A 72,089-nucleotide genomic window follows, 5' to 3' on the forward strand; every position below is an offset into this window, starting at 1 on the left:
CTTCATTTGGGTACAAACATATTTTTTCTTTTGACTTTGACCTTGGACCTTGGGGAAAAATCATGGATAATAATTATTTAATTAAAAGATCATCGATTGATTCGTTATAAAATGGACATTGTTACTGATAACAGATAACACATTTTACATTCCCAATTGTAAGTTAAAATATAAAAGAAAAAAATACTATAAAAATGTATTTACTTTAGGGGTTATAAGTCGAGCGCATTACTTGTTAATAATGGTATTATGCATATTTGCTGTAGAGACTGCAAGAAGTACCCTTTTACAAGATACCATTAATATAACAACGTTTCAGGAACAGAATTTTTTGAAGAGGAGTGGGGTGGGATGGAGGCATCTCCCACTCACTTTAAATCAGGAAAAGTGTTTCGATGTAAATTCAAGGGAAATTTCTTTAAGGATGGTCCAGCTTTTTGCTACAAGTGGAACCTATCCCAGAACCCCCAGTGATTTTTTTTAAGTCTAATCAGTTTACATTCTTCTCGTTCTTATTTCAAAGCATTTTTGTTATGTCCCCACTCCAAAAAGTATGCTACAGTGTACTTCCCTGCATTTTGCATGTAGTGGCCAACATATGCTTTTTTATACTGTCGGGACTTTCAAAATGTTTAGTAAGGTTTACTGAAATTTACTTTTCTGGGTCATATACAACAGATGCATATTTACCCTGACTATTTTTATTATTCTAAGTGACAAAGGTACTAAACATAGAGTTAGCATGGTGCCATGTTTGGATGCGTGAGCATGCTGTAATGATTGTTAATTTACAACTTTACGTCTTCTGATTTGAAATTAACGTAGCTACGGATAGCGATCACGTGACATTACATGTGAATTCTAAATTAAGAATTCTTCGGTCCGCTTATTCCCGAAATGCGCCTATTTCAATATGGCGAACTGCAGTTGTAAACAACGTGCTCTGAGAAAAGTTCCCTTGAATAGTTACAGGAAAGCTCAGCAGTAAAGGTAGATCAAGTAAAGAAGAGCGAATGAGAGATTTAACATGTCAACAAAAAGGACAACAATAAAACTTTTTTTAATGGAATAAAATATTCGTATGTTAACACACGTCGCAAACGACTTACATGCCTATTCCAAATCAGACGACACAGCAGATGTAGATCATATAATGACATCAAATGGAACAAAGGATGAAGAGTTGTTGAGCTGAAGAACTTGACAGACCAGTTTATATGCTTACATCCACAAGATAAAGGTAATAGTTTGCATTTTTCCAATTTTAAAAACGTTGTGGACTCGGTACCTTATTGTATCAATACATTGGTCCTAAATGTGACTGATAGTACTGTATTATTTGTGGATTTACCAACACTTTTTCCAAGGGAAAAGAAATACGATAGAGAGGCCTTTGATATCATCTCAAAAGTAGCTCTTGGTAAGTCAAATAAATATTAACATGATGTACATTCCATTTCAGACTTCTGTCATAATTGTAAATTAGCATAAATATAAAACTTCTCCTTAGTAAACTCAGTGCATGTAAGGATCTGCCATTTGATTGGGGGGGGGGGGACAAATTTTATGGGTGTCAGATTATTTATTAACATGCCAGTGAAGAACAGATAATTTTTATTTCCAAGATGATTGGGGACAGATTATTTCTGTTTTTCTTCACTGGAAAAAAGTTTGACAAGATGGTACATATTGAAACTGTTTGCATGTTGTTGCTGGTCTGATAAAATTGAGTTCTTTATTTTACTACTGCTGCATAGTTAGAGTATTGGTCAGGCAGCGTGGTTATTTCTCTTGATAAGTCCAGTTTCTGTGTAAGATTTTATGGTTAAGAAGTAATTTTTCAATCGTCCATAATTAAATTTTGTTTATGCTGGTATATATTTATTTGATCTATTTTTTTCAGCCAACATGATGGTACATTTTGGTATGGGACCAATGCATGTATTAAATTTTCTCAGCAACTTTAACACTCCAACTATGGTGTCACCACATTGAAAAAAAGAGATGCCGGCCTCTATTGGCAACCAGGCCAAGGAGTCTTGTTGGATAGCTAGAGATGAAGAATGATAAACCGGACCTGTTGGAATGCAGTTTTGATGCTGAATAGCAGACCAGGAGTCTTGCTGTTAGTACAATAGTGATACTGGTAAAGTCATCATTTGAATTTTGTTTTGCCAAATTTAGTACGTGTAGAAAATTGGCAAGTTATGGGGTGTTAACTTCTGCAAGTTATATACACGTACATATACATGTTCACTGAAATTCTATCTATAGGATGTAGACATTTTGGGGAATATATTTTGATGTGGACTCCAGATGATATGGTTAAATTCTATATTTCAGATAGATTCATCAAGTACGGTGTATACGATATATGAATGTGAGGTCCAGACCATTCATGCTGATAATGATTCAAATGCTGCAGCTCGACTAAAGAATGACTTTCCATCTCTTCCAAAAAAGCAGGACAAGAATCACTTGATGAAACTGAACTAACATAGATTTCTTTTCTTGTCAATTTCATATTATCTCTTGTTTGAGTGTTACATATGAAGTGGTAACAGACCACTCCACATATAGACTTTTTTTTCATTTTTCATGTGTAATATACTCTGTGAGTGTTATTTCTGGTGTGGTTATAGACCGCTCCACATGTAGATTTTTTTTTTCATTTTTACTATGTGAGTGTTATATGTACGTCCGGTGCGGTAATAGGCTGCTGCAGGCTATTCTTTTTAAAGAAAAATTTTGAATAATCTACTGTGCAAGTGTTACGTCGGGTTTGGTAATAGGCCGCTCAACATATAGACTATTTATTATGCATAACCTACTGTGTGAGTGAGTGTAAGATTCGTTAATCAGCTGTTCCACATATTCATGTAGACTCTTCATTTTCATTTTTCATATAAAATGTCCTGCATAAAGTATCATGTCAAGTGCAGTAATGGGCTGTTCTTACGATGTCATTTTGTTTTTAATTTTTATATATTTATGTATGTGTCAGGTGAAAGTCCCTGTTACAATATATTTTCCTCAGACTAATGTTATTATCCTACCTGCTCGTATATGTTTGATTGGATGTAATTACTTTTGTTCAATTTGAAAGAGTGCTGATCATATTTTTTCAATAATACTTAGTATTCTATGCAATAGAATTATGTGTATTGTGCAGTGCTATGTCAAATTTTATTTTGTCTCGGTATGGCCAAGATGTTTTTTTTTTTCTGATAAAGGTGCATATATTTGACATGTTAATAAAATGGCGCCACGTTTAGCCGGACGCCCTTTAATTGGACGCTTCACCATCCGGACGATATTTTTTGGGAACCGATTTTTTCCACGTTATTTTGTCTCATTAATCCCGAAATTCGCGTTCCGTATCCGGACGGTCGATTTCTACTACAAAACGTAGTAGTTCGGTTGAGTCTATAACATAACCCAGTCACGGTTTCCGGGAAAATAAATTCCGATTTGGTTAAAGTTTTATATAATTTTAGTATACCGAACCCGATCTATTATTATTGATAATCAGGTCAGTAGGAGTTGGACTCTTACGATTTACCAAAGTAACAAAATGGACGAAGAAATAAGGTAAGGGAACATAGAAATACTAATTTTTTTTATAATAAATACAAACAGAGAGTCTTTTTATTGTATTTTGTATGCAATCTTTAACAAACTCCATTCATTTATCATTTAATGTTTACATCTCAATCTATCAATAGCCAAGCTGAAAATTTGACCGGCGACAATGACAAATACTTTATAAAATAACGATGATTGTTTAAATGACTTTATACAACTGCATATCAGTTTAAAATATTAGTCATATCTATTCAAAATTGTGTCTTGTTCATCAATATGTACACCATAACTGAGTCACTGTACAATTTAACACACTCATATTACAATATCATTGCCTTTTATAACCCAGTCTTACAACAGATATAACAAAGTTACTACACAGCATAATTCAGACAGTACAAACAATATTCCAGTCGCTTTACAGGGGCTTACAAATCCCCTTTCCCAACACTGGGGGGCTAGTGACTTTTAGGGATAGGAAAGTGAATTTTTATTAACCACTTGAGCGAGGGTTAGAAACTTTTTCATGAAAAAAAATTAGTCCCTGAACAACATAACCCAGTCACAGAACAAGATAACAAAGTCACAAAGAAACATAACCCAGTCACACAACAACATAACCCGGTCACAAAGAAACATAACCCAGTCACGGAACAACATAACCCAGTCACAGAGAATCATAACCAAGTCACTGAACAACATAACCTAGTCACAGAGAAACATAACCCAGTCATTGAAAAGCATAACCCAGTCACAGAGAAACATAACCCAGTCACAGACAAACATAACCCATTCACAGAACAACATGACCCTGTCACAGAACAACATAACCCAGTCAAAGAGAAACATAACCCAGTTAAAGAACAACATAACCCAGTCACAGAGAAACATAACCAAGTCACTGAGCAACATAACCCAGTCACAGAGAAACATAACCCAGTCACAGAACAACATAACCCAGTCACTGAACAGCATAACCCAGTCACAGAGAAACATAACCCAGTCACAGAACAACATAACCCAGTCAAAGAGAAACATAACCCAGTCACAGAACAACATAACCCAGTCACAGAGAAACATAACCCAGTCACAGAACAGCATAACCCAGTCACAGAGAAACATAACCTAGTCACAGAACAACATAATCCAGTCACAGAGAAACATAACCCAGTCATTGAACAACATAACCCAGTCACAGAGAAACATAACCCAGTCACTGAACAGCATAACCCAGTCATAGAGAAACATAACCCAGTCACAGAACAACATAACCCAGTCACAGAGAAACATAGCTGAGTCACTGAACAATATATCCCAGTCACTGAACAACATAACCCTGTCACAGAGAAACAGAACCCAGTCACAAAACAACATAGCCCAGTCACAAAACAACATAACCCACTCACAGAGCATCTTCGCTAGCCAAGGGCTTCTGATACGCTACTCTCCTCATAAACCCTTGGCATACGGTGTTAAAAAAAGCTGGGATTTTTTTCTCCAGTTGTGATTGGTGTTGATCGATATCATTCGACCAATCAGCAATTGTTTTTTGTAAATGACGATATTTGCGTTCGGGATATATCGTGACTCTTTAATATCGATAATGTAAAACGCAAGTAAACAATGATCCGTAAGATAACATGCCATTCTATGAATAGCAATATGGTGTCATCCAATTTCTAAAGCATCATGTAAAATATGTGATTTAGAATCTATACTGAAGATGTAGATTTGCATTTTGACATGTTTAAATAAGAAATTAACATAACTCAATACATGTACCTTCTTGTTAATTATTCTATAAAAACACTTTTTTTAAAATACGCTTTTTATTTCTGTCGATGACGCAATCCGTGCGTACCTGGTAAGAATCATGATCACGTGACAAAAACAATCCTGTCTCTTGTCAGCACCGTATGCCAAGGGTTTATGAGGAGAGTAGCGTATCAGAAACCCTTGGCTAGCGAAGATGCTCACAGAGAAACATAACCCAGTCACAATGAAACATAACCCAGCAACAGAGAAACATAAAATATCAAACTTATCATTGTGGGTGGGTGTGGGCGGGTGTAATATGTTCCTAAGACTTTTCTTGTTTAACAGTTTGCTAAAGATTTCAAAGCAAAACTGACAAAAATTTTGGAATTAGTAGAGGTGATGAAAATTAATGATGGACATTGAGAGCAACCTTAAATTAAGTTTAAATTGTACCCACTGCTGCCAGTGAGATTACATAACATGATGGTTTGATTCAATGAGATATATCAGTTAAATTGCTGATATTTTTACCCACTGGGAATTCATATTTTTGTTTTTCCACTAAGAATTCATTTTTTTTTAATCACAGGCATTTTAAATTGAATTTTTCATTGATGATTGATATAAGTAGTTTTGTTTTCTCTAAATTCATCAGAGTTATTTAAACTTGCTTTACAGGAGTTATGAACCACACTGTAGACATCTATCATGGATTGAGCAGAGATGATTTAACCAATCATAATTTGAAGGAAAACTGTTTAAAGAGGTAGCATACATTCATACATGTACCAGTAACCTTTGGAGATAAGGGTAAATAGATGCTTGTCTTGCAGATTCTACATGTATTTGTTTTGTATTAGAGTTTAATGAAAGACAATTTTTTAACAGAGATTTTTGTAATATTCATGAGAGACAATTTTATCTTAGCCTTTGAATTAGCCAAATTGTCATAAAGACTAGTAGACAAATTCATAAATGTTGTACTTCTTGGACCTGTAAATGTCATTAACATTCAAATGAATATATATGCATAAGACCCATTCTTGTATGCCTGTCTACTATAGTGAAACTAATTAATGCATGGATTTCATGAAATAGACACTGTATCTCTAAGCAAATTCCACTTTCACTTTTTCGCAGTCAGATAGGCTAAAGTATAACACTCAGCATCCTTCAGTCTACTTGATGGTTTTTTTAGGGGTCTCCAGTGAAGACTCTCCACAGTTCTTTAGGATTTTGAGTTTGGAAGACTCCAAAAATGGAAAGCTGATGGCACCACTGGAAAATAAGTATGTTGGGCCATCTTTAAAAAAAATGTTTGTTTGCCCTCTCCCAACCAACTGACTAAAAACGGCCTGACTTAATTTTTTTAACCTCCAGGAAACTTTTTATGCCCCGCCATGAATATGGCCGGGGCATATAGTGTTTGTCATGTCCGTCTTCCGTCCTCCTGTCCTTCCGTCTGTCCTTCCGTCACACTTTGCGTTTAGCTCTGTTCAAAGCTCAGTTTCAAAGAAACTATCCAAGATGTTTTTATCAAACTTCATACGCTGATAGATATTGATGAGAGCTATGCAACTGCATCAACATTTTTTGACCTTGGCCTTTCCTTTGAGCTTGACCTCACTTTTCTTAGATTAGTGTTTAGCTCAGATTTAAAGATACCATTCAAGATAGTGTAATCAAACTTCATATGTTGATACATACTGATGTAAGCTATTCAACTGCATCAACATTTTTTGACCTTGACCTTTCTTTTGACCTTGACCTCACTTTTCTTGAATTAGTGTTTAGCTCAGTTTTAATGAAACCATTCAAGATATTTTTAACAAACTTCATATGCTGATACGTACTGATGAGAGCTATTCAACTGCATCATTATTTTTTACCTTGACCTTTACTTTGACCTTGACCTCACTTTTCTAAAATAAGTTTTTAGCGCAGTTTTAAAGAAAGCATTCAAGATAGTGTTATCAAACTTCATATGCTGATACATACTTATGAGAGCTATTCAACTGCATCTACTTTTTTGACCTTGACCTTTCCTTTGACCTTGACCACACTTTTCTTGAATTAGTGTTTAGCTCAGTTTAAATGAAACCATTCAAGATATTTTTAACAAACTTCATATGCTGATACATACTGATGAGAGCTATTCAACTGCATCAATATTTTTTGACCTTGACCTTTCCTTTGACCTTGACCTCACTTTTCTTAAATAAGTGTTTAGCTCAGTTTTAAAGAAACCATTCAAGATAGTGTAATCAAACTTCATATATTGATACATACTGATGTAAGCTATTCAACTGCATCAACATTTTTTGACCTTGACCTTTCTTTTGACCTTGACCTCACTTTTCTTGAATTAGTGTAGCTCAGTTTTAATGAAACCGTTCAAGATATTTTTAACAAACTTCATAAGCTGATACGCACTGATGAGAACTATTCAACTGCATCAATATTTTTACCTTGACCTTTCCTTTGACCTTGACCTCACTTTTCTAAAATAAGTTTTTAGCGCAGTTTTCAAGATACCATTCAAGATAGTGTTATCAAACTTCATATGCTGATACATACTGATGAGAGCTATTCAACTGCATCCACTTTTTTTTACCTTGATCTTTCCTTTGACCTTTACCTCACTTTTCTTAAATTAGTGTCAAACTTCATATGCTGATACATACTGATGAGAGCTTTTCAACTGCATCAATATTTTTATGCCCCCGGATCAAAAGATCCCGGGGGTATATTGTTTTTGTCCTGTCTGTCTGTTTGTCTGTTTGTCTGCTTATCTGTTTGTCTGTTTATCTGTTTGTCTGTTTATCTGTTTGTCTGTTTGTCTGTCTGTCTGTTGTCAACTTTAACCTTGCCCATAACTTTTGATTGGTTGGAGCTATGACTTTCATATTTCACATGTGTATTCCTTGTGACAAGACCTTTCTTTGGGTACCATCATATTTGATATTTTGACCTTGACCTTGGAGTTTGACCCACTTTTGCAAAATTTTATGAGACTTTAACCTTGGCCATAACTTCTGAACAGTTGGTGCTTGGGGTTTCAAACTTCACATGTGTATTTTTTGTGACAAGGCCTTCCTTTGGATACCAAAAACTTTGACCTTTTGACCTTGACCTTGGAGTTTGACCTTCTTTTGAAAAACTTTAACCTTGACCATAACTTTTGAACAGTTGGAGCTTGGGGTTTCAAACTTCACATGTGTATTCCTTGTGACAAGACCTTCCTCTGGATATCAACCTCTTTGACCCTTTGACCTTGACCTGAGAGTTTGACCTACTTTTGAAAAACTTTAACCTTGGCCATAACTTTTGAATGGTTAGAGCTAGGGCTTTCATACTTTACATATGTAATCCTTGTGACATCACCTTCCTTTGAATACCAACCGATTTGACCCTTTGACCTTGACATAGGAGTTTGACGTACTTTTCAAAAACTATAACCTTAGCCATAATTTTTGAATGATTGGTACTAGGGCTTTCATACTTCACATATGTAATCCTTGTGACAAGACCTTCCTTTGGATACCAACAACTTTGACCTTGACCTTGATGTTTTACTTACTTTTAAAAATCTTTTACCTTCGCCATGACTTTTGAACAGTTGCAGCTAGGACTTTCAAATTTAACATTTTTTTATATTTTGGTCTGGATTTTGACTTGCATTTGAGAAACTTTAACCTTCGCCATAAGCTGCCATACGGGGGCATCAGTGTTTCATAAACACATCTTGTTTGACCTTGACCTTTCCTTTGACCTTGACCTCACTTTTCTTGAATTAGTGTTTAGCTCTGTTTTAAAAAAACCATTCAAAATATTTTTAACAAACTTCAGATGCTGATACGTACTGATGAGAGCTATTTAACTGCATCAATATTTTTTACCTTGACCTTTCCTTTGACCTTGACCTCACTTTTCTAAAATAAGTTTTTAGCGCAGTTTTAAAGATACCATTCAAGATAGTGTTATCAAACTTCATATGCTAATACATACTGATGTAACCTTTTAAACTGCATCATCAATTTTTGACCTTGACCTTTCATTTGACATTGACCTCACTTTTCTTAAATTAGTGTCAAACTTCATATGCTGATACATACTGATGTAAGCTTTTCAAAAGCATCAATATTTTTTCACCTTGACCTTTGATTTGACTTTGACCTCACTTTTCTCAATTTGTGTTAAAATGTTGCATTACTAATATACCCTCGGCGTGGCATTTATGTCCTATGGACATATTTCTAGTTTTACTATTAATTTCGAAGCTTTCTCACTTTTAACATATATAAAGAACTATCTGAACCTCATATTCACAAGCATTTTTTTGAATTAAAAAATATTTCCCCTACATGCTTACCCATTTTTTTATCCTGAGTCAGGAGACAGCAAGCAAACATTTTTGGCTCACCTGAGCTAAAAGCTTAAGTGAGCTTTTCTGATAACATTTTGTCTGGCATTTGTCTGTCTATCTGTAAACTTTTTACATTTTTGATTTCTTCTCAAGAACCACTGGGCCAATTTTAACAAAACTTGCCACAAAGCATCTTTTGGTAAAGGGAATTCAAATTTATTCAAATGAAGGGCCATGCCCTCTTTCAAGGGGAAATAATTAAGAATTAGTCAAAATTTTATGTCATCTTTTGAAAATCTTATTCTCAAGAACCATTTGCCCAGAAAAGTTGAAACTTACGTGAAACCTTTATTACATAGTGTTAATTTAGATTTGTCCAAATCATGACCTGTTTGGGGTAGGGGATGGGGGCAAATTGGGGGATTGAAGCTTTACATAGGAATATATTGAAAAAAAATCTTTAAAAATCTTATCAAGAAAAACAAAGACATGATTAGGCATATAAGTATAGAAACATCCTCAGGTAGTGTAGATTCAAGTTTGTTCAAAACATGACCCCTTGAGGTAGGGTAGGGCCACAATGGGGGATCTAAGTTTTACATAGGGATGTATAGGAAAAATCTTTGAAAATCTTCTTCTCAAGAACAACAAAGCCAGGATTGGTCATATTAATATGGAAGCATCCTCAGGTAGTGTAATTTCAAGTTTGTTCAAAATTCCCCCCACCCCCAGAGTAAAGTGGGGCCACAATGGGGGATCAAAGTTTTACATGGAAATATAAAGGGGTAGCATTCTCAGGTAGTGTAGAATCAAGTTTTTTTCAAATCATGACCCCTGAGGGTAGGGTGGGGAAATAATGGGTTATCTAAGTTTTACATAGGAAGTATCTTCAAAAATCTTTGGACCAGTCATGATAGCCTAGTGGTAGGACATTCGCTTCATGATCGGGAGGAGGGGTTCGATTCTCTTTCATCGCACTGTGTCAAACCTAAGATGTAAACATAAGACGTGACTGTTCCTTTGCCAAGCACCTGGCACTAGAAGTGAAAGTCACCAGTCTTTTGGATGAGAACTTAAAAAACCGAGGTCCCATGTCACAGTAGGTGTTGGCACGATAAAGAATCCTCACTGCTCAATAGTCCTGAATGCCGAGTATAGGTCTAAATTTGAAGCCCTTCACCGGTATATGGTGACATCTTACTATGAGTGAAAAATTCTCAAATGGGGTGTAAAACAACATACAATCAATCAAAACTCTTTGAAAACAGCTAAGCCATGATTGGTCATATTTATATGGAAGCATCCTCAGGTAGTGTAGATTGAAGTATGTTCAAATCATGACCCTCGGGGGTAGGGTGGGACCACAATGGGTAATGAAAGTTTTACATAGGAATACATAGGAAAAATCTGAAGAAGAACAACAAAGCCATGATTAGTCATATTTATATGAAAGCATCCTCAGGTAGTGTAGATTCAATTTTTTTCATTCCCCGAGACTACTTTTATATTTAAGCTTTTCTGCTTCTTCCCAGCCTATAGAGAAGTCACCATATACCGGTGAAGGGCTTCAAATTTAGACCTTTACTTGGCACTCAGGGCCATTGAGTAGTGAGGGTTCTTTATCGTGCCAACGCCTGCCGTGACACGGGGCCTCGGTTTTTTAGGTCTCATCCGAAGGACCCGCAACTTTCACGTCAAAGTGCCGAGCACATGGCAAAGGAACAGTTGCTTTCCATTTTTTATCGACTTAGGTCAGTCCCGGCCGAGATTCGAACTCACGACCTCCCGGTCACGGAGCGAGTGCTCTACCCACTGAGCTACCGTGAACGGTCAAATGGAATTTAATGAATTCAGCTAGAAAATTGAAAGCTGCATTAAAACCTAAGTGTTAGGAACTGTTATTTAATTTGCTTCTATTTTCTTTCTACATAACAGAAGTAAGTCAATCAAATCTAATATACATCTTATTGACTGTTTTATTTTGTCTTTTTATTACTTATACATTTTATTTACAAATTTGTTTTGCAAAGCGTGCAATTAAACTAGATATGAACTTATCAACAGTTGTTTGATGGTAAATTTAACAAAACCCCCCTTTTTTAAAAAAAAAAAAAAAGGAGAAAAATTCTGTTAATCTACAGATATGCATGCGTGTCTATCTTTTATCAGTGACCTTCAAAAAATAAATTATACACGTTAATTAAGAACAAGAAAGAGGTTTTCAGGATTAATAGATTTATGGTCTCCTGATGAAGTACAGAAATATTTTGAAAAACCCGTTTACGTTGATTAAAATAATTTAATTCTTTGATGTTGAAATCTCTCTGAAGTTAATTGTCATGTGATAGAAAACTCGTTCCCCGCTCAAAATTGCCGACATAGAAACCTTGTTATAAAATGTACTGGATGCAAGTGTACGTGAGCTTGAATTTTTTTGTCACAATTTAGCCTGATATAATGTACGCTCATACGAAGTAGATCTTGTTATACAAGTAAGAGGCTCTTGAAGGAAGAAATCATGGATAGATGAACGTTGATTTTATTCCTTTTTTAACAGAAATGATAATTTATGTTGTCTTTAAATACTAGCATGAATGAGGTATATTGGAATATAATAAAGTAAAGATAATTAAATGTAATATGAAATATACATTTAATGCCTAGAAAGATCCCTGTATCTACTTTTTTTCAGCTATTGTCGATTTATCTACATGTACATGTATGAATCCCTATCTACTGGCTGCAAAATCTTTGCAAACAGTAATCAACGTAAATTGTTTAAAAGACCATTTATCATAATCCTAGAGATTGTAGATCGTCTTGATACATGTAACCTTGGTTTACATTTTAAAAGATACGTCAATATACTATTATACCAGCATTTGGAAAAGCAGATCATTCTCTTCTATATTACTAAAATTGTTTGCAGACCTTAGCAATTGAATTTTCGAGAAACAATCTGAATTTCCATGTTACAATAAATAGCATGTTTCGGGTTAATAGATTTACCTACATTTTAAATAACACTTTTATTAATATCAATTTAAGGTTTCCAGAATTTATTCCTTATTATTTTTTATCTCTCTACACGCAAGAATTTCATTTGCATGATGTATAATTAACATTGATTGATTTGTCTGCATATGTTTTAAAGAAAAATACATGCATATTGATATTATTATGTTATAAAAAAGCCAAATTGATTTATTATCATTCCCTTGATCAATAAATATGAGAGAAACTATAACTATATCATTTTTATTAAGCCACTGATCGATTTTTCTAAATGTTCACTAATATTTTCCAAAGGAGCATGTACTAAATAAGTAATGATAGACCACTCTCATGCAGCATTGGATAACTAACCTTTCCTTTTCGGTATAATATATTTAAATATTTAAGTAAACATATTCTGTGCTATATGACACTTTTTTGATAACAAATCAGGCATCTCTTGCATGCTGTTAATTTTTTTCCTCTTTTATCATATTTGCCAAATACAATGAAATCTACATGAAGAAATATTGAGATTTGATACACGGAAATTAAAACATTAATTAGATCTCATGTTATTTTGTTTAGAAATATAGCCATTGCTTATTTCTGAAATTAAAACGGGTTGATAGATAGACTGATTATTGTTTAACACTGAGTCGGCAGTATTTCAGCTATATAGGCAATTAAATTTAATTAACATGACACTTTTTGAAACTTTTCAGTTTCTCTGGCGACCCCTAGTTAGCCTACTCTTTTTCAAAAACCAGAGAAACTTACGCATGCAAAATTCAAAATGGACGAAGATTTCTAAAATCAAAACGGGATGTTTGAGTTTATTTTTGTCGTTTTATCATAGAAAGAATAATGTACGCTATTTAAATATTTAAAACATATTGAATTGAAGCGTTTTTTGTTCATTGAAATAAAAATGATGAACACATTTGTATATCGGTAAACAAAAATATTATCATAAGTTTATATAGCAGAACCAATTTAGTTCAATATCAACTTCAAAAATCCCAGATTTTGACATATTTTGTTAATCAACACCTGCTTTGCTGCATTTTTTATACGTGTGTCAATGTTTGTGATATGACTTTTGTACGAAAAACTTAATTCAAGTTCTTGATAAAATTTGAACTAAACTTACCACATCAATCTGACACTCCTTAAACAACCTTGGTATATTCCACCGGATAAAACTCAATGGCGAATCCAGGATTCTTGAAAAAGGGAGGGTTTGGGTTGGGAGTGGGTGAGGTGGCTCAGGGAGGCGAAACCCTGGAAGCTCTCAAGTTTAAGAAGTTTTTGGAACAGTTTTTTGACTAATTGTATCGATATTTAAGGTATATTTAATGCAAAATCCCACACCAAAAATTTTATTCATTAATGTTATGTATATATTCGGTCACAAAAGGGGGGGGGGGCTAATTCAAGTAATTCTAAGGTGACTAAACATTTACTGAAAGGTGACTGAATGGCAGCTAATTTTCCAGGTTTTTTCTATGATTATTTAAGGGGCTGAATGGCACAGTTTATTCCTGTACTCTCTCTATATATTGTCTTTTACAATATTCTATTCAAACAAATTACAAAGAAGTGTACACAAGTATGCAAAACTTTTGCAGATGTTGTAATAAGGTTACATTCTGAATCAATTAAAATCAAATTTTGTTTTACTTGCTCAGCAATGGTATCAAGTCAATTAAATATAGAGCGAAAAAAGTTCATTTGCAATTGAGTTTCAGGAGTTGCATTCTTTTTTCAATCAAGTACCTCAACTACGGTGAAAAACAGGGCACGACTTTTTTTGTTTATTGATAAGGTAGGAACCTTTTTTCAGGTTAGAATCTTACAAAATACACAGCGAATTCGCACAGGGGATTAACAACTCTGTATACACTGCATAGTAAAGAGTCATAGTTTTATGGTATTCTATGCAATTAGAATTATGTGCCCTTTTAATTTGAAATTGAATAAACTGAATTGAATTTTTATGGTATAATATACACTCTGTTATCAATTTAAATATTCTTAACATTTTATTCGAACTGGATGAAGGCACTGCATACTTCATTTCTATGTGTTTTCCCAATTTAAGTACGAAACACTGAATTTCGTTTATCAAGACCTAATTCTCTTTTAGCATTTTATCCTGGGGCAGAATAGCAGGCACCCTATGTTGAAAACTCATTATCTTTATATAACTTTATACAATATAATTTTTTCAAGGTCCAAAAAACGTTTTCATTGGTGTATAGAGTGCCCTTAAAATGTCAAAAATGGAATGTTGGTTTCGTGCAAGAAAAATGTTTTGTCTTGTAGATTTTCTTAAGTTAGGCGATAATTTTCCTTAATCACTCTCAATTATTTGATTTCGCTCAAATTTTATCTCATTATCAAACATACTTGAAACAAACTTCTCAAATTTTGTTAAAATCATGTCACCGCGACCAGTTACTCCAACCTTGAAGTGACATCGTGGCGCACAAACAGGAAAATTGACAAAAATAGAATTTTGACATGACACTTGCAGTTCTCTGAAAATATTAGGTTTCAGAAAATTACAGGTTTCAGAACCTTAAAAATCTATTCTTTATCGAGAAAAAAAATGTCTGACCCAAGACATAAATATTGCTTCCCTTCTTCCTCCCTATTGTATGCATGCGCAGAAAATTTGACATACACGATAACAAAGAAACGGTAGATGCAACCTTTGTTTTTTTGGCATTTATGTTGTTCAGTCTTTTCTTGCTTTACAGTACATTTGAGTTTGTCATATCTTTGCTATACTCATATTTTTATAAATCTATCGCTATATAATATTGATATCTTAAAAGAAACATATGACTTTGACTCATTATGTAACTTTAAATAAATAAATCTTTTAAGCACAAGTTTGTTCATTCTTCCTAGCATTTGTGATAAACAAATTATTTAGATATATGGAAAGTGTTCTGTCTTCACAATAAAAAAAAAAATCAGCATCTCTGATCTATCACTGATTACCTCAATTTCGGACAATTTTTTCGCCCTAAGAATTTAGGTCCACTTTTTCATTTTCGATATTTTAGATTTCTTGGAGAGAGACATACAAACGAAAGGACACGAGTAAGAGTAAAAGACTTTTCATATTTCTTTTGATAAGTTAAAAATAAAACAAAAAAATCGAGCTACAGAATTTAGTTCAACAAACGTGCAGACGCCAAGGTAATGTGCGGAACTAATTTCCCTCTGTTGTAAAAAAACAAAACAAAACAAAAAAACAAAAAACAAAACAAAACAAAAAAAAAAACAACGCCGATTTTAAAATTGGCATGATATCTCTTCATTCTAGAACAGTTCTCGAATGACAAAATACCATGGGATCCTATCATAAATGCATAATGCTACAAAAATTCCATATAATCGATATTGAGTGTTATTTAAAGTGAAGGGACAAACACTGATCTTGTTTTAGAGGAGTACAGATTTGTAGTCAGTATTACTGACCACAGAAATCGATTTTAACGAAATATACAGGAAAATATGCATATAATTGTGTTCTTAAACGCATAGGTAACCGGAGAAATAGGCAATTAAACACCTGTGTGAAAAAGAAAGTGATTTAGTTTTAAATACTATTATAAACACATAGCTTTGCATAACTGGATGATACTTTACCTCCCAAAGAGTTTGTTTGTTTGTTCAACGTCCCTTCAATTTTTTTCATCCATATTGAGACGCCACTAATTGCCGGTAGAGGGCTAAAAAATAGACATGTACTTGGTACTAACGCCCTTTGAGCAGTAAGGAATTTTTCTCGTTCCAGCGCCTACTGGGACAAGGAACCTCTGTTTATACGGTCTCATCCAAAGGACCGGTCTTCACGTCACATAGTGGATTCGAACCCGCAACGTAAGAATCAACTCCGCGACTCTAGAGAAAAAGATCTAACCACTGCGCCACAAGGGCGAATTTATTTATTTGAATAAAAATAGATAATCCATTGCTTAAAATGATTAATCATTCAGTAGTATATCATAAATTGCAATTAATTATGAAATGTTGCTTTTTTCGACATGCATAATGTATGACCAACCATCGACGACAAAAAATTCTGTCAAGAATCCATCCTTAAGCCATGATCATTTTTACATTTATGTTTACATTCTTGAATCAAAAAATCTTCTCGATCCCTCTGATAGTATATTCTGATATCCTTCAGCTTGTTTTAGCGCTATTGATGCAGCAGCATAGTTGAGAAAATGGACTAAATTTCTATTAGGAGGAACCCCAGACGCCGCAAGATTTCGACGGACTGGTACATTGTACTCAAATAAATATGTTGCAATAAAATTGGAAGACATGTGTGCCACACCATCAACAGTACTGTTATCGTAGGCATACCAGACATAAGTTACCAAACCATATTTTTGAGTAACTTATTTTAGTATCAATTAAACTATAGCCCCTCAAGAAATAATAATGATGATGAAAGGATTTTAGCCATGAATATAAAAGAAATCATTATATAGCAGAAGGGTTTTGTTTATTGAATGAGATAATTAATATTAGATAAAGTTTTCCACTGTTACGTTTCTAAAGTCCATGTAAGAATAGTTGAAGATTTCTTGAGAAATATTATGCCTTGGGGCAAACTTTGCTTCTTTTTCTTGGATAATTGTCATCAAAGGAGCAATCTGACTTCTGTCTTTTGTTGCCACATTCTTCGTACGACTTAATCAAACTTCTATAATGTTCTGAGACGTCCTTATGTTCTAGGCACATTGTTCCCCCACCTCGTTTACACTGAGAGTCCTGAAAAGAAAGTTATGATTGATATTTAAGGGTTCTATAATTATTTATCAAACAATTGTCCATTGGGTCCCTACTACATACATGATAGAAAAATCTGAAGTGTTTCTTGATACTACATTTTTGAAAGCATCGCAGAGTGGATGACAAAACATATTCGTATAAAATAGAAAGTGGAACAATAGTGGATTTAAACATGAGGGTTTAAGGGGGAGGAAAGAAAAGGGTACATTAATCTTCATGTTTACTTGTTAAATGATAGCAAAGTAAATGAGAATCTTACTTTCGCAAAGAATTCCCTTCCATAAATAAGCCAATCAGAGACTATTGTACTTGTCTCGTTAATCTAATATCGTTTAAAAGTCCATTGAAACAATACTAATCGGGAGGAGAGCAAACACAGACCTCTTAAAACATCAGAGGTGGGGTTATGTGCCATGGAGGAGTAAAAATCCCGTGTAGACCGGTCACACCCGCCGTGTGCTACTTTTCATGATCGGGAAAAAAGGAAAATCCATAGACAATTCAATGTGTAAATAATGGCCTAACAACTAGTATGAAAAACGTCATTCGACTAAATGAAAGATTGTATTTGCTGACAAGGCCATTGTATCGACCATAGAACTTGCCCAGAAAGGTAATTATTGAAATGAAGACGTAACAGATGAGCTAAAAGAGATACTCAATCAAACTCCACATAAATTACTTGATCAACCAAATCCACTTTATTTCAGTACACCATTTTAAAGATAAGTTATTCCCTGATTCCTGATTACATTATAACTATCATCTGATTATAGGATAGATATAACTCACCGCTCTGTTCAAATCTCCGATACATATCCAGGATTTTTTTTCTGTTACTGCCCATTTTGAATGATCTTTCGAAGATCTGAATTCAAACCCATCATTGAAGATAACTTCTTTGACATTCAAAACCTTAAAATATAATCCATGCGAGTTATCATATAACACGTATCATATAGCCACATTTATAGTGAATGCTTGCCTAATCTGGAAAAAGTATCCATATATATCCATATAAAAGTATCCATACCTATATTATGACAAGTTTATATAGTCCATATACTGCACGATAGATGACAATATATGCTTGCTAACAATGATCTGCAATTTTTATCCTGACCTGAGAAAGTGAATTGCGGACATTTTGTATAAATAAAAACAAACAAACAAACAAAAAACATCAGAATGTCATTATTAGGACTTAAGAATGAAGGTGTTTCTCTTATAAAAATAATTGTAGGTTTTATAAAGAAAAAAAACAACCTTTATTTATAGATTTTTTGGTTCTCTACTGTTTTGTTTTTTGTTTGATTGTTTGTTTTTGTTGTTGTTTTTTTTTTAATTTGTTTGTTTGTTTTTTTTTTACAATAACTTTAACTAAGGATCAAAAATAAATATTCAACAAACCAAAAGCGAAAAAAAAAGAAACAAAACAAAACAGAAATAAAAATAAACAAGAGGTCCACGGGCCACAACGCTTACCTAAGTAAATATGGCCCTTTTTGTCCATCAGCAGATTCTTGTTTTTTTTTTTTTATTTATTTCTATGTAAAACCTATTGCAGCCCAATTCTATCCCCCGTGGGTCATTACTTTAACAAACTTAAATGTACACTTTCTGAGGATGCTTATAAATATGACTGATCATGGCTTTGCTGTTTTTGAGCAATTTTTTTTACACTATGTAAATCTTTGATTGCCCACGGTGGTCCCACTCTACCCCCGGGTATAAATTAAACAAAACTGAACATACACCACCTGTGGATGCTTCCATATAAATAAGATCATAACTTTGCTGTTTTTGAGAAGAAGATTTTAAAGATTTTTCCCATATATTTTTATGTCCATGTAAAACTTTGATCCCCATTTTAGTACCACCCTACCCCCATGGGTCATGATTTCAACCAACTTGAATCTACAAAAACCAGGATGCTTCCATATCAATATATGATTATTCAAGGCTTTCCATTCATGTTCTTGAGAAGATGAGTTTTCCTATTTATTCTCATATAAAACTTTGATTACCCATTGTAGCGCCAAATTCCCCTTGGGGGTCATGATTTGAACCAACTTTAATCTGCACTACCTGAGGATGCTTCCATATAAATATTAATTATGCCTTTTCTAATCTTTAGAAGATTTTTAATGATTTTTCCTATTTATACTCGTGTGAAACATTGATCGCCCATAATTGCCACACCCTACCGCTCCACCCCCGGGGTTTAAGCTTGAATCTAAACCACCTAAAGTTGCTTCCATATAATTGTCTGATCATGGTTTTGCTGTTCTGAAAAAGAAGATCTTGAAATATTTTTCATATATATATATATATATATATATATATATATATATATATATATATATATATATATATATATATATATATATATATATATATATATATATATATATATATATATATTCCCATGTGAAACTTTGATCACCGTAGCCCCACCCTACCCCTTGGGGGTCCTGATTTGAACAAACGTGAATCTACACTGTCTCAGAAAGCTTTCATATAGGTCTCATCTTTTCTGTCCGGTGGTTCTTGAGAAGATATTTAAACGGCCTCACCTTTTATGTTCAGTTCCTTTCATTCAACCTCATAATCTGCTTTAAGAAATGTATTTTCTATATCAATATAATAGTGTAATTTTCTATTGGGGCTCTTTTCCACAGGATTTCTGATTGTAGATATAACCAAAGAGAGAATGATAGAGTAGGTAAGTTAGAAAATGAATATTATTTTCAAAGCAGGTGAAATTGAACAAAATTGAGGATAGGAACAGTGAGATATCTATTGTAAATGACTGTGGAATTACTCCATGATAAGTCCATACAATTATGATAAAACTGTTAATTTATGTATATCTTATTTCATGAACATTCGTTTTGGTGCTCTACTAAGTTATTTCATTTGCATTGCATGCAAACACAACTTCAAAAGAAAAAAAAATAATTTTGATAAATATTTGCAGTTTCGCTAGCCAAGTGTGCGATTCGTATCCCTTCATATCTCTCTTTTTTCTTGTCCTTCGTGGATTTTTTTTATAAACATTAAGTAGTATGCAAATCTGATTGACTTGAAGTTTTTGTCGACAAGGACGTTAACATATAAACCTGCTAGATGGCAGCAATGTACTCACTTAATCAATTAAGAGGGAGATGAGGGGATAAGGATCGGGAGCGGAGATGAAATTTTTTGACTCTAATTCTTTGATAATTTTGAAAGTGCGACTAAAAAAGCATGGACAATACATCCAGGCACAAAGAAATACTACGATTGATTGATTAATTGTATGTAGATTTAGTCCCATTCGAGAATTTTTCACTCATATAGAGACGTCACCATATACCGGTGAAGGGCTTCAAATTTTGACGTTTACTCGGCACTCAGGGCCATTGAGAAGTGAGGAATCTTTATCGTGCCAACGCCTGCCGTGACACTTGGGCCTCGGTTTTTAAGGTCTCATCCGAAGGATCCGCAACTTTCACTTCAAAGTGCCGAGCACATGGCGAAGGAACAGTTGCTACCCAATTATTTTTTTTTTTATCGACTTAGGTCAGTCGAGATTCGAACTCACGACTTCCCGATCACGGAGGAGCGCTCTACCGACTGAGCTACCGTGAACGGTGAAATACTACGAACAAGTCGTTAATAGATAAATAATAAATAAACAAGTAAATTATTAACTAATTAATTAAGAAAAGAGGAAGAAAGGAATTATTTGCCTTGTAGTCACCGCATGACGACGAAAATCCATCTATGTCTTCAGAACGCCAGGTTTCAACCTTTAAATTATCCATCAACTTTTCTGCAACGAAGTTCGCATACAAGTCTGTAAAAGTAAAGTTTTAATGAAAATATTTAAAAGACATCCTTGTCATTATTTAAACAGCAAATTATGCCTTGAGGAAAATGCATTTCATTGATATATACTTGTAAATATATCTTTCAAAAATATATTTTTATACTGGTTTAAATACATGTATATTTACCTCCTTTATAGTTATTTGATTTCCCGAAATATCTAAACGTTGTTCCTCCTTTTGATGTAAACAGAAACTCTTTACTTAAATCGGATGACATCCCAAACGTAATGTTCCCATCATAGATACATGGTTTAGTAATGCTGAATGCTTCTACTATGTAAGGCAAAAAAATGTTAAATTGATAGTTTTTTTTCCTTTTTTTTTTCTTTTTTTTTTTTTTTTTTTTTTGAATTAAAAAATCTACAAAATAGCTGACCTGTTGAAAGGTAATGGATTATGTAAGTCTGATAGAGATTCTTCCAATTTTAAGTGATTTTATAAGGTGAAATTTGAACAAAAAATGTTTTTTTATGTTTCTATAGATTAAAGTGAATTTTTTTCTAATCCGGACATCACTGGTTCCAAGGAAATTGGCCGGATGAGACAATATTCCGCATTAGACAACATTTTAAACAATCAGACTTAAAAAGCTTACATCATCTTTGGCAAGATTTCGGAATACACAACAAACGGACTTGACAAGTTTCAATGAATAACGAGGTAATAGAATAAATCATAACAATTTTTTGTACTAGAGTTTGTTAAAGTCCTTCTTATAATGAAAAAGAAACATAAATTAATTTTAAAACTAAACACAGAATGGTAGTTAAGTAGCACATACTTGATTTACTTCCTTCGTCTAAATTATATTTATCAATAAATGCTTATGATTAACAAACTTTTGGACGAATGGTATGCTTCTTTCAGATAGGGCAATAAAAAGTTATCATACACTTAGTTGTAAATGCACAGATTCCGCATTGTGCGATACGGGTGACGTCACAATACCCCTCATCAATTACCAGTCCGAAAATCCATATCACGTATCGGACCGGCGTGCAAGAATCCATATCAAACCGGAAGTAATGTTTTTTTTAGTTTAAAAATTCATAAACTTCATTTTATTTAAATAGACATGTAATATAATTCTTTACTAAAATTTGTGGACTTAATTTGTTTTCAAAGAGCTAAAATTGGTGCTATTAGATTGTAAAGAAAAAGGTCATAAACATACACGAAATATTCTTAAATGACTTTACGTGAACTCGCATATTAAATATTTCAAATATATGATAAATAGAAAACTACATGCTGAAATCCATATCAAAATCATAATATTGATATGTAATTTCAACCCTCGAGTCCGATATCAGCCCTCGGGCTGATATGCGGCCACTCGGGCTGATATGACATATGATATGGATTTTAGTATGTAATATTCTCTATGTATTCATAGAACTCTACTACAATCTTCCAAAGAATTACATTGTCTTAATGGAGAATGTGGGAAAACGAATAGTGAAAGCAATTAACCAAACATCATTATCACAAACAGGACAAAAACACGATTAAAATTCGAAATATCCGAGGATTCGACGGAACGGGGTTAAAATTCAAGATATCGGAGTCCAACTGTAACGATCCCTAGGCCGGGTGTTGAGTGCTTTTATAAGTTTCATGCACTCTAAAACAGTGACATTGTTTAATAAAGGAAAGGAAAAAGAATCCGTCGATAGGAATAAAATACGAGAGGAAAAAATTTAATTTTCTGTAAAAGAATTTGGAAAAAAATCATTCATGTGTTTTGATTTGGTTTTTTTTAGCAAATGAAACCGATTATAGTTCCTATCAGTAAATGAAGCAAAAAAATCACTGTCTGATAATTATGTTTGTTTGTTAGTTTTTGTTTAACGTCCCTTTTTCACTCATATTGGCACGCCACTACATGCTGGTGGAGGGCTGCAAAGAGCTAGGTTCACTTTAAGCAAAAAATGGCCCTGTAGATATACAAATTTATTGACCAAAACCTATGTCCCATTTTCAACATGAATATAAAGTAGAAACTTAGTGCTTTTTAGTGCTTTCATTTCCTATAACAATGTCTCCTCTAAGAGTCCAGGTATTGGAAAACGGACTGTGTGAAATTTCAATGATCTTATATTTTGCAGAAAAACAGTGTATTTGAGTACCTACAGCAAAAAATAAAATATGAGCACAGACCTCGGTCCAAAAAATTAGGGAAAAAACGTATTATAATCTTCAGGATCATTTCTTTCATTATATAATTGCAGATATTAGGTCAGAGGTTGTGCTGTATACGAAATATTGATAAACAGCATCATCTTTTAGCCATTTTTGAAGATTTTTCAGGATATGGGAATAATGACTCAATTCATGACGTCATAATACATCTACTAGCGAGAAAATTTTGTCAATCTCAATAGATAAGCAATCACCATTGGTCAAAGTGATATTATCAACTAAAACCAAGCAGTTTTGAATTTTCAGAAATTCACAGGGCTAAAAAAGGTCCCAAGTGAACCCAACTCTTTAGACCTATACTCGGCACTCAGGGCCATTGAGCATTGAGGGATCTTTTTTCGTGTCAGCAACTAATGCGACACGGGACCTCGGTTTATACGTCCTATCCGAAAGACCGGTCTCCTCGTTCCATAATGGGATTCTAACCCCTGACGTAAGGATCAATTTCTTACTCCGCGACTCTAGAGCAAACGCTCTGATCACTGCGCCTCGTGGGTGACCTCTATTTGATATGCAGCTTCATCTTACTTGATGCATATCGTTAATTATAAAAGAGAAATTTTAAATTACGATAGAGATTGTAATTCTTTTCTTTCTTTTCTTTTTTTTTTATTGATATGTAAGACGAAGGGGATAATGTATTTGAATTGGCATTTACTTTTCAACAAGTGGAAAAGTTTTGAGTTCTTTTAGTTACATGTATTACAAATCATGTCAAAATATATTCTTTCAAATATAATGCAAAGCACGGATTGTCAATATATGCGTTGATCTTCTCCATTTACGGAGATTGTCAATTTTTTTTTCTGATGAAGGACAATGAGGGTAATTAAAATCTTGAATACCTGGCAGTGCATGTTTTTATTGTTATATATTTATTTATTTATTGTTTATTTATTACCTATCTTGTCAAGATAATTTTTCCCAAATGTTATGCAAAGCACTGACTGTCCAAATAGGAGTTGACCACCTCCATACTCGTACTTTTTTGGAAGTGGAAATCTAGGTATGCTCGAAATCATCCAAAATCCTTCCTCTTTGTTGAAAGCCGTTGCTCCTAATAGTAAAAATATAAATTTTGCATCAAATGGAGTGCGAGAAGGTTAGCTATGTGTTTGTATACATTGTATTTTTAGTGAAACCTAGTAATCTTTCCCTCATATTGTCTGTAAAGGATTTCAGAAATTTCATAGGTTTGACTTAATTTCATATCTTTGTGGCGTATATATTTGGTCAGTGATAAAAATTTCAAGATCGAGAGAAAATCCCGAGAATATTGAAATACTTTACTTTAACGATGAATTGGATAATATATTAACCTTTAAGGTGTCCACTTTCTTTGAAATTTTTGCAAGTTTTCGACTCTGGTGGCTGATCGTTATATATCGCATGTTTCGTTGATTCCTGTTAAAAAAATCAATAAACAAATAAAAAAAAAAAGAGTTCTTGATGATGCATGTTCAATAAACTCTTCATTAATAAGAAAAAGCAAAATTATAAATTAAATGAGTAGTGAAATTTGAAGTTAGGGAACAGTAATCAGACTTAAATTACAAAAAAAACAACACAAATTGTGAGAAGAGCAAACAATGACCTCTGAAAATAGAGGTTGGATCAGGTGCCATGAAGGAATGAACATATGTTGACCCGACACACACATGAAGGCTCCTTGTCACGATCGGGTAAACGGGAAAAAATTGGTAGTGAATTCAGTGTGAAAAAATGGCTTTAGGCTAACATTTTTTTAAAATACGTTCGATGATACTCGACTTAACTATAAATTGTATTTGCAAATTAGGTCATTGTATTGATAATAGAACTTGAAAATGTTGACTTTAAACGAGATTGTTATTAAATCAATAATTTGATATGTATATTCTCGTTAGGGGGAATAAGGACGTCGTCCATCTGAATGACCCAAACACAGACTTAAAATTCCTTATTAATTCATATCTGTTAAGATACAAACTTATGCAACTTTAAAGCATTAAATACAAAACAGTGGTGTTTGTTCTTTTTATTATGCAAATCTTTGCATTTTGTAAATTCTATGGTCGTTATAATGACCTTGTTATCAAATATGCTCAATCAATCGGTTGTATTTGGCTCACTCTTTTCATAACTTTTGTTAGGCAATTGTTTGTTTATTAAATTTACTACGAAATATTACGTCAACCTGATCAATACATAGGGCTCACGGCGAGTGAGACCGGTTGACAGGGGAAGCTTATTCCTCCAAGGCACTCGTTCCCACCTGAATTTCCAGGGATCCTTCTCTTATGCCCCATTCCCAGATTTGTATTGTTTGTAGATTTTTTTTTTAGATCGATCATTGTTGTTTGTTTGAACTCTGTTCATTTTTCTTCACCTTTTGTCATTTTCAAGCTACGAAAGTCCAACATTCGGGATTCAAGATTAAAAAAAATTAAATTATTCTTCTCATTCTACATTTCGAGATTAGAAATCCGAAATTCAATCTTTGAAAAATTATAGCAAAAATAGGTTACAATACATGATTAAAATACAATTGCAAAACAACGTAAAAAATCATTTAAATTCACGAAAGAAAAAAATTGCCGTTTTTAAGGTCATAGACTTGAAGCTATATAAATTCAGAATATGAAAAATACAAGTCTAACACAATTTTTTTTTTAAATCTCCACTGTACGTGGTACCATTGTCCATATAACGCATATATCATGGATGCAATACAATTTCTGTGTTAAATCGAAATTCAGCTATCCGTTCTTATAATATAATTTTCAGAAAATTACTTGACAAAAAAACTATTGTTAAAGAACTGACTTAATTTTGCAATTCTTAGTCCTTCCAGTTTATGAATTTATGAACCAGGTTTTTGTCGGTTAACAGCGAATACACCCCATTTACAACCTAGAATTACAATCTAATTGAAAGTACATGTAATTAATGCTTGATATTAAATGATTAATTCCAACAACATTTGATTCTGGTTTGATTTTGTCATGATTCTATGCCCCGGCAATCAAAGACTCGGGAGCATATAGTTTTTGGTCTGTGCGTCTCTCTGTCCAGCTTTCTCTCTGTCCAGCTGTTTGTCCACAAAACATTTAACCTTGCCTATAACTTTTGAACTGTTCAAGCTTGGCATTCATATTTCACCTGCGTATTTCTTGTGACAAATCTTTTCTTTTAGTATCAACATATTTGATCTTTTGACCCTGACTTTGGAGTTTGACCAACTTTAGCAAAATTTTACAAAGCTTTAACATGGTCCATAACTTTTAAACGGTTGCGCTAGGGTTTTTATATTTCTGCTGGGTATTAAAAGTGACAGGACTTTTCGTCTGGTACCAAATTATTTTACTATTTGACGAAGTTTCACCAACGTTTGAAAAAAAAATCCTTTAATCATGGCCACAGCTTATGAACGCTTGTGGTACAGTTTCTATATTTCACTTGTCTTTTTCTTGTAACAAGACCTTTTCTTTGGTACCAAAATTTTTACCTTGGAGTATAGCCTTCTTTTAAAAAAAATAACTTTGGTCATAATATCTGAATGATTGGTTCTAGGACTTTCAGATTTCACATGTGTATTCCTTTTGATAAAATCTTTCTTTGGGTACTTATATTATTGACCTCATGACCTTGGAGTATGACTTACTTTTGTAAAACTTTAACCTTGGCCATAATTTCTGAGTGGAGGGAGCTATGACGTGTGTATTCCTTGTGACAAGACCTTTCTTTGGTAGTAATATTATCGACCTCTTAACCTTGACCCAGGAGTTTGACCTACATTAAAAAAAACTTTGGCTTTGAGCAGCCACAGTATTAGTAAACATTTAAAGTATATCAATGAGGAAGTTAGCAAGATTCCAGTTCCCCAAGACCGGTACTATTCCAGAGGCGCACGAGGCGAAGCCGAGGGAAAAGTCCTGGGCAAGGGGAACTGGAATCTTCCTAACTACCTCGACGATATACTTTTTAACTGTTTTATTATACTGATACAGAAGCAAAATTTTGAGGATTACGGGTAACCGCGAATTAGCTTTCAGAGCTGGGATAAGCTCACTTGACTAACGGATTAGTCCATTCACAACGACTTCTAGGGATTAATTCATATCTAACGATCTAATTTTATTAAGTACGGCCATCTTTAAAAATTTGTTTGCTTGCCCTCTCACGACTCAATGTAAATAGATTAGTTAGGTAGGTAGGGTATTTTCTTTTTACTCAAAACTGTTGCGAATATGAAGGTTAGATAGTTTTAAAACGGATGAGAAAAATCTTGGAATGAATAAAAAAAAAATGTTTCCTGGAGATTAAAAAAAGTTTTGAGTTGAGCCATTTTTAGACAGTTGGTCGGGAGAGAGCAAGCAAACATTTTTTTAAGATGGACAATAGAGATTTAATAATATTTTTTAACAAACACGTCATTTTTTATATCGATGCATGTATGTTAGGTATTCACCCTTTTTAAAATCAATTCTGCATAGAGTTTAGACTTGGAACACTGGAGAATAATATTAGTATTAAAATGATTACTATTAATCTTATGCTGATCAATATTAGTTTTGCTTGAAATGGACGTTAAATTGTCAAGTATGACAGACAAAAGAGGCAGGATGGGGGCTACTAAAACATGCAGGGATATTTCAACTGAAGAAGTCGCCCGCGTGGTGCAGTGGTTAGAGTGTTTGCTCTAGAGTCGCAGTGTAAGGAGTTGATCCTTACCTAGCGGGTTCAAATTCCACTGCGGGACGTGAAAACCGGTCCATCGGAGACTATAAACCTAGGACCCGTGTCGCAGTAGGTGCAGGTACGAAAAAAGATCTCTCACTGCTCTATGGCCATGATTGCCAAGTATGGTCTAAATTTTTGCAGCCATCTGTCGGTAGGTGGTGGCGTCTCCATATGAGTGAAAAATCCTCGAGAGGGGCGTTAGATAACAAACAAACAAACAACTAAAGTAAACTCTTGACGTTTTTTTTGTACATACTGTTAGGCCAATTGCACTGAATTGTCTACAAATTTTTCCGTTTGCCCGATCATTGTAAGACCGGTGACAGGGATGCTTACTCCCCCATTGCATCTTATCCAAGCTCTGATGTTTTTAGCTGTCCGTGTTTGCTCTGCTCCAAATCTGTATTTCTTCAATGGACTTTTGTGCTTGATTACTGTTCGTTTTATTCATATATCATTTACAGATTAAAATAACAATACATATTCAAGTAAAAAAAAAGATATTTCCATTTCGCTTTCCGATGGCATAGCTGGATGTTGATACTCATATAAGGAAGGTTTATAAAAAAAATCTTTATATTTCCATGTATATCTGTATAAATTATTCATCTGAAGTGGGTGAAAAGTACCTAAGATTTTGTATAATGAATCCCAACGTTTAAAGGATGGAAGAATCTTGAAGCATTTAACCCTTGAAGCTCTTTAAAAATATTTCATATAGATGATCGAACTAATTATTACGTAAATTGTGCTAAATGTTTCATAAAAAATCATTAATCAGTTTTAAGAGTAATAAGGCAGAAAATTTAAAGTTGATGTAAATATAAGATTGTAAATTTTAAAAACTCACGCCATTGTATATTTGTTGAAGCGTATGATACAATGAGTTGTTGGTCTGTCCTCTAATGTCAGCATCATAGAAATTTAATTTTTTCGGATTAGAATTTGCATCTAGGTAGTAAAATTTTTCGCCGCCTCTGACTTCTTCGTTATTCTTTTTCGTATTTCTTGGAATCTTGTATAGCATGAACCTGGTTTATTTGTTAAATATCAAATATGAAATAAACATAATGGTGAGGTTATTTCATATAATATTAGGTAAATGTCTTATTTCTGATTTCTCAGCATCTTATTTTTCAGATAAACAGCTATTAGCGTAATCAATTTTTTCTTCTTTTTTCTTTGATGTTATTAGCATTTATTAACATGAAATGATGCATTTTGACAATTGATAAAAAAAAAAAACTAGTTATGAACTAATGAAGATAAAAATCCCCTGAAATCTAAATGTTGATTAATGTACGAAACGGCATGGAATCATGTTTACATGATCTAAAGAGCTATTTTAAAACCATGGATGTCATATATATTGTTCATATCAAAAGGTCGTCTACAATCTACCTTTAAGTAAACCTATTGTTGATTTTATATAATGACCCATCTAAATGAAGCGAAGCACAAGAAAACTACTTCTGACTACATTATCAACATCCTATTTCCACATGCCAATTTTTTCCGCCTTTTCTAAAATAGCCCAACTGAAATTGAAAAGAATTTAATTAAACACGAGCAAATGGTGGAGCATGAAACATGAAAGATTCCTGGATAAAATTTGGACTGGAAAGGTGTTGAAGGGGGGGGGGGGGATTACAGATAATGATAAGCAATTTGGTTTTAAATCTTAAGCTAATTTAATTTCTTATCAAAATATATAAAATATAAAAAAGGTAAAGAATATTTTTAAAGTAAAATATGGGATAATAGTGCAACTAATCAATATTGTTAGCAGATGCTTTAATTAAGTTATTTTCCTAAAACGTATGTAAAGGTTTCTGAAAAGGCTCAAAATGACAAAGAGATTTTATTTTTGGAAGAATGATACATTTCGTCAAAAAAAGGAAAGAAAATCTCTGACTCCAAAATATATCTACCAATGAAAAATCACTCTAGATATAGATTAATATGTCTCTTATAAATGGAGATAGAAAAAATGCATTTTAGATTGAAATTTTCATGAATTTAAGAAAGATTTTGATATATAAAAACTATGTCCAAAAAAATTCAATTGACTATTTTTAAAATATTGAGCCCCATAGATATGTATTGCTAATATGGATGTTCGATCAATATTTTTTCTTCAAATTTGTTTTTTTTTATCATAAATACATGCATGTCCTTTGAAATCCTTTATTTTCTTCAGTTTTATAAGCAACATACACTACTGTTTCATGTATGCTTATAAAAGCTTGGGTGAAAAAAATATTTACAGACACTGTATGAGAAATTCAATAGCTTTCAAAGACATTTAATAATCATTGTGAGCAAATATTCTCAAAATCATGTCCAGTTGATCGAGTGTATGCGCATTCAAGTACTTATCTCTCATGCACAGATGAACCCGGTTCTATATTTTGCACCTCACATTTTTTTAACTTTGCACGGTGGTAGAAACTAGAGTTCTTTATCAAACCGACACTTCCATCTACCTTCAGACGAGAACTCCGTTTTTCAAGGTCCTTTCAGAAAGACGCGTGACTTTTACTTCCTTATGCCATACTCTGGACAAATGAACAGTCATTGCAACAGAATCTTAATTTTCATGGGGTACAGAGTATGTGAAGAGAACTAACGGAAACGATGATACAAAAACATTTGGCTTTCGCGTATACGGCGGTGAATTTAAAAGCAATGTGACAACTGCTATAATATCTATAATAATCAAATTTTTTCAACTATATTTTACATACTTATACCTCTACTATTTTGACTTCTGCCTTTAAATTTCATTCAGATATATGCTGTACTTTTTAATATATTAGAATAAACACAACGTTGGGTCTGAAGCCGCATGGCAAGAATGTACCGACGTCGTTTTGACGTTTCTCTTCATCACTCATTTTGAATCTGATGATACATAAGATTATCTCAAAATGGGAATGAATTAAGTAATAACATTTGGAAAAAGTTCAAATGATTTTAATGCTACAACTCAAAACAAGACGGTTTATAGCAAAATGGCAGTAAAGATTATTAAAGAGAAGCACGTGAGAGGTTAAAGAGATATGCGGATGAACTGAAAATGAGAGCCGAAAAGTAACGTCTGAACGACGTTGGTAGCATTCTTGCCGTGCGGCGATTGACAAAACCTTAAGTTGTGTTTCTTATAATATTTTTAAAGAAGTGTTTTTATATAATTGATTGAAATTTTAAGGCACAAATCAAAATAGATAGGGTTGTTTGTTTGTCAAATTATGTTGATAACATTTGATTATTAAAGACATTACTTTTGGATTAACCTTCGTACTATGCGCGGAATTGCAATCCCTTATGAAAAAGTGAATGTCTATTAAAAATAAAATAAAATAAAAGAATCTGTCCTGTAGGAGCAGTCATCTTGATTCTGTTATTTCATAATTACTTATCCATATTTAATGCTACTTAATCGATGACAAAATATATCTGTATTGTTACTGTATAGGCATGGAGTCATTAGAGTTCTCCATTTAATATGTAAACCTATCAACTCCCTCTCATGAGAAAAAACAAAATAAAAGAACACAAAAAACGCTTACCAATCTACAGATGTCCCGCCTGGCGATTTACATCCCAAAGAAAGTACGTTCTCTGCATATAGAAGAAATATTACCGAAAATAATATGAGAAAATGCGTGTTCATATTTTCGTGGTTTTTCGTACTAAAATGTTCTTCCCTTTTTCTCATAAAAATTGATAGCTAAAGTTAAAATATCGGTTATTGTTATTTTTTTCCTCATTTTCAAGTATTTACTCATTTACTATTTCCGATTTGTCACGGAAGATTCAAACACTTCACTTGACATGCATCATTTTAACACTTGGTGTTTTCCTACAGACAAATGCCCTAAATGTGACTCGAGGGGAACTCATATCTGAGAGAGAAGATGGGGAGGGGGGGGGGCGTCGCTGCGATGGTTTCATTTGCTATACATTCTGATCTACATATATATATATATATATATTTGAAAGAATGCGTATCTTTCAAAACATCCTCTTTTAAACTTTAATGGTTTCTCTCTTGCACGTGACCATTGTGTACTGACGTTGTTCAGGAAGATCATGTGAACTTCATGTACACTTGCTTTCAGTTTCAATATTGCAGCGTTGGAGTCAGATCGAGGTGACATTAGCTATTGCTTGGAAATGCAGACTTTCTTGTTTTTTATAAGTGTCGAAGGCATACGTGGATGAGAGTATTAAAGTCTGAAGAAAATTAAACTGCTTTATGAATGTAGATTATATTCGGAATTCACATAAAAATTCCCATTTAAAATATTATATGAATGATGGATTCGGTTAAGAATAAACAAGGAAACTTGAATATATTCATGTTCATAGTTGAACCGTTACTCAGAAATCACAATCTCTACTCTAACTTATTGTTTAGTCTACTTAGTACTTGTACAGATTTAATCACCCTGCTTCCTGCTGTTTATGAATCCCACTAAGTGTCACTTAATTTAACCGTCGTCCCTGTGAAAACTAAGCTATTAATAAAATTTGTGTTTCAATAATTTTTAGCATAAATTTCAACGATAAGATTAAGCTGTTTGAAGCGTTTTCAAAAGGAAAATATTTTTTTTAGGTAATTAATAAGTATATTTTCTGAGACAATAAAATTCATTTTAAGAACCTGGAATTGATTTCATTTATTTGATGATAGTCGATTTTTTTAGAATCAAATTGCAGGTATTATTGTCGTCTTGTTTGGAATTATTTTTTTATGCAAGCTTATTAATAAACTTTTTTCTTATAGTCCCAGACAATGTTCAAATTTAAATCATTTAGAGAAATCACAAAATATTTTATCATGAACACAAAATAATTCACTTCTGCATGCTGAGGTAAGAATTGATAAATTAATCATCAAAGAATTGGACGAAAAATGGACTTCTAAAAAGAAAAATAATTAAAAGGAAAATACAGTATCTATATTCTTTTTCACAAGGTAAATGCCAACGTTGTCTCGGCAAAGTTAGCTGAAAGTCAATTCATGGAAAGGGTTGTGTTTCTTAGTACATGAAGCGCCAATCATAGTTTGTCAGTGAAAGAAGATAATTATATGTATTTTATTTTTGTTTTGATTCATTTACATGTACCTACTCTTTAAATGTTATTTTTTTTACTCACGTAAATGGGTGGTTATAACAAAATAAGGTCAAATTTTAATGACATGAAGAATTATTTTAGTGTATATATATATATATAATTAAAAACAGAAGTAACTAATGTTAGTGTTCAAATTAAAAAAAAAATAAACAAAAAATTGGTATTTTTAAGACATTTTTCGTTTAGTAAGTGGCAACTCGTGTTGATATAATTTAATTAAACTTTTTTTTTCCTTTTTATTAAAAACATTTGTGTCATCAAATAACAAAATGATAGATCCTTTTCTTTAATTTTGATTAATAATTTAAAACTATCTGGATTGCAATATCTGAAGCATTAAAAATACTTATCTCGTAAGAGAATTAATGAATGAACGTAATTAAGCTGTAGTATCTGGTTTCGTAAGCTCATTCTTAGGCTTTGAATCGCATTTTCCTAACAAAACTACAGTAGTTAACACTACAGGAAATGAAAGCATCAAGTTTTTTTTTTTCTGAAAAAGTAAATTAACGCATTATTATAATTATAAATGCCATTTGACGTATTCTTATGCCTTCAAATTCTAATTTTCGTGTTTTAATATCTAAAAAAAATATATTCCTTGACTTTGTATAGAGGACTATTATTTTTGAAAAATAATATCATTGATATGGAATTTGATATTAAAAAATTACATGGGCATTTAAAAGTATATCACACTAAATTTTCCAAAAAAAAAAATCAAAGTAAACTGTAGTCAACTATAGATATTTTTGTTAGTGTTTATACGATAAAAAGGGAGATTTTTACCTACCTCGAGTATGCTTAATTATTCTATAGATAATAAAGAAAAAATATTTAATTTAAATGATGAAGAGTGTTCCTGTTCCTCCATTTGTAGTTGATATCATATTATTTTCGGAAATAGATATTCTGTATTGGATTTGAGTAATTCATTGTTGTGCAATAAAGACATAACAATTGCTAAACTTTTACATAAAAATCAATTCAAAAAGCACATAAGATTACTATTATTTTTACTGCAGTTTCGCATTCTTCCCGTGTCGGTAAAACCAATTCATGAATTTTCTTCACCTCTAAATAAATTGCATTTAAGTTAGCAATGTGTTAAAAATTTTCTTGCCCTTGTTTAAAATGTCATAAATAAAAAGGATTCGAAACTTGACATTTCGTTTGTTCTTATTTTAATTGTCATCCAAATAATACACTGAAAATAATACATATTCTGGTATTTAAGTTTGAAATTAGAATGAAATGCAATGAGAAAATTTTGCATATCCTTCATAATTATCGATGACAAATATTTTCCTCGGTGTTGTAATAACTCTTAATAATGATTTTTTTTTATCTAATGAATTGACAATCGAAATTTATATTAACATTGTTTATCCATATCAAACGACTATCAAACATATAGTTTGATACTGAAATTACAGCAATTATGCAAGAATACCAATGCCTTACATGTACATGTACATGCATCCAGTTGGTTCAATTTCCTGTCCCACAAAACTTTCAAAAACTATTAACATAAAATGTTCAAAAATATTATATATATATATATATATATATATATATATATATATATATATATATATATATATATATATATATATATATATATATATATATATATATATATATATATACACCAGAGACTACATAACTAATTTCTAGGTTTAAGTACATGTAGTATTGTTACTATATCTAGTAAATTACAAGGGCTTATATTAAATTTTTAATGCATTGATTTTATTGGAAAAATCATGGATGATATTTTTTTTCATGTAAAGGTCATCGATTGATTGATTGATTGATTGCGTGTTGTTTTACGTCCCGTTCGAGAATTTTTCACTCATATAGAGACGTTACCACATGTCGGTGAAGAACTTCAAATTTAGACCTTTACTCGGCACTCAGGGCCATTGAGCAGTGAGGGATCTTTATCGTGCCACCGTCTGCCGTGACACGTGGCCTCGGTTTTTAAGGTCTCGTCCGGAAGACCCACAACCTTCACTCCAAAGTGCCGAGCGCATGGCGAAGGAACAGTTGCTACCTATTTATTATCAACTTAGATCAGTCGCGGCTGTGATTCAAACACACGACCTTTCGTTCACGGAGCGAGCCCTCTACCGTCTGAGCTACACTGACGATAAAGGTCATAGATGGATTCGTTATAAAATGGACATTATTACTAATTACAGATAACACATTTTACATTCCAAATTGTAAGTTAAATTGTAAATAAAAATATTGTAAAAATGCATTATGATTAGGAGTTTGTAAGTCCAGCACATCACTTGAAAGAAGTACCCTTTTACAAAGAACCATTAATTTAACAACGTTATAGGAATATAATTTCTTTGAGAGGGATGGGGTAAGGGCATCCCACACTCACTTTAAATCAGGAAGAAAAGTGTTTTGCTGTAATATCAATGAAAATTTCTTTTAGATTAGTCCAACTTTTTGCTACAGAAGGAACCAGTCCGCCAACCCCCAGTGATTGTTTTTAAGTCTGAGCAATTTACGCTATTTTCGTTCCTATTTTAAGCATTTCTTTGTCTTCTTCCCACTCCCTAAAAGTATATTACGTCCCTGCATTTTGCATGCAGATGCTTATTTATAATGTCAAGACATTAAAAATGTTCAGTATGGTTTACTGAAATTTACTATTCTGAATCATATACAACAGATACATATTGACCCTGACCATTTTTATTATTCTCGGTGACAAAGGTCTTAACCACAGTGTTAGCATGGCGCCATGTTAAGATATGTAAGCATACTGTATTGATTGTTAATTTACAACTTTACGTCATTCAGATTTGAAATTAAGCAATTATTCATGTATCTAAGAAGAGCAGGTGAAAGTATAGAATGTCATGAGAATTTCACAGAATCTTTATTACGTAATTTCATTATGAACTCGTATTTTATATTCTAAAAAGGTACATATTTGGGTTTTTCCAGAGCAAAACTTAGACACTGCATTCTTTTTATTATATATCTGAAAGAAACACCTTTTAAAATCATTCAACTTTAACCTATTAAGCGTCTTTTGCATTGTTTGTTGCCATATTCTACATGCTTCTTATATCATAAAATGCTGTTTAGATTAAATACATCATTACAGAGAAGCATTGCATGCCAAGTTCTCCAATTTTTTATTTTCCATGAAACGACGTATAACAACTTTCAGGATTAATCTTTTTTAAGGTCATTTGTTCTTTAGTATTCTTTGTTTGGTATTCTTTAGCTTAAAATCGTTTTTTTATCTTTTGAATCACCAATTGTTTTAAATCTTAAAGGTTCTTCTCCACTATTCTTTTAACAAAGTTTGTTTGTTTGTTGTTTAACGTCTCTCTCGAGATTTTTTCACTCATATGGAGACGCTACCACTTGCCGGTGGAGGGTTGCAAATTTTTTACCCATACTCGGCACTCAGGTCCATTGAGTAGTGAAGGATCTTTTCATTTCAACACCTACTGCGACATGGGACGTCGATTTATACGGTCTCATCCGAGGGACTGGCCTCCACGTTCCGCAGTAGATTCGAAACTGCGAGGTAAGGAACTAACCACTACCCTAACCAGTTTGCTACGCAGGCAACTGTTTTGTCTTTGTCTGGCTAGATTTGAAAAAGGAGGTTTTAATAGCACCAGATACTTTGCTTAAAAAAAGAAGTCTTCATGAATTCAGGAATTCATTAAATTGAGTGAAGATGTTTACGGTTGCAAGTCAGTCCTTTTCAGATGGATATTTTCTTTTATGTAAGCTACAAATAATTGTTACCTACTCTCCCTTCTGCATAATGAATGTTAGAATTCCAAGAAGAAAGAATGTTTGTTTACCGACATACGTACTAATATAATGTTACAAAACATGTCATATTCATTACCTCAATTTTCTGCACCTGTCATTTAATATGTTCATAAAACATAATTTTGCAACCAACATATTAAATCCTTTGTTAGATATTTGATTTATGTCACAAAGTCATTTTGAGTGGATTTAATAACTTCATTTCTTCTTGACATTAAAAAGAAATCGATCCAAAAACTTTCTGGATGGCCCAAATACCTAGAAATGCAACCATGATCCTTTTTATGAAAAAAAATAAATAAATAAATAAAGGAAACTTAATTGTAACATGACAATTTTTTTTCTAAAACCGAAACATCATTAAAAACCCCTTAATAAAAATAATCATTTTAGTTTTCTACTGAATTCCTTTTTGAAATAATAAAATTCAAATTCATTACATTTATTTAATCCACAAACTAGAAAAGGTTAAACAAAACGCGGTTACACACTATGCCATACTTGTCACGTCAACCTATCAAATATCATATTGTACATGTCAACTTCAATATATTTTTTTGTTCGAGCTTGGTGTACTTGTAAAAATGCACGTCAGATTTCTGTAGAATTTAAGGACCGTATGTTCTGCGTGTCTTGCACCATATCTTGATACGAACAACACTGCTTAATCCGAGGTTTGAACCAGTGTCCCACGGATGAGAATGAAGAACACTATCAATGTGCCATCCCTACAATTCACTATTATGTTCGGAAAAATATGAAAGAAAATTAAAACATAATATTATATAATACAATATAATATAATGAAATATGGAGATTTAATGATGAAATACCGTCATTTCGGAACACTCCCTTTAATACAAACAGACAATCCTAATTATGAGAATATTTAAGAAGAAAAAAAGTAGAATGCATTTCTTTCATAAAAGTTAGAAAAAAAAAAGAGATAAAAGCGATTTTACGGCAGCAATTTGGTTCCATTGTTTGCATCAAAATATTAATTTATATGTAAAAAGAAAACTTTAAAATTTAGATATACAGAATTTTGTTTTCTCTAAAATATTAATAACAAATGCAGCATTTCCTTTGTTAAAAATTGGCTTTCCCCAAGAATTATAATATAAAATAGCAAACGAAATTCTTTAGAATTATTTATAAATTCAAGGAGAAAATTACCAGGTTAATATATTTGTCTGAATTTCAACTGACACACTTAATCAATATTAATATAAGATTTTTTTTCATTTATTTATTTATGACCAATAAAGATACTTGATGTACATATAGATAATTTTCAACGTGACATTTGCTTGTTTTGATAAATTTGTCTGCAAGTTTTTATAAGAGAATTAGATAACAAAGACACGCCTTTAAATAGCACACCAATTCTAAAGACGCCAGATTTGTTTGATTTCAACTCTTGGTTCCAAAAAGTAGATAAAAATGTATAGGAAGATGAATTTTGACAAAGGTTTTTACCCCCAATATTGCCATGAAAACAAAAGTGGTGTAATTTCTTTTGAATTTGATTGTGTACTCTATTGGTGTTTCAAACTGTATGATATTGATGCGTAATTTTCCTGTGGTTTACAATCTTCCATAATGGCTTCCGTTGTCATTTAAATTTTTTTTTAAATTTTCTGAATATCTGAAATTTTCCAAAAATTTTACAAAATAGCAGTTGCTTATTACATTTTTGAAGTTATTTCGGGGTAATATAAACTGCAGAACTATAGCCCTCTTGTTGAGAAAATTCGAACAGACAAACCAGAGAGCTACAGGTCAAAGCATTCTTAAAGCCGCTTCTTTATCGCACCCTTTCAAGTGGCCAATGCTTCGTTCCTCAGGTTCTGGGAGTGGCCCTGTATAAATGCAAGCGAAGAAACAAAATAGCGGGTGTGTCCGATCTACAGGGATGTTTACTCCTCCTAGGCACCTGATCCCACTGTTTAAATTTTAATGTGTCCATGATTTATGCCCTGTTCACAGATTTGTATTGTTGTAGGTTTTTTTTTTTTAGATAACTGTTTGCTATCTTCATCTTGTTCATATTTGTAATTAAAATCAAGAAGGATAATTATGATATTAAAATAACCTACATCTATGTCATATATTTTTCTTTTAGATATGCCTGATCTTTTTGAAATGGAATTTAATGATTTCAGTTAGAAAATTGAAAGCTGCATTAATACCTAATTGTTAGGAACTCTTATCAAATTTGCATCTATTTTTTCTACATAACAGAAGTAAGTCACTCTAATGTAATAAACATCTTATTGATTGTTTTATTTTGTGTATTTATTGCTTATACATTTTATTTACATATTTGTTTTGCAAAGCGTGCGATTTATTTAGATATTAACTAGGCAAGAGTTGTTTAATGGTTAATCTAACAAAACTACCTTTAAAAAAAAATGTTAGTCTACAGATATGTGTGCGTTTTTATCTTTTATCGGCGGCCTTCAAAAAATTTATTTTACGCATTGATTAAGAAAAAGAAAGACGTTTTCAGTATTGAGGGATTTATGGCCTCCTCGCACAGTTAAAAAAATTGAAAGAGCCGTTTACGTTGATTTAAATAATTTAATTCCTTGATGTCGAAATCTCTCTGAAGAAAATTGTCATGAGATGGAAAACTGGTTTCCCGCTCAAAATTGCCTACATAGAAACCATGTGGTAGAATGCACTTGATGGAAGTGTACTTGAGCTTTAATTTATTTGGTCACAATTTAGCTTGATATAATGTACGCTCATAAAAAAGCAGACCTTGTTTATAAATGTAAGAGACTCTTTAAGGAAGAAATTATGGATATATGAATGTTAATTTTTGTCATTCTTAAGAGAGATGATAATTTATGTTGTCTTTAAATACTAGCATGAATAAGGTATGTTGGAATACAAAAAAGGAAAGACAATTAATTGTAATCATAAGTATGCATTTAATGCTTAGAAAGTTCCCTGTATGTTCTTTTTCCAGATATTGTTGATTTATCTACATGTATTAATCCTTATCTATTGGCTGCAAAAGCTTTACAAACCGTAATCAATATAAATTGTTTAAAAGACTATTTTTCATAATCCCGGAGATTGTAGATCGTTTTGATAACATTGGATTACTTTTTAAAAGATACTTCGGTATACTATTATACCAGCATTTGGAAAAGCAGTTCATTTTCTTCTATATTTCTAAAACTGTTTGCATGTCTTAACAATTGAAATATCGAGAACCAGTCTGAATTCCTATTTAACAATAAATAGCATTCCAAAACAAATGTTTTCAGGTTAATAGATTTACCTACATTTTAAATAACACTTTTATAAATATCAATTTAAGGTTTCCAAAATTTATTCCTTATCATTTTTTTTTTACTCGATACGGCATGAATTTCATCTGCATGATGTATAAATAACATTGATTGATTTGTCTGCCTGTGTTTTAAAGAAAAAATACATGCATATTGATATTATTATGATTATAAAACAGCCAAATTGATTTATTCTCACACCCATGATCAATAAATAGGGAAAAAACTATAAATGTATATTTTTTTAAGCAACTGATCGATTTTCCTAAATGTTGATTAATATTTTCCAAAGGCGCATGTACTAAATAAGTAATGATAGATCACTTTGACACAGCATTGCATTACTCACCTTTCCTTTTTTGTATAGTTGTAATATTATAAGTAAACATATTCTGTGTTAAATGACACTTTTTGATAACAAATCAGGTATTTCTTGCATGCTGTTAATTTTTTCATATTTGCTAAATACATAGAAACCTACATGGAGAAATGTTGAAACTTTATACATCTAGAAAAAAGCAAAAAGTAGAGTTCATATTAATTCTTTCAGAAATATAGTCATTGGTAATTTCTGATAAAAAACAGTTTGATTGATAGCTTATTTATTGTTTAACACAAAGTTGGCAGTATTTCAGCCATATATCGGCTGTTAAATTTAGTTAACATGGCGGTATTTAAAAGTTTTCAGCTTCTTTGCGACCCCCCTGTTAGCATAAAAAAACCCGGAAAGATCTTTAGATATATTTAGCTTAATTAAAAAGAAGTTGTGTAAAATCAAAACGGATGAAGTTTAATTAAATTTTCGAGTTCATTTTCATTTTTTTAATGTGCCCTATCCAAATACTTAAAATTGTTTGAATTGACAAGGTTTTTTATTCAAACAAAAATTATGAAAACATCGGTATATGGGCAAGCAAACTATTTTCATAAAGTTTTAGATGAGAGGAATTAATGTAGTTCAACATTCGTTGTGGGGTGAGCAAACATGAATTTAATTTAGCTGGAATCCAGCACAGGCAGGTGTGTGAAAGAGAGCATTAGACATACATGTATTAATTATTTCGAGCGATAGACAATATGCGATAAGTTGCATAATATACATTAACAAACATCCAAAAATACCAGATTTTGACATACACTTGTATTTTGTTAAGTAACACATGCTTTGCAGCATTTTTAATACTTGTATCAACTTGCTGTTGTGTGTTGGTTTGTTGTTAAACGACCCTCTCGAGAACTTTTCAGTTGATGAAAAAATTCGAGCGGTTTTTTTTTGTTTTGTTTTGTTTTGGGGTTTGTTTGTTTTTTTGTTTTTTTTTTTTTTTTTTTTTTTTTGGTTTGGTTTGGTTTGTTTGTTGTTGGTGGTGTTAACTGATAAGGAAGGAACCTTTCTTCAGGTTAGAAACTTACTAAATACACAACAAATTCACACCGGGGGGATAAACAACCTTTTATTTACTGCACATTAAAAAAAGTTCTAATTTTATGGTAATTCTATGCAGTTAGAATTATCTGCTCTTTAATTTGAAATTGAATAAATTGAATTTTATGATATAATATACACTCTGTAATCAATTCAAATATTCTTAACATTCTATTCGACCAAATCAATTCAAATATTCTTAACATTCTATTCGACCAAATCAATTCAAATATTCTTAACATTCTATTCGACCAAGCTGAAGGCGCTGAATTCTTCATTTGTATGTGTTTTCCTAATTTAAGTATGCAACAGTGATTTTAATTTTCATCAATACTATATTCTCCTTTAGCATTTTATTCTGGGGCAGAATAGTAGGCACCCTATGTTGCAAAACTCAAGATCTTCAACTAAATTTTATACCATATAATTTCCTCAAACTCAAAAAAAAAGTTTTTCATTGGTGCATAGTGTCCTTAAAATGTCAAAAATACAGGAGGAAGATTTGATTCATTTCTTTAATTTGCAGTATATAATTTTAGGATGACAAAAATTAGTCAAAAAACTAAAACCTTCAAACTGATTTATGTCTCAAGTAATCTTAATCAATGTTTTATTTCTTTGTAAAGCATGTTATTTTTAAAGATAACAGTGTTAAGATTACCTAGAAAACAATTGTTTGTGGTTGGATTAAACATATAACTGTCACTTTAATTAGTTAAAATCCATTTTAAAAGTACGTTTGTCATTGTCCTTGAGAATAATAAGCTTTTTAATTACAGAGCGAGGTTTTCCAAACAGATCTTTAAGATTTATTATCTCTATCATGCAGTAAACAAAATGTTTCATTTAAATCATTCAATTAATTAAGGAAGAATATATTTCATTATCCTGTATAAGTTATATAGGTTCATTGTCCTTTGATTGTCCTGCATTTGGTTTGTACAAAAAATCTCCACAAGGTAGATAAAATCAGAGGCATTTATGGGTACATGTGCGCATGCTTGTGCAGATGTGTTATTTTTTGCATTTCACTTTAAATATGATTGATATTTTTGTTCTTTATAAGGAACTTCAACTATTCAAGACAAAAATATTTCTTGAAAACAAATCTGATGTCCCAATGGAGTACCGAAGTAATGGAATTTTATATTTTTTCTTCTTTTTTTTTTTTTTTTTTTTTTTTTTTTTTTTTTTGTATTTTATCATATAAACAATAATAAAGTTAAAAATTAATTTATACAATGCGCCACTATTTTTAGTTTCCTAGAAAAAATAAGATAATGATAAAAATGAGAACAAGTTTAAAGTCATCAACATTTCTGATAGTTATTGCATTTGATTTTTTAAAATTAAATAGTAAACTTCCCCGTGCAATATACAACATTCGATTATGCGCATTCAAATATGGTAACATTGAAAGACTTCAAAACCCATGTTTAAAATAAAATGAACTAATCCATGAAACTTGTGAGAAAACATTCAATGTACAAAATATTATAGACGAACTTTATTTTTATATATCAGCATTCAAAATGTTCAAAAATACAGACGAAGTGAGTTGTTAAAGAGGAAATGACTAAATAAAGTTAATAACAGTTTATTTAGAGTGCAATATTTTAAAATTCTGTGATTTTGGGGGTCATTTTCAAGCATTATTGTCTCCAGATCTTTACCTTGGTCCAGACGGTTAAGGGCATAAGAATGTGTTCCCCTAACTGGTACAACAGGGAAGGCATATTTCACTACCTGTTGTGAATTCGAAAGGTCAATTCATGAAGTAAATGACTGTCTCCATTAATTAGGACAAAAAACATGATTTGAAATTCAAATGCAGTTTTAAAGATGAATAAAACATAGATTTTGATTTCTCTTAAATATGAATCTATCGTTTCCGTTTTCAGTACGCACTTGATTCCCAAACAGCATTTATTGAAGGAATTGCCATTGTATTAATTTTCTTAAGGACAGACGATACGTTCCTCAATAATATATAATTCTTTTTCAAGATTTTGTCATTGAGGTATTGCTACTTTAACATGTTTATTCAGAAAAAATTGAGGTACCTTACCAGACATTTGTGCAAAATACCAGAGGGTAGTGTTTCTTATATAATCCATTTGGGAAAAAATTAATTTGCCAATATAAATTTTTTTTGCGTTTGGATTTTTTAAGGACGATTAGAAACTCGTTTAGAAATCAGAATGTAATTAAAATTTTGAATATTTTTCATACATTATGAAGATATACATAACAGATATTTGAGAAACGTATCGTCTGACCTTAAATAAATGATAAGCAGCTCTTTAATCAGCAATGTCCAATTTTACTCCTCTTAGGCACCCAATCCCACTTCTGGTGTTTCCAGGGGTCCTTTTTTTTTTTTTTTTTTTTTTTTTTTTTTTTTTTTTTAAGATTCGATTTGTTTACTGGATTAATACGATTGACTACCGATCGTTATCTCCACTTTTTAAATTTGATTGTAATATATACCTTATTTTAAAATCAAGTAGAAACCAGATCTTCTTCACATGTTCTAAAACAATGCCGGTCCTTCGGATGAGACCGTATAAACCGAGGTCCCGTGTCGCAGTAGGTGCTGGCACGAAAAAGATCCCTCTCTGCTCAATGGCCCCGAGTGCCGAGTATAGGTCAAAATTTGCAGCTCTCCACCGGCAAGTGGTGGCGTCTCCATATGAATGAAAAATTCTCGAGAAGGACGTTAAGCAATAAATAAACAAACAAATCTAAAACAAAAAAAGAGAATATACGCTTGTGCCATAAGAGCAGTATGTTGTTTGTTGTTATATAAACAGAAGAAAACAAAATAAGAACATTTATTAAATTTCTTTTTTTTTTCCTTTTCTGAAGACTTTTAATGCTAACTATTGTGTGAGGTACTAAAAACCATTTCGTTTTCAGTGTGACTGAAATGTCATGAAAGTACGATTTATGATTAAAATATATATATAAGAAACCAACATGCATGTTATACGATATAAAAACGTCGAGGATGTTGCTAGTGATCCAATGACCTTTTTAAGTAAGGGCTATCATTTTATTTTCTGTCTGCCATCTCCAACTTGTCTGACATGACAATTTAATTATCAAACTGACATCGGTGCAAAATACTATATTAACCCACGCGCCAATTTTTTTTTTTTTTTTTGCATTGATGAAATGCATTCTTGCTTAGAAACATTCAAGACACAAAGGGATGTTAATTACAAATACAAATGAAATTAAGAATTTATTAACCAAAGGTTAAAGTATCATGTTGGATTCTTGCATAAACACATTCTTGCACTTTTAACGTTGTCTTGTACGTGCTTTGGGTTCATATTTTAATTTCCCAATGACAAAATAATAAAAGATTAAAAGATTTTTTTTAAAGCATTAGTTATTCGTATGTCCTTGACATTAAATATATCTATGTCAGTATCTCATAGATGTGATGGTGTTTGTAAATCAATATTGATAATAGGGAAAGTCACACCATGCTGAAGAAGTGAAGTTTAAAACAGATGCTGATACGCCAATTTAACTATAAGAGCATAGTGGTGGGCTTCCATATTCAGTCTTAACGCTCTCATGTTATCATCAACAGGAATAGTTTCTTATTTTATACTATTGTTGCAATGCTTTTTTTTTTTTTTTTTTTTTTTTTTTTTTTTTTTTTTGTTTGTTTGTTTGGTTATTTGTCTCAAGGATGCATGCCAGAATGAAAGGTAAGTTAATTTTTGAAACTAAATCCATTGATTGTTTATTTTGATAGGATGACGTTTTACATCGTAAATTGGAGCAACTTTAATGCATGAAAATTTACTTTCTCTCAGACACAATATGAACAATAAGCATTAAAGAGGCTGGGGGGTTGTGGCCATTTTTAGACTATATTGATCTCCTTTAGAAGAAGAGCTCCATATGAAGATATAGAAAATGATCAAATTTTAAAACTAAAATTTTTGAAATTTTTCTTTGCCAAATGATAGTTGACAGCTTAATATATCATATCTAAAAAATTTAGTTAAATCTGGTGGTTAATTTGTTGACCCTCCAGCCTCCTTAAAAGCGGTAGATGTGTTTATTTATTTTCTATATGTTTATTTTTTTTTTCTAAGTATTTATAATTTATTGATAAATTTATTTTATTATTTATTCATTTGTGATTTTTTTTCCTTTTATATATATATATTTTAAAAAAAAAAGATTCTAATAATAACTTTCCCTTTTACATCAAACTGTTCCTACTGCAGTGATAATTATTGCAGAAAAAGAAACATTGTATTTGAAATACACTGCATTTCAATGTCATCGAATTGAGATTGATCAATTTTGAATTGTATTTTAGACTATCTCTTAAATACAATTATAAATACTAATTTCCTTCTATGTAGTAGTGAAAAGATTGATTAACAAACGTCAATGACATTCCAATCGTTTGAAATCAGTATTTGTATTTTCAAAACCAAAGCACGATTAGATATATAAAAATATCAATTTCTAAAAATAATTCAATCTACGTAAACCTTTCGATTTCTGTAAATTCTGAGGAATTCTCGGAGTACTATCAAAAGATATAACACATTTCATAGCCGATAAGATTTTCCAATGTTTTATGAAAAAAAATAAGCAGACTTACTGAGGATAACGTCATTTGAGCCTCGTAAATATAAAAATAACACAAATGAAAATTCTACAAATTGATAAACTTAAGATGTTAAGATCTTTTACTGTTAAAATCTATATAAAGATAATAGTCTTAAAATTAAATGCTTTGCTTTTATTGTAAGTGCATTAAAATAAAATAGGTAGACATTTTAAAAAGATTACAGTGCTTGAACTTGCAATTCTGATTACAATAATATCAATGTTTATTGATATTTTCAATTTTTTGGGGAAAAAATACACAAAAAAACATTAATATGCGAATCCCATCTAATTTAAATATCAGGTAATTTTTTTTTATGATTTCTGTTTTTTTTTTTTTGTTTTTTTTTTTTTTCTTTTTTATATATACTAATTCTAATATATGCCTTATTAACATACATCAATTTGAACTATTAACCTGTTCAAAAGACATCTGTCGAATTGCATGGCGTACAGTTGTTATAATTCACAATCAATCTAGTTCAAACCAAGTTCGTATCTTCTCGAGCTCTAGTTCAATTCATGATTCATGCCTTAACTTGTTTAAAGCTACATTACATTTGATTTTGCATGAATTTTGGCATAATACTTAATTTCTTTGTGATGTTTCTTTGTTTCTTTTTTCTAAACAAGATTTTGAATACCATGGCTGCCTGGGACATATGCAGAAGCAGAAAACAATTAAATTATGGAAAGAGAGAAATATAACCGTGCAGCTCACAAGCATACATTACATGTATATTTTTTTTTCTTTGTAATTAAAATTCATTAATTTTAATATCAGTATACATGTCATCTAACCCACATGTTGATATATAAAAGTTGGGCTTCAAACTCAAAAGAAAAACATCCTTTTAAGTACAAAATACTATTATTACTTTTACTAGGAAATATTCTAATGATAAATTAAAACTGACTTCAAAAACGTATTAAAACCTTAAAATTCAAAAGCTGGAAGTCTTCTGAGAGTTTAGGACCGCGGCTTGGAGACGGATAATATATCCTTGAAAGATCCGGCCAATCTTTCAAAGCTCAGCATTCGTCAACTATTGCCATCGCTGTGAAAAGAGGGCTTTCATGAAAGGCACAAATGGTCAATTTAAGCTTTTCTTTAGAAGGAAATGACTCCGAAGAAAATTTTAATTGTGAGACAAGTTACCACGCACTAGAAATTATTAAGCCTTAGTTGTTTTTAATCTCTTTTATTCAAGCATTCATAAACATTCCAATTCAACAAGTATTTTATCTAAAAAATGCCAAGTTATTGATATATACAGTCATGTAAAACAATAATTCAGTTACAAATAAGATACAGTTAAGCTTTGGTATCTCGAACACTGATATCTCGAATACCATGGATATGTTGAAGTAATTTCGGATCCTAACCACTTACTCTTTAAATATTTTACCCTGGATATCCCGAATCCTCGGTCTTATAACGGACTCATTGAGATCGAGGATAACGAGGTTTGGTTGTATTTCTAAATGTAAAAAGCTAGAAAAGTCATGTCTTCCTTTAAAGAGGGATTCTTCTCACATTTATTGTACTCAAAAATCAATAAAATTTGTACTGATCCAGGAAGACATATCACCAAGGGGTGAATCAAGTAGATTAAAATTGACCGTTTCATTTAAGGAGCGAGGTCTGGTCAAGGTCATCTTCTTTTTCCTGAAATTGACAATCAAAAAAAAATCATGCGATACCTCCTTCTATTTCAAAAGATTATTTTTTTTTACATAAAAAGATTACACCACATAGGGTCTTTTATTTGATACTCTCAGATGAGATATATATTTTGACTAGTGGATACTGGCTAACCCAGCTATTCCTATTTTACCTAAATATGTTTTGAAAAATTAGTGATTTTATATGCTTTGGATATTTTTTTTTTGTATTTTCACTTATGGTAAAGTAGTTACATAGAGATACTGAATGATACAAAAACAAAAAGATATGACGGCTAAATATGAGGGAAAAAAAACACTGACTGATGTTTTAATCAGATCAGTTCTTAGACTGGAAGCTTTCAAAAGCTAAGAAAGAAAAAAGAAATTCAATGAAATATACTTGGAATGTTCAATAAGTCAGAAACTAAACAAAAATTCCTCTTCTAGTAAATACATGGAATATTACCTCTGCTTAACTCTATGGCACATTATGATGGCGCTTATGATAATGCACCAGCAAATCATATATCATAAGCTTTTGATACAAGCTAAAAAGGTCGTATTCTTGCCACAACATAAAGTATTTTGACACTGATGTTAAAGGTCATCGATATAAATATGCATTGATGGTAACCATCAGATATCCATAAGATAACGTAACACGAAAACACACTATAAAAAATCTCGTCATAGCGATGAAAAAAGCATATCCCGATACAATTGTATGAGATCTCAATTTGAAAATATATAGAATTTTTTTCGAAAGAGGGACTTGAAAAGACGAGATGAACAACTCTCAAAAGCAAAAAAAAAAAAAAAATGCAAAAAAAAAAATATAAAAAAAAATATGCATAGTGGCTTCCTTTATCTTATTATTACACATATTATATTTTGCAAAAGTTAATTTTGTATCAGATGGTCAGATCATCTAAGTATATTTCATAATTAAAAATCAGAATTGGATTTTTTTAATAAGAAATTAAATTAGATTACATGCATATCTGGGAAAACGTCTATTGGATTAGAAAAAAAAATGATAAAAAATTACTTATCACTATGCTTACAGAAATTAGAAAGTTGTTAACTTTTTCCCGCCACTTTTGGAAAAAATGGGGAAAAACATATTAATTATTAAATATATCATAAAAACATTTTCTTTGATAAGAGTATCAATCATGTGCTCCAAACTTCCAGCATTCAATCAAAGCACTCTTCAAACAATTTCCACTTCGTAGGCTGGTTTCGCTCTTTTTCCTATGTCAATGTCTCAAATCAGAATGACAAGGTGTTAATTTGCATATAGTTATAATATTGACAGGCTTAATAATTAGGCATTCCTTTTTAATGATGACGATTTCATATAAAAAGCCAATTATATTCTAATTTGTTTTCATATCATTTGTAAGGTCTGAAGGTTCCAACTCGCTGTATCGGCGTTAGAAGTGGAACAGTAGACTAGCCATGATGGAATGGCGGATACATGTACCCGCCATATTGTTTTTGCTGTTGCTTCGTTACCTACTGGTTGCAACCCAAGGACAGTTTAATTTGCAAATGTTGGTGAGTAAATTTGCTTTCTAATCTGTTCATGTAATTTTTTTGTTAAGGGTACTTCAGTAAATGATGGCGTAAGCAAAACATTTTTTGTCATTTCTAACTTTTGCAGAAACAATGGAATTTCTAATCACAATACACACATTATTACAGATATATAATCTTACCATTTTTTTTTCTCTGGGTTTAACATTAAAACCTAGACAATCATTAACGCAAACTATTATCACATTTGTAGAATTTAATGGCATGTAATAGTTTCCTTTAATCTCAATTTAAAATCGTATGCCCTAATCTAATGAAATCGACAACCACATCGTGGTGTGCATGCATGCAATAGTACTGGATGGTTTGAATATACCCTACATCTAAGGCACAATACAGATGTATTATTTCTATTTTCCAATTTTTATTTCTTATCCTTATTTGTTCAAAAAATAGCTTTTTCATTTTGGAGAGTTTAAACTTTAAAAAGTTTTAAGTTTAAAATACTTGCAGTCTGAATTTTACATTAATTAGCTTTCACAGCAGGCATTGAGCATCAGATTTCAAAGGGGAGCAGATAGAAAAAATGAAAAGAAAAAAAGTTGAGTTAACTTTTCTGAAACAAAAGTAGCGAGGGGAGGGGACATCCGGCCAAAAGAAAAATCTTTACAAAAGTACGACAAAGGACTCTGATCAGAAAAAATGACGGATTCTACCACCCTAACTCTTTTTTTTTTCTAGTGGTCTGAACTATATTGGTATCCGTATTAAAATTATTATAATCAATTATCATTCGGTTACGTTTTTCTCTTTAAATACTTGACATGCGTTAAGAACTAAAACTTAAATATGCAAATAATATCTCAAGACAAGGAAATATTTTTCACTCTGACATTCACTGGTAAGCATTAATGCATTTATGATGATTAAAAAATTATTTATGTATCATTTTTATGTTCTTTTATCAATAAATAAAAAACTACAAATAGCGCTTTTGAATTGATACGTTTAACTCATTGCAATAATATTCTGAAAATTTTTACTTCAAGGAATCTTTTCCCTCCACTGGAGGTTTGAAAGGACTGCATGCATTGAAATATCTTTCCTTTTCATTATGAAACCTTGAATATGACTAGATCTGAGTAAAATTAAAAAATACATGTCAGTTAGCAAGAGTCTTTTCACCTGACACAGTGTAAGTGAGTAAAGTGATTGATCGTCACATTGTTGTGGAATTCATTGAAAAGGTCGTATTTCACTTTTTGACATGTCAATCTAAAGCGACATGCAATCAAACAAATAATTATGAGTCATGCCCCGTGTAGCACGTTAAATCAAAATTTACACGTTTTGGTAAATTTCGAAATTGATTATTCATTACGAACCTGTTGAATCAATTTGATTGACAATTGATATCACACCTCCAAGGAATAATGAATTGCCACAGATCAAAATTGCAAAATTTCTTATATCCCTCTTTTCATGATCATTTTTGTAATGATAATGAAGGAAAGAATTTATTAAATACGTCTAAGAGTTAATACATTGATTTGGTATCTTAAACCCTTAAAAAAATTATAAAACTACATCATATTAAACAAAATTATGTTGGATTGTTTCAGAGACAGCAGTTTAATGCCGGACGCCGATTCCCACAGCAAATTCTGAATAACAGATTTCAAAACTTCAATCCACAACACATTATTGCACGTAATAGAGTACTCAACACATCACCTATCGTACAATTACCAAATAACCCGCCTAGGATTCCGCAAAGCCCGGTCCAAGCAATGTTTCCAAGAATGAATGCCCAATCACATCCACAAATCAACAGACATTTTCAGCAACTCCAACAGGCAGACGCCGCAAACCCACAGATTCACCACCCGCAGATGATCCAAACAGCACAAAATACCCCGTCAAATTCTGTTCAGAATGTAAGGTCTGATCCAAACAACGTCCAAAAGCAAATGCACGAGTTTCAAAGATTGCAAGTTATGCTGAGACATATTCAGCAGCAAAGACAAAGACAACAACAGCAACAACAACGAAGACAACAACTTATACAACAAATACAAGCAATACAGAGATCTAGGACACAACAGAATCCTAATGTTCAGGCAGGTGGTTCTAACCACGCTTCCAAAATTAACCAAATGGAGAAAATGATACGTGAAATGATGAAATACAGAGATCAGCTGAAAAAGGAAGCTGCTTTTAGACAAAAGACAAGACAGATCGCCGCAACAAACATGTTAAATAAAGAAGCTATTCCTACAGCAGATGTTAAGTCTGGACCATCGATTTTAGTTATGAGTAACGATGTCGTAACTGAAATTCCAGTAACAACAACAAAGAAACCAAATGGTAGTCATGGGCAAAGTATGATAGTTTTTGCAAAAACAGCCAATATTCATTCCAATGTTGATTCACAACATAATGGCCAGAGACAACCTCCTGAACAACCACAGCAGCAACTCCAAACAACTACACCACAATCCGTACATTTACAGAATCCTGGTCCTCTTTCTCCTCAGCAGATCACAGGAAATTCTCGCTTTAATACCATGAACGAAAAATCTGGACTCATACATTGGCAGCAACAACAAAACCAACAACAGCAACATAGATCAGAAAAGCAAAACATTGGACAAGAAAACACTCAAGAATATGTCAGACAGCCTCTTGGTAATATTCAAGTAGCACACTCTCAGAATAATCTACCCGAACGGGTGCATCAGTCTCAACAAGAATTTACCGGCTCAATTCCGAAGTCTTTCTTTCCAAATGAAAATGCAAAAATATTTAATCAAAATACAAATAACCAAAACAAGCAATCAACAAATTTAAATGAGATTCAAACTTCTCCAAATAATAATCACATGCGTCAAACTATCCATCAGAGCAGAAATGAGGGAGTATGGCAAAATAATAACCCAAACGCTCGTGTTTCTAATCCTGAGCTTCCTCGTCAAAGATTACAAGCATTGCAGAATGGAAATCAAAATCCAGTCCGACGCCATCATAATCATGAACCAAATACAAATCAACTTTTGCATGAGAAAAATATTCTAATACCCGCTACAAATCAACCTACTCAGTTGGATCTACCACCATTAGGCATGATAAGTAAAATTAAGCCAGCAAATAATAACAATAATGGAAATCTCAAAATGCAGCTTCCAACGCTTGGAATGATTTCATTGAACAATCAAAGACCTATTGTGCAAGTAGATCCAGCATCAAACAGCAATGGTTTACGTAGAAACGGTCCAAATGACCCAATGCAAAGAAATCTCCATGAAGTCGGAAATAAGGATTCACATAGCAATCCCTCAAGAATGCAAGTGCCAAAGTTCAATCAGAATAAGAAAAGTAACAACATTCCATTTCTTGCTTCAACAGAACAACCAAGGAATTGGCAGCATAATGTGCAAAAAGTTCGACACAATATCCATTTTCCAACGACTTCTGCACCACTTCAAAATTTACAAATTAGCAGTGAATTCCATAAAAATAACAATGCACCAACACCAAGAATAAATAGACAACTTTTCAAACGCCCACCAAGACCAAGACCAGCTCCAACAACCCAGGCTACTAATCCTCATAATTTCATTTCTAAAAGCCATCATAGATCAATGCAGTCTGAGATATATCAAACAGCTCCCCAAACTGTACCGCCGACGATTGTTACAGAGCCACCACAACCGTTCATTCAAACAACGCCCAATTACATTCCCATTACAACTCCAAAACCTACTTTTAACAATTACTTTAATAGAATGTCACGAAGGCGACCAGAAAAGGTTAGGATAAGCTTTCGAAGACCTCATCTTCAAAGAAAAGTAGTTCTTACGCCACCTCCTGTTATTTCTACTCAACCCAATTATCCTACAGAGGCTGTAATATCTACTCAACCTAATTTTCACCCGGAACCTACACAAATTCCACAATACCAACAAAGAATAGAACAAGTGCCGTCCATGCCTCCCCCACTTCCTACAGTAGAACAAGTGAATAATATTCAAATGAACCGAGTTAACAACATGCCACTACAACAAATAACAACTGAAGTACCAAATATTAGATTCCATACAACTACAGCTACTCCATCAATATACCAGAATCCGGAGAGAAATTTTCAGAATAATAGAAACCAAAGGCACTACGCATATCCTGGTCAATTCCGAAGCCAAAACATAAACCAAAATCAAATTCACAACAATAATCTTCAACAACAGACAACTCCAGTTTCCCTTCAATTGAGTCATCTTCAGCAGTGGGAATCTGAAAGGAAGATAAACAATAGAATTTCACCCTTAAATCAAGAACCTGGGTCTAGGGGTTCAAACTTTCAAAGAAGCATTCCGATTACTACAACAGAAAAACCACGAATTCTTCCTGTTCCGAGACAACAGAGAGAAAATCCTCTTGCAAAACTTTTAAAACTTCTTCAGCGCAAGTCACCGTCAATAAAATTTGCTTCAGACAGACGAAATAGACAACGTCCACCCAAGGCACACGTAACACAGGAAAACAGTAGACGAAATCGTCCTAGACCAACTAGACCACCAATGCAAAAACGAACCCAACGTCCACCTGTATCTTTACCAGTCCATCCAATAAAGAACAGCTACCCTTTTAATGGTCATACATTTTCCCCAATGACAAAACCAACACAGATTCCTATTAGCAATAGGTGGTCACACCGAACATTGCCAACAGCCATCCCAGCTACATCAACAATCAAACATAGAGTTCAGGAAAACTTCAGACGTTTCGAAGTTTCGCCATTTTCTACAAGTTTTCCTGTAAATAACCATAGACGTCGACAACCAACAAGTGTTCCCTCAGTGCAAAATATCACCCCTGCACCAACAATGACACCAGTAAGAAACAACATACCTCCTCCAATTCCTCCTTCATCAGGAAGACTTCCTTTGAATGGAAACACTCCGGGAAATAAACGAAACCAGAATTCTAATCTAAATAGAGTCAATCAAAAACGGCATAAAATAAAGTCAGTAATTAATCCTGCTAATCCAATCAACCCTGCTCAGTTGCTAATTGCTGCATTGATTCAAGCCCTTCAAAGTGGAAATTTACTTAAACAGCTTCAACTACAGCAAAGGAGACAATTTTCCCAAAATAGTCAGCTGCATTCCTCACAGCAACATCAACATTTCCAAGAGCAACAAGCGAGCAATAGCAATCAAAACAACAATCAAGGACAGATGGACTCTCAACGTAATCTAAATCAGGAGCAGAATATCCCTGAAATTCATCACACATGGAACCAAAATGAAAATTCTCAAAGATCTTTAGAAAATAAAAACCAATTTGTCGAACAACCTCAGGTAGCAAGATTGAATCCAGAAAAACAGAGTACACGGTCCAAAGATATGCCTGACTTAAGTATGCTCCAGGGACAAGAAATTGAATTTACAGATGTAAACACTGGATTTGGAGGTGAGTCACCACCGCCAGTAATTATCCAAAGAATACCAAAGACGTCAAGATCCAGACAAACAAATAATTCAAACGGAAATTCAAACGGGGTGTCATATGAATTTCCAAGGATGGCTTTGCATGAGAATAGTGCTGTTGTTGTACAGACCCAAAATGGTGATAACGACGACCTCTCGAATTCAACGTTGGAAATAAATGGTACGATAAATTCAAATTCCACCAATGATATAATTTATGAAGACGAAGATAAATCACATTTAAATCTTCCTAAATTGTCAACCATATTTCCTAATGAAAACAGCATTAAATCAACCGATGATTCACGTTCCTTTTCTAAATCAACTACCCCGATGACGGTTACACGAAAATTACATATTCCCAGCACTGAAAAAGAGATAATGGACGATAAAAAGATGGAAGATGAATTTGAGGATAAAAAAGGAGAATCTGTAGACTTTTCACACAAAGACGATGATAAAAAGCCACTGAATATGCTTTTACCTAGTATGACATCACTACTTCCTGAAGTTGATTACCCGGAAACAAACACCCCTCCTCCTTTATTTGGTATAAAAAGGGATCGGACATCTGCGTCTCCTTTACTCGATGATAACAAAAACAACTTTGAGGATTCCGAAAATGTAGCCAAGGAATCTATATTATCGACAAAAAGTCATATCAAAGATTATATCACAACACAAGCAGCAGTGACTACAAGCGAGTCAACAGCAAATAAATCAACCAGTTCTCAAATATCACCTACTCAATCAATGACTTCAACAACAGCTGCCCCTACATTATCGTCAATAAATTCCCCTTCAAGAGAAGTCACAACACATTTCACAGAAACAACATCAACTATTAACGAATTTGGATCTATTTTAACAACACAATCTTTCGTCGCCGAGCCCATTAAACTCACAGACAGCGATGACCAGGAGGACACGACTACTAGAACATTAAAAGCAACCCCAACATCGAGTCCGAGAATGGAATCAACAATTTCAATAGCAACAACACATGGTCAAATCGTGGAAAAAATAACTCAATTACCAATACCAACAATCAATCCGACTACAGTGACAACAACATCCAAAACAACACCACCGGTAACAACAACATTAACTTCTATCTTCAAATCTACACAAGAATCAGTTGAAAGAAAACCTTTTTCCTCAACAACTCAGAAAATGTCAGATGATTACTTGTCTAAATCTGGAACAATTTCAAGTCCATCGCCACATATTAGTGACGATGTTGATTTTAGAGATGTATTTCCAAAAAGATCCGGGTTGAATTCCGTCCACTTAAATCCAAACAAAACAAATAAACTTGACAAAACTTCTGCTTATAAATCAACAACATCCTCATATCTCTCACCTTTGAGTTTAGAAGATAAAGACACTTTTACGGAATCGTTCCGATTACGTCACGCGCCTGAGATGTGGACTGAAAAGGGAAGGAAAATTGAAGCAGTGACAGCGCTGCATCAACAAACAACAACACCTACAATATCTACAACCGAAGAATTAAATACAAAATATCAACCATTAACAACAACAATGCAGATGACAACAGGGGGCACAGATCCTTTTTTTTACTTGACAACTATTGATTATCGCCACTTATACCCAGAATTATTTGGATTAATACCGATATTCCATGAGCCCAAGATAAAAGAATCTTACACTAAACTTCCATCCCCTCAAAATGAGCCCACAACCACTTCAACTCAGTCACTAGAAACTACCACAACAAGTACAACAACTACTTTTCTTCCAACAACAACATTTTTACCGACAACGACAACATCTAGTACAACAACTTTACCAGTGACTACTACAACAAGCACAACAACATCAACTACGCAACCACCAACTAAACAACCGGGGACTACAAAAGCAACAACTGTAAAACCTATTCCAGTTAACGTTAAAGAAACATACACGTTCGATCATAATTTCGATACTATGTCTTTTACTTTCCCAACAACTATTGATTACAGAGATCTTTTCGCTGAAATGTTTGGAAGAAAACCATCTCCCAGAATATATGGAACAAAGGGATTTTCAAATAAACAAGTTAATAACCCCATCCCAACGACAAAAGAACCTGTTGCTGACAAAAATAATTTTAACAGAGTGCAGAAAGATACATATATCGGAATGTCACTCGAGGATTCAAGGATGCATATTAAATCCACAAACATCTCGCCTACCTCATCATCCACTAACCAAAACCCTATCAAGGTGTCTTTAAAGAAGCAAACACTGTCAAATGAATTAAATAATGTTAAGGCTGCAGATGAGTATCCTGAATCATTTGTGTCTAACAGTCTAAATGGTGGCTTAAGGTATCCACAAAATGTCCCCTCTACAACACCTAGAATTGTGAAAATTTTAGGTGGAGATATTGTTCGTACTACAGCACAAAGTCTCTCAGCAAAACATACACAAAGACGAACAGAAAACCATATTTCTGACTTCGTCCAAGACAGTAATGCAGGGCAACTGTCGCAAATGAATCTTGTACAGCCAAGTCAAAAGATACAAAGAAAAACAGGCAATGACATTTTGCTAGAACCCACATCTCAGAGCCGTTTTGATGTCGTTGATATACCTTACAATCCAAATCTCGACCGTGCAGCCACTTTACTTTCGGGAAGCAAAGTTCCAAATCACGTTGTGAAACCTAAAGTTGCCAGCACATTTCAGACACCTGTTGAGAAATCAGTAACTAGGGAACCAGAAAATGTTATCAATCTTGAGTTATTCAGTACCAATTCATTGGCAGCAAATCCCAGCAGGGGTCAGGCGCAGCAATCAAATTCGGTCAACGATATCGCCGACGTTTCTACACAGCTTGACTCTCTTCTAAGTGCCCTGGGCAGTGATATCATTATTCATGAACAGAAAAGCACTGATGGCCATGTTCAATATAAAATTGAAGGGGGAAACAAAGATGTCCCTGCATTTGTTTTACGAACAGGTTACAAATGGGACGAAACATTGGGATAGAGACCTTAGTGATATAGAATAGTGTTATAAACTGCCATGCACACCACCATCACCTCATGCGTCATTATTATTTATTACTTTCATTTTCATTATCAACTTCCGCTTTCATTTTGAATTTCGTGGATGTTCAAGTGAGAAGCTGAATATGTGAAGAAATATTCATGAACTAGTTCATATCTAGACTTTAGTCTGTGATAAAATATTCATTTATATGTCATTTAGCATTATTGTTTATTGATATGAAATCCATTTTTGTTATTTCTTGCAATAATAAACAAAATATACATAAAACATGTCTTATCTTTAATGCCTGTGAACGTATCACTTTTCTTGTGATAAGGTTTATTTGAAGTACTTAAGCAAACTGGTAAGCAAGATGTATATGAACCATGCATTTACAATCAATCAACAGTAAAAAAAATCTATAAAAAAAAAACAAAAAAAAAAAAACCTCGGCTTCATCTGTTACATGTACATAGCATTTATTAATGCCGTATGTTTGCTCCTGGACGACCAAAAATATGAATGAGGGGATGGATGGTTAGGACAGAAAGGTGCACCTTGTGAAGAGTTTGATCACGAGAATGGGCTCATATTGAAGAAATCTTGTCAAAGATAAGCATGCACGAATGTAATGGGAGGGGAAGGGGGTCTGGACACCCTGAGATTTTCTCAGTCTTTAACACTACTAACTGATTTGAACAGGGTCATAATATATATTACATTTTAAAATCTTAATATCTTTATTACCTATCATATTTCTAATACAAATCATATATCATTTTAAACAGCAATTTCTGCATTTTTTATCCATGTGAAAAAGTCAAGGAAATTTTGTCATTATGCTGTTTAATTTTGACATGAACGCCGATGTCATAATTTGAATTGATTATTTTTCTAAATGGATATAACTTAACAACATATTACAGAATTGTAAAGGTTAATACAAAAGCCAATGTTCATTTAGAAGTTAATGATGGTGAAATATTCCAAGAGAAAATTAACGCTTTCTTAATTAAAAGATGCTTACAAGAATGCTAGTACTAACAAAGTTTAGAAAGAGAGGGACGGCCAACGTGCGAGAAATGACACAATAATCCAGGAAGACTATGGACTTCAAGAACCGAAAAATTCTTGTTGAAGTGGAGACTCTTAACAAATTCCTTCGAAAAGTTTCAGATAGATATTTTCAGAAATTGATGCTGGCAATATCAACATTTTCAGCGTGTACTTACATGTACAAATTCTCAATAATGCAACACCCATAAGAAAAAGTTTGGTTCCTGCATTCACCAGATCTCAATCGTAGGACATTTTTCTGGGAATTTTTCAAGAACAGGATCTACAGTCCTAGATTACAGATACTAAATGAGCTCAAAAAGAACATAAAAATCTGGTGGGGAGTGTCTCACCAAAAATGTGCGACAACGCTTATAAAAATATCCAACTTTCGTTTGTTGTTGGAATAGGCGGAGATTATTTTGAAAATGTAATGTCAGGCTTTGATGTTGTGAAATTCAACTTTAAAAAATGACGAAATATAGAAATAGCGCTTATTTTCTTTAATGATTGATATTTCGTCCAGTGTTTAATATTTTTTTGGTTGGTTTGGTAATTTAACTTGATAGATCTAATGGATACATGGATTAAATTGATGAAAATATCAATTTTTAGATTCAAAATGTAACATATATTATGAAACACCCTGTATCTTGAAATAATTGTACTTGTATCATGGCAGTTTTATAAAATTCTGTATAAGGAGAAGCCTATCTTCCTATTTATGATATAATCTAAGATCTACAATATAAATAGATTCAAATCTTACAGAAATCAAATAATTAAAAAAAAAACACTTTTGATTTTTGATTGAATTTCAATTAAATTTTATTTTAAATATTGGTCTAGAATTTTGAATAGAAAATACAAGATATTTTTTTAGCATTTTATAAGATTAAAAGAAAAAAAACATTATTTTTTTTAATTGATCTTCAATTTAATCCGATTCTTATTCTTCCAAAAATTTTGAATTCAAAGCCCTAGATATTTTCTATTTCATTGGAATCCAGGATTCTATTGATAAGGTATAAATCAATATTCTATCAACATAAGATGACCTTTTTATGGAGAAGAATAAGGTTCCGTTAATTATCTGTAGACAGAATGCCGCCTTTTGGAAAGTACATTGAATTTTTTAAATCAATAATGAATTTATGGAAGTTTATATACCTGCATTTAAGTGCATTCGTTACATAAGTATATCACGTAAAGCGTATTTAATTAGAGATGTTTTCATAACCTTGATTAGCTCAGATAAATAGTTATTTAAAACAATTAGATATGACAGTAATCAACAATCAAATTAATTTGAACATATGTTTATTTTACGTGATAGCATGTCTAGAATTTATTTTAACGTTCTGTAGAAATGATTAATTGAATTTTAATCACACAAAGATTTCACATCACGTAAAATGGAAATATGTTTCCCTGACTCTATCAGAAAGTAAATTCACAACATATATTCAAGCAATGGTTTTGTACATATGAACTTATTTTATTTAATTATGATTTTTGTTAATCAAAGTGTAAATTTAACCGGTCAGCTCCTTTCATGACAAATATGTAACAAATTGTAGGAATTTATAAATTGCATCAGATGTAATCGATTTCAGTAATATTTATTTTCTAAAATTGGAAGTTTGATTTCATCTTTTGATTTAGAATTTTAAGTGAAATTTTGAAATCTACAGAATATTTCACACAAGTTTGACTTTGTAACATACTTAAGGTCTAAAAGTCAACCATTGGACAGTTGAGCTGGAAATTTCTCCTGAGCTTGCTCTGTGGAAAATTGCATGTGCTGATTTAGAAAATGTAGAATAAACAAGCACGCTGAGAGTATTGCATTAGCAATACTAGTCCCCTACCGGCAAGTGTAATCTGGTTACCATTAAAAATTAAAAATGCTGTAATTCCTTCAAAAAATTATTGAAGGGGAACAAAATGCAAACTTGATCTGTAACTCTTTAATATACACTTACATACCAAAAATCAGCTCAATATCTACAAGAATTTAGGGAAAAAAAGTGCGGAAAAGCAGTGGGACAGACTGACAGACAGACAGACAGACGGACAGACAGTCAGACAGACATACGGACAGACTCAGAGAAAACCTATAGTCCCCTCCGGTTTCACCGGTAGGGGACTAATAAATATATAAATAACGTAATCAGCAAAATTCAATATATAAGTCTTATGTGGTGCATATATACACTTATTTAAACTGTGCATGGATTTTAATCCATGTATCACTGACACAAGTATTGTAAAAATTCTATTAAAGAACAGCAAATGACATAAAATTGAAATGTAAGGGGGGATCATTTATTGATGGCAATTGTAATTCTATTGCAGTCATATTTCAGACACCAAACGTGCTTTCTCTTAATAAATAGATGCACATGTGTACATGTATTTTTCATGGAGAGAGTGTTAATCATTATAATCTTTAGACCTATAAGGTACGGATTCTGCTTGTCGACTGCTCAAATAATTTACTTGACCGTCGACTGACGGTTAAAAATGCGGTAGGTGCATGTATACACATAAGCATGTTTTACATAAACGGAACACTTTCAAACTCATCAAAGTTCAATATAATTTATATATATATATATATATATATATATATATATATATATATATATATATATATATATATATATATATATATATATTGTTTCTGATTTATGATCTAAATTTGCAATAAAAATTCAGCACGAGAAATTCACAAGGTAACATTCCTCCAAGTTTTCCTCCTCAAAATGCATTCATTATATTGAATAATCAGCAATTATTTATTCATTGTCATTTTGGCAAACATCACGTTTGAACCTGCATGACGATAAAAAGCTGTAAATGTAATTATTTACATGTCTATATATCTATCAATATGACATAAATGAATAAAAAAAATATCATAAAGTTGCAAAAAATCAAGTGATTTAGATTAATTAAGGAGTAATATATTATGAACTGAAGAAATTCTTCAGAAGTCACATTAAATGACAAAGATCTTTTCGTTTTCGCCCATGTAAAAACGATAAAGGGTTACCTCTTTGATAATAAATTGTTCAATTCTTTTAATTTTTAATAAACCTTTAAAAATTGTAATTAAAAAAATGGTCCAACCACCACTTGTTGTTGCAGAAAGGCCAAATCTCCCACGTTATACTATGGTTATCTCGTCCGTAAAGTTGGAACCCTACCCCCCCCCCCCCTTTTCCAACGAAATAAATTTTTCGAGTTTGATCAATCTTCTTTTTTTGTGCTACATATGTTTCATTCTACGTGTCTGATGTGATATTATTTTGTAATATAAAATCACTTCACCTAAATGCAAACATTTTCCAATAAAAAAAAACCTCCATGTATGATACATGTAATGTTCATGAGAGAGAGAGAGAGAGAGAGAGAGAGAGAGAGAGATACTTTCAAGAAAGAGAAAAGCTAAACTGCAACTCTAGAGACGGTTAGAGAGAGAGAGAGAGAGAGATACTTTCAAGAAAGAGAAAAATTAAACTGCAACGAGAGAGAGAGAGAGAGAAAGACAGAGAGAGAGGTGTCAACTTTGGATTTCTCGATTTGCTTCAGCAAGGGACATTTGACGAGTAATTTATCGGGAAGACCTTACACTTAGACCTACACGCAGCTGAAGTTGTAAATTAGCTTCCCTCTTCAAGCATTTTTATTGTACTTTTATTGCCTATCATTTATAGCACCATTAACCACCGCCCTCTCATGAACACATTGGAATTTTCTTAATTCTGAATTTATTATACAAATGAAATAAAAAACACATCTTAAAATAACATAAATTATTTCATTTTTTCTTCGAAAAAGCATTATAAATTTTACTGAATTTTACATAATATTGTCGGAACAGCTGTATTAATGAAACGTTTTGGGAACGAAATATTTAGTTATTTTTATATAATTCTTGTTCCTTAAGCATGATTTAGCTGATTCTGACATATTTATGATGACCCTTAATTTAGAAAAAAAATTCCCTTTAGCGAGGACCAATCTAGTTGGAAATTAGAAAAACGGACCGGCAAATATTTTTTTTAATGTTTGATATATATGTATATACCATCCTAAGAAAATTTGGATTAAAATTTTGTTATCTACCCTCGATTGTAGTAGATCGAGGCAATTTCAAAATATGGACATTTTTTTCGTGGCTTTACATACAGTTATATGCTAAACCTATATAAAAAATAATGAAATTGATAAATTAATAAAAGACTAAGTGATGAAATATTTTGCTTCTCATATATATATATATATATATATATATATATATATATATATATATATATATATATATATATATATATATATATATATATATATATATATATATATATATATATATATATATATATATATATATATATATAGATAATCCTATATCTATTCCTCATTTGAAAAGGGGGCATATCAAAACACAAAAAAGAACTTAAAGTTATATCTAAGATACTTGATAAATCGCAGTATGTTTACATTTATCAAGAAATGATTGTTGTATTGTATATATTTCTAAAAATTAAATGCTTCTTATATTAGAAAAAAAGGATAAAGAATAAGAAGGGGGGGGGGTAAAAATGCAATAAAATTACAAAGTTTGTCAATATGTAGCATATTGCATTTAAATGACATTAAATGACAGATTTTTTTTAAAAGTCAATCTACTGCATGCATATATAGTTAAGTTATCAACAAAATTGGTAAATAAACATTTTCAAGGAGCAAGATTATATGTGTTTACTTTAGGTTGCATTTTTTGAACCCCAAAATCAAAATAAAATAAGATTAAACCTATAGATATCTGATTAATAGAGATTCATAATACCTCAAAATAACTTAATTAACAGTGCGACATTTAACTCCGGACACGACATTTGTCCGGACTTTCGCCAACCACTTTTCCAAAGATATGTGGAAACCATTTATGTCATCTGATGGGATTTTTTAAAACTTAACACATGAACCAAAATTTACACCTGATTATCTTCTAGGTAAAAAGATATTACACCTGAAACCAAGAAATCCCATGGGATAATGGTGGGATTTTTTCTCCTAACCAATATCCCACCATTATTCTGTGGGAGAAAAAGGTATTCTGTGGGATTTTTTCTCCCATAGAAGTTTGAAAATCCCATGAATGCTTTATAATGGGACAAAATCTCCCATATACTTGTATATAGAAGATAATCTCCCATCTCTTTATAAATGTGGGATTTATCCCATATTCATTACAAAATAGAAATAAATTCTCCCATGGGATAAAGAAACAACAGTTTTAAACCAAATAAAGAAACTATTGAACAGTTTAACTACTATTAATTATTTATTTTCATTTAAGTTATGTGTTTCCTAAACCATTTTTTTTTTAAATTTCTTAAAATTAACCAATTTTGGGGTAATGTTTAATTTTTTCAATGATTAAAGATCAAAAAATCAAAAGTGGTTTTATCTCTATAACTTTCAGTTTTTTTTTTTTTTTTTTTTTTTTTTTTTTTTTTTAAGTAAAAAGGCAATTTCCCTTGTATGTAGATTACCTTCTTTTATTCCTTGTATGTAAATTTTGAATGGGAAAAATAAAAAATGCAATTAAGAAAGAACAAATCTTTTTATGTTTATTTTCCTCCTAATCATTTAGGTTAATTTATTGCATAAGTGCCATTTGTCAAGCTTTACAACATGATCAGATCCGTGCACGTTGTTAGATCTTTGCCTGTTTGGATCCAGAAATATTTGCGGTGGTACTCTACTCATTGTTTCATATCATCCAGTAGAAAACAAGTTTTCCTTAGTTCTGTTACTTCTTTAATAAAAGCACTCTGTTGATCTTTTACTTGTTATTTTTTGGCACATATAATAACCATGCACCATTGACATGTATTCAACTGATAATAGCCAAGTCACCTTAGGCCATTGCAAGTTTCTTCTTTGTTAAACGTCAGCATGCACCTTGTTTTGGACACCCCATAACACATAAAATAAGAGGTCCAGGCCACAGTTAGTTAATGCTCACTGTTAATACCCACGCGGATGCAAATATAGCAGAATGATATTGGGTACATGTATTAAACTTTTACCTCAGCAATCTACGTGTAATTTAAATAAGATGTTAGATCCGCACGCATACTCGCTAAACTGACTGTAGTGACTATGTGAGCGGATCTAACATCTAATTTTAACTAGATTGGTACTTAAGTGGCTTAAATTTATTCAACTTCTTTCAGGAAGATTTTCAATTTTCTTGTCATAAATGCATATTGTCAATTATTATGCTTCCTGTCAGTTTGTCTCTACATTACCCATACCCTACTATTCTTGCATAGTGTTCTAAGGATTTAAATAGCATAAGCATACTATGCCGAAATAGTGCACGACTTCATTTTCTGAAGAAAAACTGACTGCGCCCACGCCTGGGAGCGAACTCACAACCCCGAGATTGTCAGTCCGAGAATCCATCATCATATTATACTCTGTCAATCGTACTGGTGTGTTCTCTTGAATGGCCATAAATTTTTTATTTCTCAATGAAATTTTGCCAGTTTGATATTATTTTGCTTGCAATAGCATGTACTTTCTAAATGTCAATTGATAAATTGTAAGAGGACTGAAATTTTCATAGGGAGAATCCATCATCATGGTATACTCCATCGATAGGAATTGGTGTGTTCACTTAATTAAATTACCATAACTTTTTGTACTTTTCAATGAAATTTAGCCAGTTTGGAATAGATTTTTTTGTCATAGCATTCACTTAGTAAATCAAACCTAATAAATGAATTTGTGTATATTTTTTGAAACATTAAGAAAATGACCAATGGGAGACTTTTTTTCTATTCAAGACCAGGTTTTAAAATTTAAATAAATTATTTGAAAAGGGAGAGCTTTATCTGCCTTATAAATACAGTCATAATTACTATTCAAAAATAGAAATTAAGTTTTTAAAGTCAGATACCTGCATGCATATAACATATGAATTTATTTGACCCCTAAATTCATCTGTGAAACCTGAGTGGACTGCAAGTTTTCTCCTTTTATTTCATGCAAATTCACTTGGCTGAGTACTTTTATTTGATAACGCTCTCCGAGTGAAAACGCTACCATGATTAAAAATAATTCAACATTCATTTAAAGTAGAAAAATATAGTCGTTATAGAACAATTGAATACTTTATTTAGAATGAAACGAAACGCCCGGAGTGAATCCACATAGTCTAGACGAATCCACCCAATACCGATCAAGATCTCCACTGCGCTTTGTATTCGTAGTAAAATTACACATTCTGTAAATGCATTGTTGCAACTGTGATGCAAGAACAGGGAAAGATGCAGTCTGCTGAAAGGATAAATTCACGTACTTTTAAATCAATTTAGTCTCATTTATATTCATTTTATTGAGATATTGGTTTAATACGTAATGCTTGAATTAGTCCACAATCACCTCAGCGCAATTAATAAGTCAAAAAGAAAGGTGCTTTAGTTCAGTTCAGTTATGGAATTCCCTCCTATGTATAAGGAGCACCCGAGAAGGTGGTTTCATAAAATACATTTAAAGGTCGGAAGTATTTCAGCACTTATAATTATAACCCATTACAAACCTATTTCAATGATATTTACAAAAATATTTTAGTTACCATTCATTATGAAATCATTTCAAGATAGATCCATGCAGAAGTCTATTTAAGGTTTATGATAAACACTGATAAAAGTAAAGAATAACAATTTTATATCTAGACCACAGCATGTATATAATATGACAGTAAAGTTTTTTTTATAGTGATATAAAGCTAGAGAAGAAATATTAAAGTAATGATTTTAAAATGTTAAGTTTGCAATGAATTATATGGCAAAAAGCTTTCAAAAATAATTTTGACCCTTGACTGTATTAGATTAAAAGAAGATGGACCGTTTTTCCCTGTACATTAAAGAGATAAAAACAATTTCCATTCTCCTGTAGGATAAAATATTCTATAAATCATTTTGTTAGAGAACTTTTAATCCTATTAGTGACAATTATAGAACTTCTTGTCCTATTTCACAAATTATGGGATAAAAAATCCTATGTAAGGTTAAAAATGGGAGTTTTGCTTCTATAGGAGAAAAAATCCCACAGAACTCATTTTTCTCCCACAGAATAATGGTGGGATATTAGTTAGGAGAGAAAATCCCACCATAATCCCATGGGATTTCTTGATTGCAGGTGTAATATCTTTTAATCTAGAAGATATTCAGGTGTAAAGGTTAGTCCATGTTGTGCGATTAAAAAAATCCCACCAGATGACATAAATGGTTTCCATGTATCTTTGGAAAAGTGGTTGGCGAAAGTCCGGACAAATGTCGTGTCCGGAGTTAAATGTCGCACTGTTTTATGTTACAAACTTGTTTTTTAATCAAAACATTTATTCATTAAAACACAAGAATTGATGGAAATGCCAGAATTAGTGAAAGCAAGAATAGCGAAATATTTTAGCGCAATTTGACGCCCTCATTTATTTAACTGTGCCGATATTATATTCAATTGTACGAAAGCCCAGAAGGTTCATTCGACATTCGAGTTTCGAAATACGAGATTCGAAATTCGAGTTTCGAGATTCAAGATCCAAACTAACCAATCAAAAGGCGGTTTAAGATACAATTACTCCCCTTTGCTAAGTTTTGACCTTCAAGAAATCGTTGAATATATTCAAACTGAAGAGGTCATTTGATTATATTACAATGCAAGAAAGAGTGTTATATATATCAGAACGAAATTAGAAAAAAATGTTGAGTTTTTGGTCTGCAAAATATGCTTAAATTTATATTATAACTTCTTAATTATTACAATGGATTTAAATCAAGAATATATATATCGTATTATCTACGTTGTTTACAGGTTTGATGACATAATAATAAATATTGTTAATCGGATTCAAAGAGCAAAGGGGGTGGCGTATTGTAGTCGATGAGAATTATTAGTGTGCAATTAAACAAGTGACTAGCGATTCATAATAATTAGTAATACGGGTTTCAAAGTGGAAATAGTTTGTGACAATGTATTAGAAAGTGACCAGTGATTAATACGGGTTTCAAAGTTAAGTGTGCAATAAAACAAGTCACTAGCGATTGATAATAATTAGTAATACGGGTTTCAAAGTGGATATAGTTTGTGAAAAGGTATTAGAAAGTGACCAGTGACCAATACGGTTTCAATGTGGATATAGTTTGTGACAAGGTATTAGAAAGTGACCAAGTTTGTGAAACCAAGAGACAGTCCCTAAAGTACGACACGCTTAATAAAGATAATGATTTCTCTTTGTTCAGGCCCGTAGGAAATAATAATAAAAAAAAATCACTGTAAAGCCCCCCCCCCCCCAAAAAAAAAGGGGGTTATCACGGTTATTAGACTTTTTTTTTTGAAAGGACACAAGCATAAAGTTGCTAAGTTTTATAGTATATTAAATCGGTAAAAAATATAAGGGGAATGGGGGGGGGGGAGGGAGAGACACGTGCCCAGGGTCCTATGGCTATGTTGTTTATTTTATTACAACGATTACCGAACATAGGTTATCAACAATCAGTGTCAATCTTGCGATGAATGGGTAAAATAATTATATATTCGATAATTATTTATAAGGAAACCGCTCGGGTCTCGCAAGATATATAACCAATCAATATACAAGTTTCAATACATGATGTAAAGGCCATAGAGAAAAAAAAAGATATAAAAGCATTTCATTATGATAAAAAATAAATTATTTTAACAAAACAATGGATCCACTATAAACCTTTAGGACTTTGAAAAAATCGTATAGCCTAAAAGAGTACGTATTAAAATTTCTTAGTTCATGTATGCCTTATAAGTGTATACAGGAAATTCTGAAAGACATCATAGTAGTGATAAAGAAAAATCGAGTTCGCTTTCCCAATGGTGTATATTCCATATAGGCAAAAAGGCTGTAGCCTACACATCATTTTATTGATTTAAAAAATATTTATTTATACATGTATTTGGTTGAAAAATGGGGGAAAGTTGATTATAAATCTTATTTATTTACCAGTTACTAGAATATATTTTCATCAAATGCAATAAAAGTATTTTTAGCAATCCACACTTTTATGCCTATCCAATTTTTACAGTATACAAAACTTTTGATTTTTAAAGCTGGTTAAATCTAAAATTGAAATATTACCTTGAAGTCGATATCAGACTATTAAAAAATGACAGCAACAGGATTCTACGATTAGGACAGGGAATAGAAATTAGGAAATATGTTTGGAATAGTAGGAAGTCAAACATAAAACATTTTAAAAATTATATATTTAGACTATTAAGTAAAGAAGTTTCCATAATTCCCAAGCATTGTGTAAGGATTTTAAAATTTCTCAATTTCTTTAAGAGTGGTCAGGAAGATTTTAATTTCTGTATCATAGAAATATGTTTAAATGAGTTATAATTATATTCACTGAATAAACGACAATGATAGATGTCTCCAAGATCGCAGACAGTGGTCCGACGACCCCCCCCCCCCCCTTTATTGAGAGGGGCGACTCCCTCCTTGCCTATCCGCAATTCGGCAATGATGCGCTTTGGGTGAAATCTATGACTTCACATTATCCTACACATTAGCAGAAGGGAAAATACACCTCTGTTTCCCAATAGGAGAAATACATGTACATAAAAACTAAGTTTTCAATTACTTATCTTGGTCACAGGCTTTGAATACTTGAATTAATTAAAAAATATATACAATACAGACTGGAATTTATTTCATTCCATATCAAATAGTAGCACATATGCACCCTTAAATGTAATGAAATGTATCCTTAATTAAATTATTGTGCAGTGTATAGTCCTTAGTATTTCATATCAATAATAATTTTCTCCCTCATCAATGTTCTTATTAAATAATTATAATATCGACCTACTGATTTCGCAATTCAACGATAAGACCATATAATATTCTATATATGTATCTATTGTTTTGTTTAATGAGGAAAATAAGATTATATATATATTTTTCAAAACGTTACCAAAAATTCATTTTTATTTTGTTTTGATACATATAACATTTTTTCTTGCATTATTATTTAAGCAAATGACCCATTTGTTATAAATATATTCAGTGATTTCTTGATAATAAAAACTTTAAAAAGGGGAGTAATTAAATATTGAATCCGCCTTTTGATTGGTTAGTTTGGATCTTGAATCTCGAAACTCGAATATTCGAATCTCGAATTTCAAATCTCGCATTTCGAAACTCGAATCTCGAATGAGCCTTCTGGGCTTTCGTACAATTGTGACGGCAATCAAGGGTACTGTGTCGCTTCTGAAGCAACGCTGCGTGAAAACGTAATGCAAACCTTGTTAATAAGCTGATTTTTTTTTATTCAAACTCAGTCCCTGTACATAGAACAGTAGCTAAAGTTGATGTTAAAGAATGGAAAAGGGTACATACAAGCCTATGTACAATTCGATCTGCAAACAAATATGATTCTAGTGTTTATTTGTAAGCGTTATTTAGAAAATAGAGAAGAAAAATCTTTCTCATTCATCAAACAGTGCTTTTATTACTCCCATTATTATTTGAAGCATATGTCATACTTGCATGAATCCAGAATGGTGATGTTTTAAAGATGTTTCTTGAATTAAGAAAAGCTTCAGTAATTGTAAAGAGTCAGTTACTTGATAGATATATTCAACTGCTAATGCATTTATTTACATGTTGACTGCTTGATCAACCACTTTCAACATGGTCCCTAATGGTACATTGAATTATTTTAGTATGCATCAGTTGTGTCAATAGATTTGAACAACATGTGCCCCCCCCTTTACATATATAAACTCAATACCTTCACTAAAAGGGAGGATAAATATTCGTGTCTTTCCAACATGGCGTCTTCATCGTAAAACAGTAACTTGCAAAAAACAATATTAAAATAGAAATAAAATATAAGAAAAAAAATAAAAACCCTTAGAATCTACAATGTAGTAGATGTATGGTTAAAAAATATAAGGCCTTTTAAAAAATAAAATACCTGTACGGGGTCTACCCACTAGTCCGAAGGTTCATTAGTCCGACGGCCCACCAGTCCGAAGGTTCACAAGTCCGACGGCCCATTAATCCGAAGGTTAACAAGTCCGAAGGTTCACTTGTCCGATTAAATAAAAAGTTACGAACTTTTTGTTTACATTTCATTAGAAAGAGCGGTATATTGAGGCTTGCAAATGTCATTTACTCCCATTTGAATATACAGTAAATAATTTTCACACACGTTGTATTAAACTTTAAGCGTATGCTTTAGCGGAAAAAAAGACTACAGCTTTATGAAATTGATCTGGAGTTACATTATCTTGTGCCTTTTTCACTCGAGGGCTAATCATTCACACACATATACAAAAATCAACAACCGCCATCCCTACCCCATCCCACCAAACACAGGCACATGCACAAGAATTGTGCCGAAAAAATCTAACTTTTACGTAGTGCACATGAGAACAGGAATGCTGCAATGAATTCCCCTAAGTCTTAAAGTACTATAGATTTTATATTTTTCACTTTATCATATCATGGTACTGTAACTCATACAATTTAGATTTTAGTCTAAACACGTCATGGATTTTTGAGGTATACACAAAATCACGATTGCATAATGCATGCAC

The 72,089-nt window shown here is 32.3% G+C and overlaps 2 protein-coding genes across 2 annotated transcripts; one reads left to right on the top strand and one right to left on the bottom strand.

Moving 5' to 3' along the window:
• Positions 1 to 17,258: 17,258 nt before the first annotated feature.
• On the bottom strand, positions 17,259 to 32,006 carry LOC133189466 (plancitoxin-1-like). Its single transcript, XM_061324835.1, has 8 exons — positions 31,899 to 32,006; positions 29,177 to 29,357; positions 24,924 to 25,008; positions 24,506 to 24,661; positions 21,529 to 21,675; positions 21,262 to 21,368; positions 18,320 to 18,442; positions 17,259 to 17,506 (listed from the first exon to the last, which is right to left on the bottom strand). The coding sequence occupies exons 1-8, from the start codon at positions 32,000 to 32,002 to the stop codon at positions 17,330 to 17,332; spliced, it is 1,080 nt and encodes a 359-aa protein (XP_061180819.1). The 5' UTR covers positions 32,003 to 32,006; the 3' UTR covers positions 17,259 to 17,329.
• A 19,671-nt stretch (positions 32,007 to 51,677) lies between these two features.
• On the top strand, positions 51,678 to 58,364 carry LOC133189467 (mucin-4-like). The gene has a single exon (XM_061324836.1). It carries the CDS (start codon positions 51,678 to 51,680, stop codon positions 58,362 to 58,364), a length of 6,687 nt encoding a protein of 2,228 aa, XP_061180820.1.
• The last annotated feature ends 13,725 nt before the right edge of the window (positions 58,365 to 72,089 follow it).

Source organism: Saccostrea echinata, unplaced genomic scaffold, assembly GCF_033153115.1.
Source record: "Saccostrea echinata isolate AGI-Se365-2 ecotype Australia unplaced genomic scaffold, CSIRO_AGI_Sech_v1 ptg000018l, whole genome shotgun sequence".
Lineage (NCBI taxonomy): Eukaryota > Metazoa > Mollusca > Bivalvia > Ostreida > Ostreidae > Saccostrea > Saccostrea echinata.

What these genes read in the sequence shown, in the direction of transcription:
- LOC133189467 (XM_061324836.1), top strand. Translation starts at nt 51,678, where the DNA reads ATGAATGCCCAATCACATCCACAAATCAACAGACATTTTCAGCAACTC.
- LOC133189466 (XM_061324835.1), bottom strand. Translation starts at nt 32,002, where the DNA reads ATGAACACGCATTTTCTCATATTATTTTCGGTAATATTTCTTCTATAT. An exon ending in AAATTATCTTGACAAGATAG is followed by an intron (nt 21,676 to 24,505) that starts GTAATAAATAAA and finishes TGCCTTACATAG; the next exon opens with TAGAAGCATTCAGCATTACT. An exon ending in CGTCATGCGGTGACTACAAG is followed by an intron (nt 18,443 to 21,261) that starts GCAAATAATTCC and finishes TTATATTTTAAG; the next exon opens with GTTTTGAATGTCAAAGAAGT.